This window comes from Cynocephalus volans, chromosome 14, assembly GCF_027409185.1.
Source record: "Cynocephalus volans isolate mCynVol1 chromosome 14, mCynVol1.pri, whole genome shotgun sequence".
NCBI classification, from domain to species: Eukaryota; Metazoa; Chordata; class Mammalia; order Dermoptera; family Cynocephalidae; genus Cynocephalus; species Cynocephalus volans.
In genome coordinates, this window is record NC_084473.1 from 65,363,948 (window position 1) to 65,415,455 (window position 51,508).

General features: G+C 41.9%; 1 protein-coding gene across 1 annotated transcript; it reads left to right on the forward strand.

Annotated features, from left to right (window-relative positions):
- Window positions 1-2,962: 2,962 nt before the first annotated feature.
- On the forward strand, window positions 2,963-11,586 carry PROKR1 (prokineticin receptor 1). Its single transcript, XM_063077578.1, has 2 exons — window positions 2,963-3,450; window positions 10,890-11,586. Exons 1-2 carry the CDS (start codon window positions 2,963-2,965, stop codon window positions 11,584-11,586), a joined length of 1,185 nt encoding a protein of 394 aa, XP_062933648.1.
- The last annotated feature ends 39,922 nt before the right edge of the window (window positions 11,587-51,508 follow it).

Below are 51,508 nucleotides of genomic sequence, written 5' to 3' on the forward strand. Positions count from 1 at the left end.
TAACTTTTTGAGGAATCCTCCTACATGCTTTTGAAGGAGGTCTGTGCTCTGTAAGTCAGCTCTGGCCATCCCAACCTTCCGGACCTGGGGGCGGGGGGGTGTCCTTTTCTCCAGTGTGCTTGCCACCCCCTCCAGCCCCTCTTCTTTGCTCTGCAGAGAGCTGTCCTCTGAGCCTCTTTCAGGCGGAGGTACAGGCAGCTGACGATGAAGATGGCCTTGGTGTGTGTCCAGGTGGGCTCGCCCGAGGGACGAGGGTTGGGCAGTCCCTGCGTGTGCCGCGAGGGCTGTGGGGTGGGCAGCGGGGAGGCGCCTCCCGGTCCTTTGAAAGCTGGCCGCGAAGCCGAGTCGTATCCGCCCACCCCGGCGGCGGCGCCGGGCTGACCAGGTGAAGCGGCCGCGGAGTCCTGTGTCCTGGGGCGGGCTCAGTCGTGCGCCTCGGCACCGCCAGCGCGGGATCGGCGCAGAGCCCTGCTCAGCGCGGCGCCTTCGTTCTGGGGAACGCGCCTCCCGCCTGGCCCCGCTCCCTCCCGCGTGTCCTTGCCGCGGGCTGCCGCCTCTGCGTCCCAGACACTCTGGCCCACGGGCGACAGCCGGCTCCCCAGGCGCGTGCGTGCCGGGGCGACCCCCGACGTGCCCCCGCTTCCAGCCAACACACCGGCGACCCCGAGACTCTCGCAGACCGGACCTGAGCACGCCTCGTCCGACGCCCGAGCGCCCCGCAGCCACGGGGGCGGGAACAGCGAGTGCGGGGCGGGCCCGGGCCGGGGGTGGCCTCGGCGCAGAGCCGCCGCTCTTGGAGCTGCCGCGGCGGCGCGAGCACAACTCCCGCCCGAGCTGGGAAAGAGCCCCAAGCAGAGGAGAGAAGGAGAGAGAACCTGTCCTCTGCGCGGACTCTGGGAGAAGCGTCCCTTGTCCCCGGACCTCGTCCGCTGGGGGCCGGGATGCTGCAGGTACTGAGCGCACCCTCCAGCGGAGATGCTCCAAGGGCCCCACGCGGACCGGCGGCCGGAGGGTGCAGGGGCTTTTGAGTGGGGAGGAGGCTTTTCAAGGGACTCGACTCGTGTGCATTTCCTCAGGGGTCCCAGGCCCTCCTTCCGTCCTTGGGCATAGCCGCCCAGGCTCCCAGGAGAAAGTTGGGGGCAGGAGAGCGCTTACCGTCAGGCGCTGCAAGGAGAGGCTTCCCGCGATCGCGAGGACGCCGGGTGGCAGTAGGATTCCTCCCGGGAGGTAAGAATCAAGGAGAACAGACCGCAGGACAGTTTCTCCGAAATCCTTAATTTCCTAAAGCTTCCCCTTCCCCCAGAAGTTTCTATTATTTTTCTGTTTTTAAAACCTTACTTTGAGCCTTCAGGGTAGCAGGCTTGTAGGGTCCACCTCCAGAAGTGGCATGCCTCTGGGACACAGGGGCCTGCAGGGAGTGAGGCCTGTCCCACTGGAATTGTAGCCTGTACCTGTCTGGGGTCCAAGCCTGGCGGCTCTGGCTTTTCAGCTCCGGGGTTGTGCTTCTCACCCATGACAAGGGCAGAGGGCAGGGGCCAAGACAGACAGAACTGAGAGCTCAGAGGAAGGAGTTGGGAGAGGGACGCGGCAACGTGGCTGAGACTCACTGGGGCTGCAGAGGAACTTTAACCCTGGCCCCCAAAGACAGCATCCAGATGTATTGTCTTTGCGGAGTGTGGGCGCACGCTTTCCTGGGCGTCTCCCTTTCTGGGATGCTCGGGTTTGCCATACTTCTCTTACTGTTTGTTCTCCTGACATTTAGAGTGCTCTCCAGACCTCAGCCATCCTCTTACATCCCAGCTCCTGGTCTGATGTTTTCAACCTCTGGGAGAGGGCGGATGATAGGGGACTCTGGCTTCCTCTCTGTCCCCAGCAGTACTGCTGACAGCTCCCTCCTCAGCCCCATTATGTGGCATGGTGGAGGTGGTGGTTTCAGGACTTCCTGCCCCTTCCCTGAAGCTGACTGAGGAGGCCTTAACCATCAATAGTTACTCCTTGCAGTTCTAGGATGTAACACCCTCCAGCTGTAGGGAGCTCTGTGCTTTACAGACATTATTGATCTGCCTGGAGGCTGTTGAAACCCTGAGTGTTTAAGCTCAGGGCACACAACCAGCCCCAGAAAGATTTGTTCTAGGGTCCCCTTTCTAACCCACTCGGTGATAGACTGTGACTTTGACCCTGAAGCCTCCGCCTGGGGATAGGCCTTGGTGAACATCTTGCCCGGCTTCTTGGGTCCCAGCAGATTTTGATGTGGGAACAGGAAGCCCAGCGAGGCCAGGGGACGGTGGTTGCTAGGTGGGCTCTGTCATTAGAGTCCTGTTTGGCCAGAAGAAGACCAGCTCTGGAGAGTAGAGAGGGTTGACTCAGAGTCCTCCCCCTCAATGGCATTCAGAGTAAATCCTCGTAAGCCACTGGAAAGGAGTTACTGCTACCACAGAAGGGGACTCTTTCACAAAGACAGAGAATAGGCAGTCAGGGCAGTGAATGGAGTTTGGAGCAGGTCACTTCTGTTCTCTTCAGCCTTCCCACACTCCCAACTCTGGTCCTAGAGGAAAAGTGAAACATTTCTGAGTCTTTAGTGGAAGAGAAATAAACTGAGTCAGTGCCGGGTGTTCTCTGTCGCAATCCAGCCTTTCCTGAGTGAGTATGTGGTTTTCTTTTGTAAATCTCGCTGGTTCCCTTATTTCCACTCCATCTACCTGTGTTCACTCTGAGCAGGTGGCTAACGGCTCTGCTTAGGTTTGATTTTAAATTGGGCCAGGTTCACTCCAACATGTAGCCAACTGTTTGTATATCTTTCAAAGGTTTAGAATGGAGCTTGGATACTGTTCTCCAAGGATGCTGGCAGGGACACACTGACTCACTAAGAGAGCTAAGTGTCAGCAGAGATGGGAGACAGCAGCCTTGCCAACATCGCCCCTGGGAATTCCCACCAGTGTTGCTGACAGCACCACCTGACCAGATGGAAGTCACCATGGAGGTCATGGAGGAGAATGCCACCAATACCTTCACCAAGTTCCCTTCTATGCTCAACCCCCACGGAGCCCAAGCTGATTCCTCCTTCCCATTCACCTTCAGCTATGGAGACTATGATATGTCTTTGGATGAAGATGAGGATGTGACCAATTCCCGGACTTTCTTTGCTGCCAAGATTGTCATCGGCCTGGCCCTGGTGGGCATCATGCTGGTCTGTGGCATTGGAAACTTTATCTTTATTGCTGCCCTGGCCCGCTATAAGAAGCTGCGCAACCTCACCAACCTGCTCATAGCCAACCTGGCCATCTCTGACTTCCTGGTGGCCATTGTCTGCTGCCCTTTTGAGATGGACTACTATGTGGTGCGCCAGCTCTCTTGGGAGCACGGCCATGTCCTGTGCACCTCTGTCAACTACCTGCGCACTGTCTCTCTCTACGTCTCCACCAATGCTCTGCTGGCCATCGCCATTGACAGGTGAGTGCAGGGGCAGTAGGGGCCACAGAGGTGGTCAGGAAAGAAGGGACACTGCAATTGGCTCTTCCTTTACTGAAGTTGCTGATTGATGGGTGGTGTCTGTATTCTCCGTAGATGTGGATGTATGTGACTCAGAAGCTTGGACATTGACCAAACCATGAGACGAGTTCTAGTTTTCCAGCTCTGGTCAGGCAGGAGGCAGCAGAGCCCCTTAGAGTTGGGCAGTAAGAAGGCTTTTGATCCCCTGTAATGGACAAGCTTCTAGATTTTGTACTGTTCAAGATCTAGAGTAGTTGGGTGAGAGGAGGTGTTGAGGGACAAGTTTAAGTTCCAGGCAGGTTGCCTCTTGAATCAACTTGGAAATCTTGAGGGAGTTTTCTATCTCATCAAGACTTTCTCTACTAGAACATGACCCCTAATGCCAGTTGATTTTTAGATAAGATTGAGGAATTTGTTTTGAAAAAAAGAAAACAGAGAATACACGCTTACTTATTTTTATTGTTGTTGCATTAATCAGCCATTTGCATGCAACAGTGCAGAGGACCTGTTTCTAGTGATAGTGAATAAATCAGTAAAAGCAGCCTCTGCAAACCTTTCTTATAGTTAGTCTTTTCATTTGGTATAAACTTGTGCTAATGGACTAAGATGGTCTTTGTTCCCTGGGGGACAGTCTTTGTAAGCACCTCTGCCCACAGTTGGACTCTCATTACAAAGTCCCTTGTTACAGTTTAGAGACAGTCGCCCTGAGGGTCCAATCAGTCTTCCATGTACTTGGATCTGAACAGCATGTCTCCCTCTCCTACCCCAGAGAGCCTGAACCATAGACACTCTCCCTGTTCCATGGCCTCAGGGCTCTGGGGGGGTTCAACCTGGCCTTCACATCAGAGCCCCCAGGACAATGCTGCAGGGAGAAGCACAGCTCATAGAGTGTGTTTTCTGAAGCCATAGGCAGGGCAACCAGGGGTAGGTAATCTGGAAGAAGAAAACTCCTGGGGAAAAAGGGTCACCAATGAGCCTATCTTTAAAAGCACTGAGGGGTGGGCTGGCCCCGTGGCTCACTCAGGAGAGTGTGGCGCTGGTAGTGCTGAGGCCGCGTGTTCGGATCCTGTATAGGGATGGCCGGTGCGCTCACTGGCTGAGCGTGGTGCAGGCGACACCAAGCCAAGGGTCGCGATCCCCTTATCAGTCAAAAAAAAAAAAAAAAAGAACTGATGGGTGAAGCCTCTGCCTCCTTTCTTCAAGGAAGTATGTCTAGTTAGCAGCTTAAACAGCCTTTAGTCTGTCACCCATAGAAGGTGCTCAGAGGTATTGTCCTTTCAGGCACTACTTTTCCTTGGCCAGGTTCCTCCACATGAGTCATGGAGACCCACAGCATTTTGTCCACCTAGGCAAGAACCCTGAATGAACCTACAAAAGGAGCAGGGGGAGCAGTCAAGCAGAGTATTTGCCTCCTATGTTCCCTTCAGAGCTGCCAAGGAAGAGCTTCGGGGACTTTGTCTCTGACTACTTTTCCTGAGAGTGGAAGCTGCCACCTTCTCTCTTTGCACATGAGCCAGACAAAGCCTATGGGGTCATTTCTTTCTTGAAGTTTCATGTGAGGGGTGCTCTCAGATACTGAAAGGGAAGCTGGAATGTGGCTGCTGTGGGATGGGATCCTGCTCCCTGTGTGAGATCCATTCTACCACGTAGGGGCCAACTTGTTGAAAGGGGTGACAGGTGTAGAAAGGATTAGCTTCAAGGGGAGAAGGAAGGAAGCCAGGATAAACTAAGGGGCATTGAGTTATTTTTTACATGTGAGAGGTAATATCTATGTCAATCAGTTGACCTCAATCTACTGAATTCCTTCAAGCTCCTACCCTACTTTCATAACAAACTCAGCCTTTCTGAAACATGGCAGGCATTCCTCTTCCAGTGTGAGTTACACAATGCAAATCAGATACAATAAGAAAGATGAATTAGGGAATATGCTTGCATCATGGGGACTGCTGTTGTTTAGAGCGAGGCTGTGATCGACAACTTGTGCTTGTGTCCAGCAGCCTTGGTTGACTAACTGGCTGCTCCACTGCATGAATTTCTTTTATTGATGTTTGTGATCTTTGCTTCAAGTTATTTTTATTTCTCTGTGTTGTTACCATCTCATTTCAATTTTGTGGCCTAGAGAATGGGTTTTTTGTCTGCTCTCATGTGTTGTTCAGGATTTGATCAGTGATTTTCAGCTTTGATTTTGGGCAACTAAGTTTTATCTTGGTATAACAAGTACACTCACCATTGTAAAAATGCCTTTATTTTTGTTTAATGAAATTTCTTTGGAAATAGTGGCAGTAATTCTGTTTGGGTTTAAATTCCTGCTGTAACAACTATTAGGTGTAAGGCCTTATGTTAGTTATTTGACCTCCTTCTGCCTCAGTTTTCTCATCTGAAAAATGGGGATAATAAGAAAATCTAATGTATTGAGTTGTTCTGAAGCTTAAGTGAAACAATATATGTAATTGCTTAAAACAAGGTTTAAAACAGAATAAGCACTAAATAACCATGGATATTGTAATTCTTAAGTTAACCCTTAAAGTAACAACAACTACAACCAAAAAGCAGATGATGTAATGAATATTTCTGATCTGCTAACCTTTGTTTTCATTGAAATGATTGTTTTTATGATACAATTTTTTTTAAAAACACACACGGTTTCTAAGAAATAGCAAAATGGAACTATTTATCTTTGACATGTTCAGATTTCTCTTTTTCTGTAATTTCCATTATTCTCCCAGGCAGCTGAACTAAAAGTCTTTAGCTCTGGCCACTATCTGCCCTTCTGCAGTATTCATTCGATTGCCAGGTACTGGCCATACTCACCCCTGCCTCCCACGTTGCTCACTCAGCACTGGAGTATCACAGCCTCCTCTTGGTCTTCCCGCCTTCAGTGTCTCTTGGCTCTTCCCACTTGCCATCCCTACTCCCGTTGTAGTCATCCTAAACTTTCATTCATTCATTCATGCACGCATGCATTCATTCAAACAATGCATTATTATAGAGTGACTATGACTTGGCAGATGCTATTCCAAGCACTGAGGATATGACAGTGAATAAAACAAAAAAGCTCCTTGCCCTCATGGAACTTATAACCAAAGGATGGAGAGAAATAACAGTCAGGCGAACAAAGAAGTTAATTTCAAAAGTGAGAAATATTCTGAACAAAAACAAATACACCCACACAGAAACATCTAGAGCAACTGAGGATGGGCCCTGCTCTACTTGAGTTCAGGAGAAGTGTCCTTACATTTGAACCAACCTTTGAATGACAGGGCAGTTGCGGGGGGGGGGGGGGGGGGGATGGCGGGGCCCTATCTTGTGAAGACTGCGGGAAAGCATTCCAGACAAGGGGAATTATAAATGCAAAGGCCCGAGGCAGGAACAAACCTAATGGGTTCTAGAAACAGAAAGAAGGCCCCTGTGGCCTGAGGGAAGTAAGCAAGGCTGCAGCCAAATTAATCTTCTGTCTTGTACGTATCTTCCCTCTCTGGCTACAAAGTATGGCTCAACCCCTTCTGCTCTTCCAACCTTTTATTATCTAGACGCAGACTGCCTCACCGTCTTATGCTGGGTAAACACATTTATGTCCTATTTTCCAAAAACGGTTGCAATCTTTCCTAGAACTGTCACCATGGCTTTTTACATTTCTTTTCACCCACTGCCAGGCACTCGATGAAGGTAAGGTGTCATTAAAATCCTATTAGGTGCTCAGAATTCACAGACAGCAAAGTTTATAAAAGAAGTAAGACACACTTGCTGTTCTTGGGGAGCTTACCATCTAAGTAGGGGACAAGGAAGAACTAACACTTATGGAAAAATTAAAGAGTAAGTACAGGACACATTTTAAATAAAATTTAAAGGGTAAGATTATCAAGTACTGGAGTAGTCAGAGGAGGCTTCATGGTGGAGGTGGACTTTTAACTGCTTTCAACAAATGATGATCAGCAAAGCAGAGAAAAGCTTTTCTGAGAGGATAGGACAGTGTTTGCAAAAGCCCAAGGGTGGGAATACCTGAGGTGAGTATGAGGTACTTGGGGAGGTGTGTTGGGCAGGGGCTAGAAACATAAGGAGTGTAGAAATCAGAAAAGATAGGGTCATATTCCAGAAGATCTCAAAATCCAGGCCAAGGGAATCAGACCTGATGGCAGAAGGGAGCTGAAAAGATCATGAGAGAACTCTATCTCCCCAGGTCTGGGCTTCCTCTTTGATGTGGAGACACCTACATTGTCCTTGAGGTGTATTGCTTGGATCCCTCAGCACATGGGGCATGAGCAACCATCCCTTTTTCACACAGAATCCCGATGAAACTGGCCAGTCCATGTACCCGCTGGGAGGCTCTCCTCTTATGTCTCGATGAGGCCAGCTCAGGCTTGAGTAGTCTTGCCCAGCCTCAGGAAGCACAAATGTTCCCCCACCCCCACCCGTGAGCTCATTGGTGAGGGCCGATTGGGCCAAAGAGTAGGTCATGCATTCTCTGCCCATCCCGTGATGGGCCTAGTAGTTGCTGGGACTGCAATTGCAATGGTTAGATCTGGGGTTGGGTCTTCGGGACAGGGAAGGAGCCAAAGTGCACTTTGTTTAATCACCCAGCCCACTATCATCACACAATTACTGCCTGGACATTTCTTTGTCCAGCAGCCTTTATTCCTTGTTCTCTGGGAACCGTTGGCTCTAGTTGGACCTGGAGCTAAGCCACTGTAGTAGTAGACGCACAGGGCAAGCCAAGGGTGTACTCAAAGCAGAGAAAAGTAGCTGCCAGTTGTCTGACTCCTTCTTGGAACATCAGTAGGTAGAAACCAACTGTGATGGAGAGAAAAGAAGAGAAGGGCTAGATTCCAGGAAGGCAGGAGGAAGGGGCATTGCTCACTCTTGTTGGAAAGGGAGGGTGGAAAATGGCATGTGGGAGTGACGAATAGATTTGCAGCAAGATATGGGGCTGAGCCATGGTTCTGTTAATCTCTATCTGTGTGGCTTTTGGCAGGTTATTTAAATTCTCCAAGCCTCAGTTTACTCATCTGTAAAATGGGCTCTTCACTCTCTTACCTATTTAATAGGGTTGGGATTATATAATGAAAAAATGGACTTGAAAATGCTCTGTAAATTGTAAAGGTGTTTTTAAACATAAGCAAGTATTACTAATGCTAGTGTTCTGGATCCTAGCATAGCCAAGGCTGATGAAAATCCTTGAAACAGTTTTCTGCAACTTGCCTTTTGTTATATGTACCAGGAAGGACTGTTGCACAGCTCATGGCATTAACCCTGGGAGTGAAGCTGGAGTGAGGTCAGAGAGAGGCAGGATGAAATAACTGCCTGACGGGTAATCACAGATTACCCTGAAGATTAGTTTTAATGTGGAGAGTTGGATCCAGTAAAATAGAATGTAGTAGAGGATTTCCAAATGCAGTATTTGCTAATAACAGGTAAAGGAAAATTACTGTGTATATAGAATAGATCTAAAAGAATACATTTGAGATACTAACAGTTTCTTGTATATTAATAACATTATTGTTTATATGTAGGGACTCATTGAAGCTTCATAGTATCCAGGTGACATTTTCATTTTACGGATGAGGAAATTCAAGCAAAATGACTCAAATTGACAAAGTAAATTTGTGTTAAAGCTGGGATTCAATTCTTGCTCTTCTGCATCCTGAATTGATGTTGTCTTCTACACACTTGTTGAAAACACACTCTGAGTTTGAAACATCATTAATACTTAGGAAGTTACTACCAGGATAAGGAGAACTAGAATTCAACAGTGAAAATTCATAGAATGAGCAAATATGGATGTAGAAATTTTCTTTGACAAAGTAATCAGCTGAACATTGGGCAGGGTGGGGGTAGAGAGAGAGCAAGCGAACCATTGAGAACCAAAGTTCTGAACTTTCAGATCTTGTTGCAAATCAGAGCCAGTTTGATGCACATGTGACATCAGGAGCACCATGGTCTTTACAGAAGTGTTGCTAGTACCCTCCAGATGCTTCTGCTCATGGGAGATTAGCTAGAGTGCCAGGGATGTCTGCTGGTGGCCATTATAGCAGCCAGCTGGGGGTTCAGAGGATGGACTCAGCCAGTCTGACCTCATCCGTCTTCTTTCTGGGAGCTAGAGAGCGGGAGTCTCACTCCAGTGAACTCTGCCAATGACACTTAGTCACTCAGTGGGTTTGGCTGCCTGTGTTGTGGGGAAGGGACAGAAGTAGCAGAAATACAATCAGGAAAAAAAAAAAAAGAATGAACTTCTCTTCAAACCAAAATCCCAAGAAAGATGGCCTCAAAGGGGTTGGTTGCAAAGGAAAGAGAATTGGTTTGGCTTTGCCTCAGGCCCTTGCCACATTTTCTCTCCGCTCTACCTGGGATAAGTGGAGGACTCCTGAGATTGTGTTTACTTCCAGTGCTGATTAGTCAATCCCTCCCACTGCATTTCCCATATTTCCCCTTCTCCAACTTCCACCCCTGCCAGACGCAGAAAGTCTTCCAGGAAAGCAGAGCTCTCTGCAGAAGCGTGTGCACTCTCCCTGGGAAGGACACAATCAGCTATCATACCATACAGATGACTCACATCCCCCAGAAAGTGCTCTCTCTTCATTCCTGGACCACTGTGGTAACAGCACTGTGGGGTTTTTTGGTTTTTGGTTTTTGGTTTTTTTTTTGGGGGGGGAGAATAAAAGCAGTATCTTTTAGTGTCTGATGCTTTGTGGTTAAAAAAATACATTCATGCATATTCTCAATTGATTTTTACATCAACTCTGTGAGGCAGGGATAAATGTTTTCTGTCAAGGGTCCTCTAGTATATGACTTTGAGGAAGTCCCTCATCTCATTGGCTTCCATTTTTCCTCTTCAAAAATGAGATCAATGGCCACATGCTTTTCCTCCACCTTTGCCTGCAAAACAATATGCTTTCAAATGTGGAATGAAGAGAAAACTTTGCCCACTGCTTTCATTGGAAAGGGCAAATTCCCCAAACAACTCTCTTTGGAATTAGCAGGCCTTTGGAGCTCTAAACTGGGAGGTAATTAACATGAATGGCCTAAGAACAGGAAAGACCTGGGAAGAGCCTCAGCCTAGAAACTGATGGGAGGTATTATTACTACATTTAATAATAATTGTTACAATTTTTTGAGTACTTGCTAGGTTTAAAACTGTGTCAGAAATAGTGCATACATTATCACATTTTATCTTTAACAACAAAAACTTTTGCAGATAAGGAAACAGGTTGGAGAGATTAAACAAAACTTGTCCGAGGTTGCACAGCTAGTCAGAGGCGGAGCTGGGTCGAGTCAGCCTTGGGTGGGAAGCCCACCTCCCACTGGGCTTTTCCTACACTCATACCGTTCCATTGCTCCTCCTAATGCTGCAAAAATGGAACGATTCCTCCTGACTGTGGCTGTCTCCGTGTGTGTTCCTGCCGCAGGTATCTGGCCATCGTCCACCCGCTGAGGCCGCGGATGAAGTGTCACACAGCCACCGGCCTGATCGCCTTGGTGTGGACGGTGTCCATCCTGATCGCCATCCCTTCCGCCTACTTCACAACCGAAACGGTCCTCGTCACCGTCAAGAGCCACGAGAAGATCTTCTGCGGCCAGATCTGGCCAGTGGACCAGCAGCTCTACTACAAGTCCTACTTCCTCTTCATCTTCGGCCTCGAGTTCGTGGGCCCCGTGGTCGCCATGGCCCTGTGCTATGCCCGGATCTCCCGGGAGCTCTGGTTCAAGGCGGTGCCCGGGGTGCAGACAGAGCAGGTGCGCAGGCGGCTGCGCGGGCGCCGCAGGACGGTGCTGCTGCTCGTGGGCATCCTCACGGCCTACGTGCTGTGCTGGGCGCCCTTCTACGGCTTCACCCTCGTGCGCGACTTCTTCCCCGCCGTGTTCGTCAAGGAGAAGCACTACCTGACCGCCTTCTACGTGGTCGAGTGCATCGCCATGAGCAACAGCATGATCAACACCCTGTGCTTCGTGACGGTCAAGAACAACGCGGTCAAGTACTTCAGGAAGATCACGCTGCTCCACTGGAAGGCGTCTTACAACGGGAGTAAGTCCAGCGCAGACCTGGATCTCAAAACGACGGGCATGCCCGCCACCGAAGAGGTGGACTGCATCAGATTAAAGTGACCCCAGGACCCTGCGAAGTTTCCACACAGGACAGGATCTCTGGGGGCACTGACCAGTGTGCTGAGAACTCTCGATTTGCTGCAGAGGGCAGAGTAAATGGGCAGCTACGTGAACAGTGTTCAAGGAGCTCAGAATTTCTAAAACTGATGTGACCAGACACGATTGCCAGTGGCCAACATTCATTGAATGTCTAATAGGTGCAAAGTGTAGGTGGTGGTGAAACCTATATATGTTGAAAACATTTAGTTGGGAAAGTGAAATAGAGATTAAACCAAGGAAAATGTTGTGGTGTAGACAGTCTGGAATAAGGAGGTTTCCAGAAGGGAACCAGAGTAGGTATCTAGGACTGCAGTATGTGTGTTCATGAGTGAGGGTGTCTCTGGACCATCTTAGCTACTCATCAGACACTGGTCTAGCCCATCTCTGGGAATGTTTTTAGGCTTGAGTTCTCTCCTAATTTTTGCAAGGCTGGGGCAAGAATGCAAAAAAGACTCCTGGCTCTTTCTGCAGCCCTCTCTTCTCATCCCTGGTTCTGGCCCTCACTGTGAGGAGCCTTGCATGCATGCATGTGGACACCCCAGTAATCATGGCCAAGTTCTGTGCAAACTCTCTTCCCCACACTGCCTTGCGGCTCTACCCCTCAGGTAGGGCTCTGCACACACATGTGAGGCTCATGATCAGGAGGGTGGACTTGGGGAAGAAGCCATGCAGACCGTGGATGCCATTTGGAATTATGGGGTTCTGCATACTGACAGCAAGTCTAGAGGGGGAAGCCTGAGCTCAGAATGGGCACGTCTCCTTGGCTGTATGGACTTTTCACCCCAGAGGGAAGGAGGTGCAGGTGGAAGAGAGTCAAAACAGGACCTCTGAAAGCATGTGGGACTCAGGGCAGGGGCTCAGGTTCTCCAGGTATAAGAGTGATGATGCTCCTGCCTCAGTTCTTCTGGCTTGGACCAGTTAGACTTCACCTAAGTCCTTCCATTCTTTCTCATGTCTCCATGCTTGTGAAGCATGGAATCTTTGAAAGTAGACCCAGCACCTCATGGATGTGGCCACTGGTCATTTTTTCATTCCCACCAGCTCTCAAAGGTGAGTGAACAAGAGCATTTTCTTAACCAGCCAGCCTGATAAGGTACCATCACTGGTATTGTTTGAGGGCAAGATGTTTTTGTCATGGGTGCCTGAATCCCATCGTAGTCATCATTCTTTTGGAGTAGGACTCATTTCTCTTTTAAAATGGAAGTACTCTTAGGAGGCATAAGCCATCACATTTCTGCTCCTCAGCATGAATGAAGTCATGCAATCCAGTAGCAGGGGATGCAGGTCAGTGGTAGAGCTCTGGGCACCCAGCAAAGAAGTGGACACACAAATGGGTGGTGGTGGACCCAAAAGTGAGCTTCAGTGACCCCACAGGCTCTTGAAGGCTCATCCCACTTTTTAATCCACCTCCTCTGTTTGTCATTTGGAATTTTGGAATTTGGAATTTTGGAACCAGAAGATCTGAGATCCAGCCTTGGCTCTGTCAACAGTGTGGCTCTGGGAAAAATCTTCTCTGAGGGGACACAGGATACCTGTGACACCTATTGTCAGAGTGGTTGTGAGAAACCAGTGAGATCATATGTGAGAAATGCTTTCAACCACATGCATATTCAAAGAATGGACTAGTAACTGTGTGCAGTATGCTTGGACAAGGAAAAACCTGCTACCTTGGCTCATGTATCTAGAAACCTCGTCAGCTCCCCCTTTCATTATTCTTTGTGTGCATCATTCCTTTACCCTTCTTAGCAGTGCTATATGCATTATGTTTCTAATAACATGTTGGTACAAACGAGGCCATGAGATTTGGTGGCAGAGGCATAAAGGACATGGTAGATAGCTGTCCAGTCAGGCAACGAGCTCAGGGGTTCGGAAACTCCAGAATCAGAGCATCTTTGTGATCATGGAAATATTGATCATCTTCCCTTGCCTGTTCCCAGTCACCACAAATCTAGGCCATGTGGTGGTTGCCTCTCAATCGGCTTCTATTCTCATGAGTGTGTAGAGCCACAGAGTGGACTAGTCCCTTTTTTCTTATTTAGTTCTAGAGCAGCACATTTAGAAGCCTATTTAAGTGACACACGTGTGTGGTGTTTCCCTCTCCAAATAAAGTCAGCTCTTTATTTTGGGCAACAAAGTTTATTTATTTCTTTTTATTACTTTTTTCTTATTGAGACATTGATTATACATATTTGTAAGGTACAGAGTTGACTATCAGTACTTGTGTACAATAGGTAATGATCATCTCAGGAGAAGTATATTTATATTCATCATTACAATATGTAATCATTTTTGTGTCCATTAACCTTTTTGTAGTTATTTTATTTTCCTGGAAGACATTTCAAAAATCCCTTTGTTTCTTTCCATTCATCACACAACATAGTTTAGCCACAATGCTCTCAGAGAGTAAAAACTTATTAAAATATTAGTATGCATTGAAATGCAATTCTTATTTTTTTCATAAAATCATATATTGCATTCTAAAATCAAGAAAGTAAGTTTTTGGATTAAAAAACAATAAAATGATACAATTTATTGTCAGAGTTGACTGTATTAAATAGGAACTTTTTATGTAAGACAACCAAACTCCTTTCTGCTTTTTAGCCTAAAATATACAAATTTTTCACTTTAACTATCTGTAATATTTCTAGATATTGATGTCTGCTTATGATTTTCTAGTGAATGAAAGTATTGTGTTGTTATCAAATAAAGTAAAAATATATGTGTGTGTGTGTGTGTGTGTGTGTGTGTATATATATATAAAATAATTGACCATAGTGTTCCTGGAATTTCCAGCCCCATCCCCATCTTTTTCCTAGCTATTGTGTGATGGTTCTTTGGGTGAACACTGAATAGATTCCATGCTCATAGGAATTGTGAGAACACTGTTAACTCATGCTCTCATTGCCTGCAAAATTCCCTCTCCATCCTAAAGAGATTTAACTGATTTATATATTCTCTTCTTATAAGCCTGCTCTGGTAAAACCATTAATACTTTTTAGCATCTGAGTGCCAAGACTTGAAATCTGAGGACCTGTTTATGCCTATTACATAAGCTAAGGCTAAAACTTTGAATAAGCTTAATATCCACACATGCAAAGTGAACAAGAGATGCCATGTTCGGATTCACTGATCTGGCTGCCCAGCTGATGGCTTCTCCAAAAACTGGTGGTGAGCCCAACAAGGTGACACTTGTACTTGTGTGTTTTTTTCCGTGCTCTAAATATTTTCAATATGCAAAGAATATGCACAGTGTCTTATACAGAAGGATAAAGACATGATTTTGTAAAATCCAACCATTTCCATAACTAAAGTAAAAGAGAAGGGCAGATTTACAGTAAATCTTTTGAGACTTTGCCTACTGAGTACGCATTTTAAAAATAACTTCTTAAATCAAAGACACTAAAACAAGGCAATATGGTGATGACCACGGTAAGCCCTGAAGCGTGAAACAAGTTCCATGCTCATTCTGGAAAAGAGTGCTAAAGAATTTGTGAGAAGACCAGAAAATAATAAATGAGTCCTGTTTCTTGAAGAATATGACAAATTTTGGAATGTGTCCACAAAGAATGAGTTCAATTCTCCTTCCTAGAGTGTGAGAATATCAAATTTAAACCATTCATTTTACGGTTGATGAAACTCAAGTCCAGAATGGGAAGAACTATGTTCAAGGTCACACAGCTGGTCACTGCGAGAGCCAGGGTTAGACCCCAACACTCCTGAAGCTGAGCCCAGGGTTCCTCTGCCACAGCAGGGTAGAATTCTTGGGTGCAGGGAGTACTAAAGTCTTGGAAAGGGGAGGATCCTTTCCAAGAATCCTTGAGGTGACTGTTCAACCCTCTTGTCTGGTCTTCTCAGGAGACCCTTGAAGAATTTAGCAGAGACATTCCTGGTTTCTTTGAAAGCCAAGTTTAGCTCATCCTACCCTTGGGAACTCATAGCAGAGACATGGAGGCCAGGAGGTTTTAGGGAAGAACTGCTAAAAAACGTTTCCAGATGCTCTTTCTTTACCTTACCTCTTTAGGCATTCCAAGAAATGTAAAAGGAGAGATACAAGGCCCCTGTCCGTGAGAACAGCTGCCCTGCCTTAGGAATGCAGACTGGAGATGAAGAAGCCATACGTGGTTGAACGTCCAGGCTCTGGGTGCTCAGAGTTCAGTGCCAGTGAGGACGAGAGGGGTAGGGGAGGCTATTTGGATGGGGCAGGACTTGAACTGTACAAGTGGGGTGTCGAGCAGCTAAAGGGCAAGCATTCCACATGGGAAGAGACACATTTCCTTTATCTGCTCCTGGAAACTGAAATTGCTTTTTTACTGGAGGGAAGGACTTCTCATACAACAATGGGATTGTCTCCCCTGGGAGAGGTAACTGAAAAACTGAAAGACATGCAGAGACATAAGTAAGGAATATCAGAACCGTATGGGAAAGTAGGTTTTGATAGGAGGAGAGGGGGTGGAGTGGAGAGAGAGAAACTGGCCTTAGGAAGCAGGTCTGTTTGACCAAGTGAGGAAGGCACTCAGGAAAAAAATAAGAGAAAGCACGGGGAGGAGGAAGCTGAAAACAAGTTTGGCTGACTCATACCAGCGGCGAGGGGCATCCACGTGGGGGCCGAGCCCAGCGTGCTGCAGGAATTGTCTTGTTCAGTCCTCACCCAGTCAAGGGTGAGGATCTCTCCGATTTCACAGATGAGGAAACTGAGTCTCAACTCAGAGAGGTTGTTCAAGGTCACAGAAGTAGCGAATGGTGCTCTGAGATCTGAAGCCAAACAGTTCGACTCCAGAGCGCATGCTTTTAATCACTCTTTACTGCAGTCTTCACATGAGTTCTCTCAGCCTTCCTTGGGCTTTCTAGCAAACCAAATAAATGCCTCTCTCCTTAAACCCAATCATTAAGTGATAAATCATCTCCTAAATTAACCAGATTTTCTCAAAAACTGAGACTAGTTCAACCGAGCCCCCATCTTTATTCTTCCTTCTATGAGAAGTTTTATTCACACTCAATAGCTGACCCTAATGCAGAGGTCCTTAACTTCTGAATGTCTTGATTTCTTGGCATCTAGTGAAGTTTATAGCCCCTTCTCAAAATAATGTTTTCAAATGTATTCAATAAAATACATAGGAATACAAAAGAAGTCAATTATATCGAAATGCAGTTATCAAAATATTTTTAAAATTTGTGGTATAATTATTTAAATCTTCATTTATGTTACATTTCTTTATATTAAATCTTTAATGCCTCAAATATCAAGATTGAGCTTCAGGGCTAATAACTACCATAATTTTGAAGTAGCGATGAATACAAATGATACTTTGAGATCTCTCCCTAATCTGCAATGTGATATATAATATCTGTGATTTCCTTTGGTGACATCTCAGGGATTGCTAATACTAGTGTGGTCTGTTGCCTACTTCATAATGGCAGGAAATGCTAAAGATCAGTTACAGGTTAGTGCAAATAACAATCAATTTTTTTTCTCATCCAAGTTTGTGGCTTCCTGAACAGTAAAGAGCACCTGCCCAGAGAGAGGCCAAAACAAGTACATTGCAGTGAGCATTGGTAGAAATAGAGAGGGCGGGAAGGAAGAGGCCTGCAAATCTAAATGGCATTAAATCGATAGATCTTCACTGGCTACTTTTCTTGTAAAGATAACCTCAGTGGACATTGTGATTTGCTGAATTTCAATCTCTGTGCCTTCTTGGTGGCCCCAACTCTGATTTGTATGGCAAAGATTTATCCAAGAAGCCAGGGAGAGTCTCAACTTGGAAACTGGAGTTCCAGGATTCTTTCAGACAGTTATTTAATCAGCATTTATTGTCCTAGACTCTGATGCTACAAAAGTGCATAACACAATTCCAGCTCTTAAGGAGAGTATTTGGTGGCTAGGAAGCAAAAGGAAACATCCCATAAAAGCAGAATTTCAGATCTATTTATCAAGTCAATTGCTTTGTTCTCTTATTTGTTACTTTCTTTCTTTCTGTTTTGCATTATGGGTGGTGATTATTCAAGAAAAATGACTCAGAAGCCCTACTCAAAAAAAAAAAAAAATCTTGGCTTTTTAGCAAGAGACTCAGATAAATATAGATGTATATACTTTAAGATTTTTTGAGTCTTTTTTGTTGAAATGTAATTGATTGTACATATTTGTGGGGTACAGAGTCAACTATCAGTATTTGTGCATAATATACAATATGTGATGATGATCGAATCAGGATAATTTGCATATTCATTGTTATGAAACGTAATCATTCTCTGTGTCTATTAACTAATTTCTCCCTAAGCTCCCTTCCCTTTCCTCCTTCCCACCTCTAGTAACCACAGCTCTGTTCTCACCTTCTGAAAGTTCAATGTATTTTCTTTCTTCCTTCCTTCCTTCTATTTTTTCTTTCTTTCTTCCTCCCATCTTTCCTTTCTTCCTCTTTCTTTTTTTCTTTCTTTCTGTTTATTTTTTAGCTCTCACTTATTAGTGAGGACATGTGGTATTTCTCTTTCTATGCCTGGTTTATTTCACTTAACATAATTTTCTCTAAGCTCATCCGTGTTGCTGCAAATGGCAGAATTTCATTCTTTTTTTGTGACTGAATAGTACTCCATTAGGTATACGTACTATATATTCCTTATCCAGTTGTCTGTTGATTTAGGCTGGTTTCAACTCTTGATTACTGTAAATAGAGCTACGATAAACATGGGAGTGCAGGTGTCCCTTTGACATGATCATTTCCATTCCTTTAGGTATATACCCAGTAGTAGGATTGCTGGATCACATGGTAGTTCTATGTGTAGTGTTTGAGAAACCTCCATACTGTTTTCCATATGGTTGCACTAATTCACAGTCCCACCTACAGTGTACAAGGCTCCCCTTTTTCCACATCCTTACTAGCATTTGTTATTCTCCATCTTTTTCATAATGGCCAGTCTAACTGGGGCAAGATGATGTCTCAGTGTGGTTTTGATTTGCATTTCCCTGGTAATTAGTGATGTTGAACATTTTTTCATGTACCTGTTGACCATTTATACATCTTCCTTTGAGAAATGTCTATTCAGCTCCTTTTTCCATTTTTTAATTGGATTATTTGGTTTTTTACTGTTGAGTTATTTTGAGTTCCTTGTATATTCTGGATATTAATCCCTTGTCAGATGTATACTTTGCAAATATTTTCTCCCATTCTGTAGGTTCTTTTCACTTTGTTGATTGTTTTCTTTGCTGTGCCAAAGGTTTTTGGTTTGATACAATCCCATTTGTTTATTTTGTCTTTTGTTGCCTGTGCTTTTGAGGTTTTATTCATAAAGTCTTTGCCTAGTCCTACTTCCTGAAGTGTTTCCCCTATGTTTTCATTTAGGAGTTATATAGTTTCAGGTCTTATATTTAGGTCTTTAAGCCATTTTGAGTTGGTTTTGGTGTATGGTGAGTTGTAGAGATCTAGTTTCAGTCTCCTACATAGGGATATCCAGTTTTCCCAGCATCGCTTATTGTAGAGGCAGTGTTTTCCCCAATGTATGTTCTTGGTGCCTTTGTCGAAGATCAGTTGGCTGTAGTGCATGAATTGATTTCTGTGTTCTCTATTCTGTTCCATTGTTCTATGTGTTTGTTTTTATGCCAGTACCATGTTGTTTTGGTTACTATAGCTTTGTAGTATAATTTGAAATCAGGTAGTATAATGACTCCAGCTTTATTTTTTTATTCAGGATTGCTTTGGCTATTAATGGCCTTTTGTTGTTACATATGAATGTTAGGATTGTTTTTCCTATTTCTGTGAAGATGTCATTGATATTTTGATGAGGATTGCATTGAATCTACAGATCACTTTGGGTGGTATGGACATTATCACAATGTTAATTCTTCTAATTCAAGAGCATGCAATGTCTTTCCATCTTTTTGTGTCCTCTTTAATTTCCTTCAGCAGTGAGTTATAGTTCTCATTGTAGAAATCTTTCACCTCTCTGGTTAAATTTATTCCTAGATATTTTATTGTTTTGGTAGCTATTGTAAATGGGCTCACTTTCTTAATTTCTTTTTCTGCTAGTTCGTTGTTGGTGTATAAAAATGCTACTGATTTTTGTAGATTGATTTTGTATCCTGCAACTTTACTGAGTTCATCGGCTCTAAGAGTTTTTTGGCAGAGTCTTTAGGTTTTTCTATATATAGACACATGTCATCTCAAACAGGGACAATTTGACTCCATCTTTTCTAATCCGGATGCCCTTTATTTCTTTCTCTTACCTGATTGCTCTGGCTAGTACTTCTAATACTATGTTAAATAGGAGTGGTGAGAGTGGGCATCCTTGTCTTGTTCCCGTTCTTAAGGGAAAAGCTTTCAGCTTCTCCCTATTTAGGATGATATTGACCGTGGGTTTGTGGTATATAGCTTTTGTGTTGAAATACTTTCCTTTATACCTAATTTGGTGAGAGTCTTTATCATGAAGGGATGTAGACTTTTGTCAAGTTCTTATTCTGCCTCTGTTGAGATAATCGTGTGGTTTTTGTCCTTAATTTTGTGGATGTGGTGTATCACATTTATGGACTTGCATATGTTGAACCATCCTTGCAACCCTGGATGAATCCCATTTGATCATGGTGTATAATTTTTTGATGTGTTGCTGTATTCTATTTTCCAATATTTTATTGAGTATTTTGTTTCTATGTTCATCAAAGATATTGGCTTATAGCTTATAATTCTCTCTCTCTCTCTCTCTCTGTATCTTTGTCTGGTTTTAGTATCAGGGTGATACTGGCCTCATAGAATGAATTTGGCCTCTGTTTCAATTTTAGGAAATAGTTTGAAGAAAATTAGTATTAATTCCTTTTTAAAGATTTGGTAGAATTCAGTAAGAAAACCATCCAGTCTTGGGCTTTTCTTTGTTGGGAGTCTGTTGATTACTGCTTCTTGTTGCTTGTTATTGGTCTGTTCAGGTTTTCTGTCTCCTTGGTTCAGTCTTGGTAGTTTGTATTTGTGCAGAAATTCATACATTTCCTTCAGGTTTTCAAGTTTGTCTTGGTTCAGTCTTGGTAGTTTGTATTTGTGCAGAAACTCATCCATTTCCTTCAGGTTTTCAAGTTTGTCGACATATAGTTCTTTTTAGTAGTTTCTAATGACTCTGTATTTCTGTGGTATCAGTTGTAATGTCTCCTTTTTCATTTCTAATTTTTATTATTTGAGTCTTACCTCTTCTTTTTTTTAGATAGCCTAGATAATGGTTTGTTTGTTTTTTTAATCTTCTCAAAAAACCAACTTTTTATTTCATTTATCTTTTGTTCATTTTTGGGGTTTCTATTTCATTTAGTTCTGCTCTGTTCTTAATTATTTCTTTCCATCTGCTAAGTTTGGGATTGGATCGTTCTTGTTTTTTTAGTTCTTTGAGGTGAAGCATTAGGTTATTTATTTGAAGTCTTTCTATTTTTTTGATATAAGCATTTACTGCAATAAACTTTTCTCTTAGTACTGCTTTTACAGTATCATATAGGTTTTGGTATGATGTGACTTTATTTTCATTAGTTTTGAGAAATTTTTTGATTTCTTGTTTAATTTCTTCTTGGACCCATAGGTCTTTCAGGAGCATGTTGTTTATTTTTTTATTTTTATTTATTTATTTTAAAAATTTTATTGACTATAATATACCCCAAGATAAAACATAAACTCCTTAGAAAGACTCAGAGTCCTTTGCAATCTAAAGTAATCTTCTCTCGGTTCTTTGATAAGAGCCATTTCTCCAGCCATCCACCCTTTAGAATACCCTGCTTCCCAAACAAACTGAATAGTTCTTTCCCACTTCTCTGCCTTTGCTCAGATTACAGCTTTTATTCATTTGTAATCAGTCTGATGAACTCCTATTTATCCTTCAGGACCTGGTTCATATATCACTTGATCTCTAAATTCAATGAGTTCAGCATGAGATGTCAGGCAAGGTTGAGATACAGGTTCCAGTCAGCAGCAATAATAGAAATGCTGATAATGGATGAGACTGGGAAAGGAAGATCATCAAAAAGGGAGCAAGGGTTCATGAGCAAACTCCCTTATAGTTCTAAAGACCATACTTCACATTTCTTCTACATTGTTTGAAATATACAATGAAATAAATTTAACTGTTAAAAGAATAAGTAACTTGGCATTATTTCTTTTCTTCAATCATATTTCTGGGAAAATAAATTTCACAAGGAATAGAATAAATATCTCTTTGTATAGAAAGAAATTTTAACATTATTGATTTTTATCCATGCTAAAAAAAAAGTGGATTTTCGAGCTTAATTCATGACTCATTGATTTTATTCACAATACTTTAAAAATAGTCTTAATCTGAAAAACAAAGATCATAGTATTTTCTTAAAGTTTATTTTGTATCTTATTTTTTAATTAATTAATTAATTATTTTAATGTTTTGTTTCAGCTTTCCTCATTTTAATTTGTTGACTTTTTCATATTTTCTTGAATTGAATATACACTTCTTTTATTTTTATTCTTTCTTGTATCTTTAGTGTTTAAGGGAATGAGTTTTTATTTGAGTGGTTTTACTTTTGGTTGAACATATACAATTTCTTTTATCTCTGAAATACCTCTTTTAAAAATTTCATTATATTTGATATACATATCATGAACTAAGGTTCATGCTTTCCATATGTAGTTAAGACTTCTAGCATTTGTCATACTTATTTCTTTTTGTATTCTGTGTTATGTTTTTCTTCCAAGGCAGACTATGCATTTTTCTTTTGCAGATGCCATTTCTTTGTTTTTCCTTTCTCTTTTCTCTCTCTCTTCATTTCTTTTCCTCCATCATAACTATGCATAGCTGTCCTGTTGCTTCTTCTTATTCTACTCATCTTGGATAGAACCAGCTCCATTACCAACTGCATTGCCCAGATACAGTATGAGTGAATTCTCCTTTTTCTGCTCCCTCTTTTTCTGTTTGCTTCCTTCATTTATAGCTTCAACTAGATAATTAGTTCTCTATGTTCTCTATTGCTGGGGATGGCAGAGAGAAAACTCTTTGTAGCCATGATTGGTGGGCTGGGACTTTTTTTCTGTTATTTTATTAAAAGTCCTATCGTGGCATTTACTTTTGTTAGACAGGCACACATCCTGCCCTTGGGATGGTGCCCTAGGTTTTGGATTATTCCATCAATTCAGAGAGCTGCTGACTATTCACTTCTGTCAGTGATAATTCACCCTAGAGTAGTCATTCTTTATTTCATCTGATTTTTTCCCATCTGTCTCTCTCTACTCTGGCAGTCATTTGGTGGGAAAATAGAGAAAACATGAAGGCTTTTGAGCAGGATATTTTCCATTTTCCTGAGCAATATTTCCCTCTAGTTTCTTGTTGGATTAGATCAATGACAGGCACCACCAGGATGCCAGAGGATAAGGCAGGGCAAGGTTAGGGATTTATTCAGTCAATTCCCAGCTATGCAGATCATGAGAGCTAATGGCTGCCCACCCTTCCCCAGTTGGGCAGCCTTCTCCTATAGCTGTTGATCCCTTTGGGTCCTGGTCACTGCTCCTCCCCTTTCTTTCAGGTCTAGGGGAGATGTTGGCTCCCTCTGTGTTTGGCCCCAGGGTGCTTCCTCATTCCTTGTTGGTTCCTTTTAGCTCTGGCTAATGTATCCTTTATTAAACTCTCCCCAATTCCCTCTGTTTCCCGATAGTCTTCTGGCTTGTATAGTGCCAGTCATAGCACTATAAATTCTGGTAGAAGAGGGGGATTTGAGCACCCCATGTCTTTCCTCTGCTCTCTGCACAATCAACTGACTTCTGTGACCAAATATGTGGAGACTTCTCTCCACTGGCAAACAAGCCAGCAGTTAGTTCTTCAGTGGAGATAGTACCAGAGAGATAGTATCAGATCCCACAAGTTGAGGGCTCAGTCCCCAAGACTGCCCCTGACTTGAAATCCCAGTTGCAAGTCCAGGCCTCTGGAACGTCTGAGCAACCAGCTATAGATCAGTGTTCCCACAACGCCTTCCTTGGGTTTGATTGTTTTAACAGCTCACAGAATTTAGAGAAACGTGTACTTTGGTTTCTGGTTTATTATAAAGGATATTACAAAGGATACAGATGAAGAGATGCATAGGGCGAGGTGTGAGGGAAGGGACAGGGAGCTTCCATGTCCTCCCTGGGCCTGCCACCCTCCAGGAACCTCCACATGTTCAGCTATGCAAAAGCTCTCCGAACCCAGGCCTCTTGAGTCTTTACAGAGGCTTCATTACATAGGTATGATTGGTTAAATCATTGGCCACTGTGATCAACTTAACGTTCAGTCCCTTTCCCCTCCCCAGAGGTTGGGGGATAGGGCTGAAATCTGGCTTTGTTCTGTCCAGTGACCAGCCCCTCATCCTGAAGCTATGTAGGGGCTGCCAGCCATCATTAGCACACAAAAAGACTCATCACTTTGGGGATTCTAAGGATTTTAGGAGTTGTATGTCAGGGGATGGGGAAGATCAAAGATATATTTTCACAATATCATAGTCACGAACCCCGTAAGAGGCAAAAGCAAGTTCTTGTCTTACTTTTAATTTTCTCTTGCCATTTCCTAAATCAATCTTGTTGTTGGAAACATTAACTCTGGGTGGTCGTTCTTCAATGTTCTCTTGTCTCCTTTCCAGTCAATGAAAAACAAAACAGCAAATTCTGGCAATTTTCTCCACTCCTGGTATGTCATTATTTATTGTGATGGGAAGAAGCTCTTAATCCGTAGGGGAATCCTTAGTTTGTTCCTCTAAAATGTCTACCTCCCACACCTAGTATGTGCTTTCTTTAAAATGGGGGATATTTTGCAATTTTTCAGAATTTTATTTACTCTTTCTTCATGGTACCACTTCCCAAGGGTGGAGTTAGAACTATTTTTCAAGTACATGTATGAGGTTGTGCTCCTTCTTTACTTTGAAAAGGCTTGTGTGTACGTCTATCTACCTCAGTCTCTGCATCTATCTATCCATCCATCCATCTATCTTCTATCTAATTTATTGTTGCTTATTTATTTCATTCAATTTAATTATATATCTCCTTCACCATATTTCCCTAGAAGTCCATTGTATGTGTTTGTGTAGAAGAGTGCTCTAGGAAGATCAATATGTTGGAAGGATTACTTGCCAGAAGGAATGGAACCAGAAAGACCAGTTAGGAGGGAGTAAAAATACAAAGGAAGAGATGGATGGAGTGAAGGTTTCAAAGTGTTACTGGAGATAAGGAAGGCACAGTAGGAAGGGATGATGATATTCTGAGGTCGGGTGATTGGCAATTCAGGAGCAAGAACTGATTTAGGGGATAGATAAGAAAATTATTGTTAGGTATGTTGATGCTGAGGTACGATAAAATATTTATGTATATTCAGCAAGTATTTAGAAATATTGATGAGGAATTTAGGAGAGAATCAAAAGAGAGATTTGGCTACAATTCACTTTGAACTATCACAAAGGATCAGACTGTCAAGTTAGACTCATGAAATTAGAGCTTTTACTAAGTATCAAACCTTACTATTAATCTCACATCTCAAGAACCAAGAAGTAGGTAAAGCAGGGATTGTCTGAGATAATTCAGCGGCTCCCCAGGTCCTCCCTTTCCACATCAGACATGGACTTTGCCCCCAAATAGAAGATGAGGTCTCTAAATGCAGTTTTCAGGTCACCTCACTGGGTGGGGAACATTTAGGTTATGAAACATCTTCCCCCCGCCAGATCATTACAGGAATTTTCTGACTTTTTTACAGGTCATGTCTTGTAAGTTCATAGATTCTAGTTTTATTTAACATAAGTAATCCTGAATAGGAAAATCTTGCTCATAGAATTCCACAGGTAAAGACTCTTCTCATATCAAGCCGTTCGTCTATTCCAGAAGATCCAGTGATCAACACGCTTCTGAGATTAGATGAGGCCACCTACCTTCTTTCTTAGAGAGAATCCCTCTGGTGATAAGGATAGAAATGGACCACAGACTAACTGCCTGAACACCTTGCTGCCCTCGCATAAACTCAGTGATTGAAATCTTTGAAGTGGATCAGAAATTAAAAGGGCAGAATCTATAGGGAAAATTAGAATAGCTGTTTGAGAAATAGAAGAAAAAAGAAGAACCAGGAATGAAAATGAAAAGAGAATATTCGGAGAAAAACAATGAATTTAGTGTGGCTGGGAAGGTGAGCTTCCTTCTGCTATCTAGTATCTTTCTTTTCCTTAGTAAAAGAACTAAATCTTTACTTCAGAGTAAAGATTATATTTCCCAGAATCCCTTGCTGCTAAGGATGATCACGTGAGCAAGTACCTTCCAATGCAACCTGGGAGGAAACAGGAAAGTATGGAAGCTCACTTCCTTAAAAAGAAGGGAAGTGCTTTCTCTCCCCCTTCCAAAATCCTGCTGTTTAAAATGCGGATGTATGGCTGGAGCTCCACAGCCACCTCGGACAATGAAAATAAAGCTTGCATCACAGGGATGGGGGACTAGAGCGGGGGAGAGTAATGGGCCGTGATAACTCTGTGGCGTCCATACCAGCACTGCACCGTCTTTAGACTTCTCCTAAGTAAGACAAAAACAAACTTCCATCTGGTTTAAGTCACTGTCTCAGGAGTTCTGTTCCTAGTTGCTACTATACGAAAAGTACACTGACTGGGCACCCAGAATGGCTCCGTATGATCTAGCTCTGACTACATTTTGTCTTCCACACAATCTCCATCTTTTCAATAACGGTTACATCATCAAAACACATGAATGGAATATCAGTATTCTCCAGCATATTAGTACCTTAATAAAGATCTAATCTGAGCAACTCTGGCTTAATCTTATGTTTAATCATAGGTAACACCTATGAGGACATGCTGGGTTTTTGTTTTTGTTTTTTTACCTGGCTTTGAGGTGCATCCTCTTTCACAGGCAAGTTTTTCTTTTAAAGGACAAGAATTTTCTAAATGTTCTTTGTAGCTACCGTGATATGGGATATAATAATGTACTACATTATAAATTCTAGTTAGTCATGTATCTCTATGTACTATAATAAGTAATTTACAAATATGATTTTATATAATCCTCACAACTCTATGAGATGGGTGGTAATAGTGTTCCTGAGGTTTACTTGTCTAGTTAGTGGTTAGTCTGCAGTTCAAAACCAGGCTGTTTTGGTTTTAGAGCATGAAGTCACTAGAGTCACTAGCCTACACCATTTTAAAGCTTCTAGAGTCTCTTCCACTTTTGTGTTTAAAGAGTCAAGGCCAAGGATTGGAAGGGATACCTCTGAATGACATCGAGATGGAACCACCTTATCTGGTCTTTCCTTTACCCCTCTGTGCCTACTAAGGAACAGAGGAGTGTTTGAGGACAAAGACTCCATCATAATGAGAATTCAATCCAAGTATGCAAAGTTACCAGGTTTTTGCCCTTGTCCCTAAAGCTAAAATGCAACAGGCAGGGCAAATGTATCCAATGGAACTGTCACATTCCACACACCAGTAATTAGAAGAGCCCCCAAAATGGCCACCAAGATGGGAGTTCTGAGGCTGTGTATAGTAAAGAATCAGGCACCTGTGACTCTATTTTAAAACTGAGCTCTCTAAAATTTTTATATCAAAAAGTGAAAATCAATAAATTGTTTGTTGGAAACCCAGGGTTAGGTCTGTTCTCAGCATGAGACATTAAAATATATTCCTATAGCTCTCTGACCCTTTTATGTAGGAAGTGGGCTGACCAAAGTCTCCCATGGATTTCAAGGAAGAATACCTTGAACATCAATAACTTGTGACAACCTATTGAGTACATTTTGTCTTTTTAACAGCCTTGTAAAAATATGAGACAAAGAAGGTTGTCTTCATCTGGGTATACACAGAAACTTATAGAATCCTTGAATGGGTATAGGCTTTTGAATTTTAGTGTCATTATTTTTGCAATCCACCAAGAAAAAATGTCTAAAGACTCTAGAAATGGCAGTTTGCAAAACAAACCGTATCTCATTCCAGGTATACCTTCAGACATTTAAAAGTGATTTTTGACCACAAGAAGAAGGTTAGATCTTCAGATAAAATGTTCTCAGGAGTCAACCAGTGTATCCTTGGCAACACAGCACCAAACCAAGTAAATCCACACATTGACCCCACCCCCAATAGTTAAGAGTGCAGTGATAGTACATTCCCTGAAGTCCCACCTGTCCATAACATAGCAGGAAGTCCTGATGCATGGTCTTTTCTTCATGTATTAGGTTAGTGAGACTCCCCGGGAAAGTCTACGTTTCACAAATTTCTTCTGGGTCTTTTTCCATCACCTCAGCCAGGCAGTTCGCTTCCCCAGGCTGCATCAACTTCACTGCAGTCTGTGGACTGTGCCCTTCCACAAGGGGCTCCAGCCGGCCAGCATGGTATGTGGACTTGTCTGCCTCTCCCAAAGTGTCCCAACATAGGAGAGAGAAGAAGATCCTCCCTCTTTTGTTCCAGGACCAGGCTACATGCACTTCCTTTGGTGGAATTCCCTCATCTCTTACTCACTTACAGTAGTTTACTACTGTTTCTTAAAATCTGACTATTTTCAGTCTTTAATGGGTGGACAGCAGCATCCCACCTCAGGTAGACCTGTGCCCAGGAAATCAAATTCCTTCTTTCATCTAGCGTGAGGTAAGGAGCAGTTGGCCCTGAAGTGTGGCCTTGGTCATGTGATTTTCAGTGAGTAAAAACTTGGGCAGAAATACACACACACGTCTACTAACAATAAGCACCTGTTTTCAAGGATTATTCAAAGTCTATATTTGGAGTGTGTCTGTGGTAGGAGGAGGGGATCTCTTCTGACTGCAGGAATCATTAAAGATATAGCCAATTACATTATGAAAACCAAAATAATCTTGGCCTGAAGAATTAGCAGTCAGGTAATGGTATCTTCTTCATGAACAATGAGTAATGAATGGGTATTATATATACATATACATATATACATCTAAACACACACATACTCACAGGCTACAGTTGCCAACCCTGCACTGTCATGCCAAAGACAACTGCCAGGTCTGTCTTTGGGGGAGTGAGGTTATTATTTGTGGTAAGGTGAGATATTTGGATTGTCACTGGATTTCTCCTCTTCAGTCTCTCTGCATCCCCTGTTACAATTCCATAGGCATTGACAGTCTAAATGCTCATCTTAGAAAACCCTCCTTCATCCTCCCCACAACCTCATGGCTGGGAGCTGAGAGAAACCTGCACAGCTGGGAAAAGGTAGACCAGCCATGCTGATCTTTTCTTCCTCCCAAGAATTCTCTCTGAGCCATCAGTCAAGAATCACTTTCCTGGAGAATTTGGCTCACTTGGAACTGCAAATGCTTCTCCCTTTGGTGTGCCCCAGGGGAAGCATTTCATTCACACAGAGAAAAAGCAAAGGCAGCCGCTGGCTTGTTTGGGTACTTAGCTACCAGAAGTGCTGTGTTTCTTCCCTTCTGTGTTTGAGGATCTGCCAGAAGGGAGACATCTCTGGGACTTAGAGAAGAAATGTCAGAGTATACTGTTCAGCCCAGATATTGTGTTTGCAGTTACTCCCTCCAGAGTTTATGGGCATAACAAAAATAAACCCAATTTCTTTTGCTTTGTATAAACTTTATTATTTTGCAGACTGAAAATTCAGGAATTCTATAAAAACAGTCATTGCAGTTGGTATCATTGTTTTTACCATCCAACATTATTGATTCATTATGTATTTAACAAATATCTACTTAATGCTTACTATGTACCAGCACCTTGTATGTGGTGGGAATTCAGCAACGAACAAGGCAATGTTCCATCCCTCATGGGGCTTATAGTTTAGATCAATCAATCAAACAAGAAAGCAAAGAGGAGCACCTGCCTAAACCTATAATTTCTGAGAGCGATAAGTGTTATAAAAAAAGGAGAGTAGGGAAAAAAGGCCAGGAAGTGACAATTCAAAGACAGAGGAAGAAAGGAATTGGAGGGGGTTTAGATTGAGAGGTCAGGGATAGCTTGGCTTCTTGGACACTGAGATGAAGAAGCCAGCTGTGCAAAGATCTGGGAGAGAAAGTTTCCAGGCAGTGGAACTTGCAAGTGCAAGGGCCCTGAGGCAGGAGAAGCTTGGTAAGACAAGGAATAGCAGGAGGCTAGTGTGCTGGAGTGAGTAGGGAGGAAATGATATTGGAAAGGAGGCCACACCCCAGATCACCCGAGCCCTCCAGGCAATGGCAAAGATGGGGAATTTTTTCCTAAATTTGAGGGGAGTTTGCTGAAGAGTTATAAGCAAGGAATTGACTTGGCTCTAAATTAGGGTTTAAAATTAAACACTAGGCCCATTGCAACAAGAATAGTCTAGGAGTATGGGGGAGTGGGCCAAGTTTGGCAGCTGGGAGACCAGTTACAAAGCTCTGACTTGCTCTGCTTTCTGGAAGACTTCCATCCCATTGAGCTTTTTGCTTTTTTTCCCCATATTTTTAGTTGCTAAGACTTTATTGGTTCTCCAAATATATTCCATTTTTATAGCATTAATTTTTTGTTTCTTAGGTGAAATTTCTTCTCCTATCTTTCAGAGGACATTATTGTTACTTTTTGGAGTTCTCTTTTCTCTGAATTTTCTCTATTGCTAACAAGTGTGTTTTATTTTATTTATGTATTCTCATTTTTCAGGCTTAGTGGTAAAATGTATACTCAAGCCAGATTGCCTGGTTTGAGGAACAGATTCCCTGCTCACTGTGTGACCCTGGGCAAGTTCCTTAATGTCTCAATGGCTCAATTTCTCCTTCTTTTCAATGGGATACTAATAGCATTAATTTAAATGGTGGTTGTGAGGATTAAATGAATACATACATATAATGTACTTAGAACAGTGTGTGCTCAGTAAGGATTAACCCTTACTGTTTCTATTTGCTTTGGTCTGTTATAGTAGATGCTTTCCTCAAATGCCTGGGGAATGTTGACTCTTCATTCACATTTCAGAATGGGGCATCAGGAGAAGGCTTGCTCACTATGGCCATGACTTGAGGGTCCCTGGATGGACCATAGTCTTTGGGAACAAGTTCCTTTCTCTTGAGCTGGTCAGATTTACAGAGAAGAATCTCCCAGTTTCTGTTCCTGGTTCTCATCATTTGGGCAAGGCAAATTGATTTAGCATATGCCATTTTCACTGTTTGAAAAGTGGTTTTGTTTGAAACCCCACCAGCACCCCTAGTAGAAATTACAAGTTAGAAATTATCCTATACGTAGAAATATAGATGAAAAATTTTAAATTTTGCCTGGCTTTGCTGTCTTCTGCCTATGCTGTTCCTGGCTGATAAAACCAAGAGCTGTATCCAGACGTAACCAGACAACCCAAGAGCTGTATCCAGACGTAACCAGACAACCTAGGGAGGGAACTACCCTGGGAAAGTTCTTGCTGTCCCTGAGTGATTAACTGCCTTATCTTGGTTTCTGTAACCAGCTTGCGTTAGGCCTTGCCAAATCCCCTCCCTCTTCATGCTAGGAGGGAATGTGTGACTATATGATAACTTCAAGAGTGTGGCTATATGATAACTTTGACTATATGACTATGTGATTTTTTGCCTGTGTGACTATGTGATTCCTTTGCCTTTAAAAAGACCCCTCAAACTTAGACTAGGGGCTGCTCTCTTACCAGAATATCTGGGGAAGCAGTCACTGGCTGGCTAATAAAGACCCCTTTTTAAATTCTCAATTGGATGTTCTGGTTCCTTTTCTGAGTGACAGCCTCACAACATTTGGAGGCCCTAGCAAGATTTCCTGTCGCTTGCTTAAAGGAATCAGAAAAACTAATGCTCCAGACGAGGGGCAACACAGCAAGTCTCCCTAGGGGAAGCCACCAGGGGCCCCAGGGTTAATCTCACTGCAGACCAAATTCTTCAATTGGCATCGGGGTCTTTATTCATCCTGTTACTGTGCGTCTTGGCCAATTACTCTGCACCTTGGACCTCCAGAGGTAAGCTTTGGTTTCAGATCTCAAAAACTTCGTCTTACATTTGGGTATCAGAGCTCTGATTTGGGGACTTTGTGGAAGGCTGGATGCAGCACTACTTCCCAAGTCCAGGGCACCCACGAGACGTCACTGAGTCCTTTTGGTTTGAATTTTGGATGTGGCCACTTGTCTCTGTCTTTCGTGTGTTGTCAGTTGAGTGTATGTCACTAACTGTGGATAAGATTCCTCCCAGCAGGTCTAAGAGATAATCCCAATCCATCATTTTCTTATCCTTCATCATTACCCTTTTGCTTTTACAGGCCCACCTTACCCTACTCATGTGAAAGACACTCTAAGGTTGACCCAAACTTGATATCGTGAATTTGCCAATGCAGGACATGATAAGTGTCTGCCACCCTGTGTCTCTATCCTTTATTGTGCTACTTGTCTTAATACTAACTATAGGGTTTGTATCTGCCACCCCAAATGATTGCACCAATATAGAAAAGGTTTTCTTGGCACTCCTATACCTCCTGTCTGTAGGGCATTTCTTGGCACTTTTGTTGTGCCAGTATACCTTTTAGATTGATTTACCCTGCCCCAAACCCTAGGAGTGAAGATAATTTGTCAGTTAGTACAGCCTTCATCACTAAAATGGAAAAGAACACCTCCAGGCCCATTTGCAGGGCCACCCCTTTACAAGCAATGATGGCTCACTTTGACTATTTTCTAGTTTCGGGGTGTCAACAAACCCCTTTGATCTCAGAAAATTTTGTGAATTGGAATGCCCCACATTTGGTGTGGGATGGCTTTCAGATGGGACCATTGACCTTCTAGTGGCCTTCCACATCCAGGGCTTTTGTCTTGGGACATCTCCCCTGGGTCATCCTGATCAGGTTCCCTATATACAGTCTTGGATTGAAATCGTAACTGAAATGCCTTCTTGGTTGGAAAAATATCTCCAACTGAGATAGGAAAACCAAACAAACGAAAGGAAAAAATTCTGGTTACTAAACCCATTTCTCCAACAGGTTCCTTGAAGGTGGCCACCCCCCCCCCCCCATGCCACCTGAAGTCCTGCAGGCAACTCCTGAAGATCTTATTGACCTCTCTCACCCTCTTCCCATCTCTCCCACCGTGCCTCCACCTTGTCCCCTCTCCCCCAACTCCACTGAACTTCTTAGCCCTCCACATACTTGGAGCAGCACCACTTACTAGTCTGACTCTGCCCCGACCTCCTCTATTCTTTCACCTGCACCTCTGCTCCACTTGCACCAAGCCCCTCTCCCACCAGGAACTCCTCAGGACCAGGTACCATTCATGGTGTATGTCCTGTTCTCTACTAGTGACCTATATAACTGGAAAAATCAAAATCTCTCCTTCTCTGAGAAACCCCAAGGTCTCATCTCCCTCTTGGAGACTGTGTTCTTTACTCATTAGCCCACCTGGGATGATTCCCAACAACTCCTTCAGACCCTCTTCACATCAGAGGAACACGAGCACACCCAGGTGGAGGCCCAAAAGACCATCACTGATGTAGACAGCTGGCACTCTGATGAGCCAGCTCACCTTGACCATGTGTTTCCCCTTAATCGACCGGATTGGGATCCAAACACAGACTGAGGTAAGGAGGCTTTCGATCAGTATCACCAGACTCTCCTTAAAGGAATCCATGCAGCTGCCCAGAGACCCACAAATCTTTCAAAGGTGAACGAAATGACCCAAGGGCCAAATGGGTCCCCTGCCACTTTTCTGGAACACCTCATGGAAGCTTATAGGGTCTACACTCCTTTGGACCCTGAGGATCCAGAAAACAGGCAGGTGATTAACATTGCCTTTGTCACCCAGTCAGCTCCAGACATTAGAAAGAAACTTCAGAGACAGGAAGGATTCAAAGGGAAATTGCTATCTGAGCTAGTTGAAATAGCTCAAAGGGTCTATAATGCCAGAGATAGCCCAGAAAAGAGACAAACAAAAAGGATGGCTAAAATTAGTGATGGCCCATACCTAATCTCATAAACCAGTCACCAGAGGGCCCAAGAATCTAAAGCCTCCTACAGAGAGAAGGGGAAATCCATCAGGAAAGCCTAAGACCTCTCTAGAAAGGATCAATGTGCATTCTGTAAGGAAAAAAGCCACTGGAAGGACAAATGTCCCCTACTAAAGAAAAAGGAAGCCCACGTCCTCCAATTGGACACCTCAGAGGACTGACTGGACCAGAGCTCCATGCTCATGAGGCCCCAGGATCCCAGGGTAACATTACAAGTAGGGGGCAAACCAGTAAATTTCCTTGTGGATATGGGGGCCACCTATTCATTCCTAACTGAGACTGATGAACGATTGTCTACCAGAAAAACCTTGTTCCAGGGAGCCACAGGAAAATTCCAGTCCTACCCCTGGACAGAAACTAGAATTACTAACCTGGGGGAAGGCACCACCACCCACTCTTCTCATCATGCCTGATTGCCCATGCCCACTGCTGGGAAGGATCTATTACACAAGCTACAGGCTACCATATCCTTCCAGGGAGAAACAGAAAAACTCACTTTTGACCCTGCACCACCTACGCAGATAATGATAACATGTTCAATAACTGAAGAATATATGGTAGCCACAGAGGCTCCATCCATCGACTCTGGTTCCATCCTAAGTGAGCTACAACAAGAGATTCCAGGAGTGCGGGCAGAAACAAACCCCCAAGGCTTAGCTGCACACTGGCCCCTCATCATAGTTCAGCTTACAAGCCAGGCCACACCTATATGAGTGAAACAATATCCAATCCCTTTAGAAGCCAAATGAGGGATAGCTGTTCACATCCAGAAATTTAAAAAGACAAACATTCTGGTTCCTTATAAGCCGGCCTGGAATACTCCTCTCCTCCCAGTACAAAAACCAGGTATATTGGATTTTCAGCCTGTTCAAGACCTATGAGAGGTAAACAAGTGTGTGGAGACCCTTCATCCAACTGTTCCAAATCCCTACACCCTCCTCAGCTTGCTGCCACCATCTCACCAGATTTACACTGTATTGGAACTTAAGGATGCCTTCTTCAGCCTCCAATTAGCCAAGGTAAGCCAACCTCTATTTGCTTTTGAATGGACTGATCCAGAGGGGGGATACTTGGGACAATTGACATGGACACGTCTGCCTCAAGGGTTTAAGAATTCTTCAACTCTGTTCAATGAGGCATTGAGACAAGATCTCATGCCATACTGGTAACAACATCCTGAAGTCACCCTACTACAATATGTGGATGATCTCCTGTTGGCCACTAAAGACTATGACACTTGCAAAGAGGCCACAAGGGACCTATTATGGGAATTACAAACCCTGAAGGACCGAGTATCAGCCAAAAAGGCCCAACTATGCACCCCAAAAGCCACATACCTGGGGTATGAATTACAGGAAGGAAAAAGGGCCCTATCCTCAAGGAGAATAGAAACAATCCTAAGGATCCCAACCCCAAAGACCAAGAAAGAGGTCCATGAATTTTTGGGTGCTGTGGACTACTGCTGCCTCTAGATACCTGGGTTTGCTGAGAGAGCCAAGCCCCTATATTCCAGTACTGGGGGAAAACATACCTCCCTACTGTGGACTGAGGTTGAGCAAAAGGCTTTTGATAATTTGAAACAAGCACTCACCATAGCACCTGCCCTAGCCTTGCCAGATGTAAATAAGCCCTTCACCTTGTTTGTTGCTGAAAGACAGGGCATTGCCACAGGGGTGCTCACCCAGGCCTGGGGCCATGGAGAAGGCCTGTGGCCTACCTTTCCAAGAGGCTAGACAATGTGACCACCAGATGGCCCACTTGTCTCCGTGCCATAGCAGCAACCGCCCTACTGGTGAAGGAAACCGACAAACTGACCCTAGGGCAGTATATAAGCATGGTGGTGCCTCACTCTGTGCAAACTCTTTTGAAAAGTGCTCCCGAGCATTGGCTCACCAATGCCCACATCACTCAATACCAAGCCTTACTTCTAGATCAGCCTTGAATAAAGTTTCTTAAGACTACAGCTCTGAAACTAGCAACTTTCTTCCTGGACAATGATCCAGAGGAAACCCTCTATGATTGCCTCAAAACTATAGAGGCACTCCAGGGACTCTGACCTGACCTGACTGGCATGCCTTGGATGGAACCTGATGAGGTGATGTTCATGGGCGGAAACAGCTTCATTTCTGATGGGATCAGGTATGCTTGGGCAGCTGTAGTAACCCTAGAGTGGGTCATTTGGGCACGAGCTCTAGACCAAGGCACTTCTGCTCAAAAGGCTGAACTTACAGCCTTAACACAGGCTGTAATACATGGAAAAGACAAGACTGTCAACATATACACTGACAGTAGATATGCCTTTGCTACAGCCCATGTACATGGGGCCCTTTATAAACAAAGAGGATTAATAACATCAAGAGGAAAGGACATAAAAAATAAAGAGGAAATTTTAGCTCTCCTAGAAGCTATCTGGTATCCTAAAAAGGTGGCCATCATACATTGCTGAGGACACCAGAAAGGTGACTCAATTGAAGCCCAGGGAAATGCCCTTGCTGACCAAGCAGCAAAAGAGGCTGCACTAAAACCAGCGGGGCCAACAAAGTCCTTGGTGGTCATACCGGCACCTCAATTGCCATCAGTCCCACACTACACAGAGGAAGAGATCATACATGCAAAAGCATTAGACGCTTCAGACAATAAAAAGGGATGGAAAGTTTTACCAGATCAAAGGATTTACCGACCCAAAGCTCTAGGTAGACTATTGAAAGAATAACTTCACCAAGGGACACATCTCAGAACTACTAAATTGACTGAATTATTGTGGAAAAGTTATTACATTCATAATTTGAACAAATTAACAAAAGACTTTATGAGTCGCTATGAAATCTGCTCCCAAATAAACCCAGGACAAAAGTCTGAGATACCTGTAGGAACTAGAGTATGAGGATCCAGTCCTGGAGAACATTGGGAAATCGACTTCACCAAGGTAAAGCCTGGACAATATGGGTATTGCTATCTCCTGGTATATATAGACACCTTTTCTGGTTGGGTAGAGGCTTTTCCTACTAAAACTGAAACTGCTCAGATAACACTCAAAAAGCTGTTATAAGAAATAGTCCCTCGATTCGCCCTGCCTATATCTTTGGGGTCTGACAATGGTCCGGCTTTTACAGCCTATATTTCTCAATTATTAACAAAAGCATTAAAGATAAATTGGAAATTACACTGTATCTATAGGCCACAGAGTTCGGGATAGGTAGGATGAATGAACAGAACTTTAAAAAAAACTCTTACCAAGCTAAAACTAAAGACTGGTGAAAACTTGGTGAGTCTCCTTCCTTTTGCCCTTCTATGGGCTAGATGTACTCCCTACATCAAAGGAATCACTCCTTATGAAATAATGTTTGGAAGGCCACCCCCCTGGCTACCCCATCTCAGGGATGATAAGCTTGCTGAAATCACTAATCACAATTTACTTCAGTCTCTCCAAGCCTTCCAACAGGTAATGAGCCAAATTCACCCCTTGGTTCGAGAAGCCCATCCACTGACAAAAGACTTGACACTGCATCTGCACCAGCCAGGGGACCTCATCTGGGTAAAACGCCACCACCCATCTACCCTTGAGCCCAAGTGGCAAGGACCCTTCCTGATGATCCTGACCACCCCAACAGCTGTAAAGGGTGCAGAAAAGAGCCGTTGGATACATCACACCCAACTCAAACAAGCCTCCAAACCTGACTCATTGGACCTGGAACAATTCCAGGGAAAATGGATGGTCCAGCACTCACCAGAAGACCCACTGAAGATAAGATTAACTCACTCGTCCCCTTAATTTTTTTTAATTGTTTTACATTGTGTAATATTTGTGTCAGGGAGCCCCCATCAACCCAAAAACTATACATGGGAACTGAGATATGCAATTACAGGAGAGATCCACAAAACCCTTTTTGTTATGGGAACACCCACCTTTCAGATAGATCTTTGTAGATTAATGGGAGCTTACTGGCAGTCACCAAGAGCATTTCCCCCCACTGGTTGGTTTCACTTAGGCGATTGGTGTGGGGTCCTAAACACCAAGTGCTATACCCTCCAAAGCCAATAGTTTTATGCATGCCTGGCTGCAGGCAGTCCTAGCTGCCAGGGGGATGAACCATACCATTGTGCTAGCTGGGGCTGCAAATCCGAGGCTTCCTGGTTTCAACGATTTCTTACATATCTCTCGCTAGGATGACCCCACCTACTACTTGTAATCAGATAGGGACATGTTATCCTATGAACCTAACTGTAAAACTTTGGAATCCATATATGAGTGAAACATGGAAAGCTGATAGGACCTGGGGCATAAGGCTATATGTTTCTGGGGTAGACCCTGGGGGTGAATTCACCATTTGATTGCTAGGGGAAAAACAACTAACCATCCCTATAGGCTGTAACCAGGATCTCCTACCCCTTCCTCCACGTTCCACATACCCTAACTGAGATGCTCTCCCTCGACCTCCACCCTCACCCCCTTCTCCAGCTTCCCAGGTTTGAACCCCCAAGTCCCTTAGCTGAACCTTTGATTATGTTTTTACAAATCCTCTCCTCAATACTTTAGATTCTGTCTTTATGCTCATTAATCAGTCTGACCCAAGTTTAACATCCAATTGTTGGTTATGCCTAAATCCTAAACCACCTTATTATGTTGGGTTAGGTATAAGCAGTTCTTTAGCAGAAAGTAACAAGACTGTAAGGGCTCTAAGTTTATCTGCAATCACCACCCAAAAGCTTTGCCCATGGGGAAGAAAGCCCAAACTCATGCTCAGTGGCATTAGAGACTGAGGGCTTTGCATTAAAACAAGCAATTACAATCTCCAGAGTCCCCCCTATGGAACAGCATGTACGTATGTAATAAATATTGATAGTACAACCCATGGTCAACTAATCTGAATACCTTGTTGCCCCCTCCCACACTTGGTTTGCTTGCTTAACAGGATTGGCCCCATGCATTGCTATCCAGTATTTCCTTGATCCTAACAAAGTTGAATTCAGTGTATTAGTCTGTATAATTCCCCAAATTTTTTATTATGAGGGAGAAGCAGGAACACAACACCTTCTTGCTAACAGAGCTAAAAGAGCTGTCCTGGTTTTAGTTATACTGCTTGTGAGCCTTGGCATAGCAGGATCTGCTGCCATTTGTACCACAGCTCTCATAACAAGTGACTAAAACTTCAAAACCTTTTTCTTTTTTTAAAAGATGACTGGCAAGGGGATTTTAGCCCTTGGCTTGGTGTTGTCAGCACCATGCTCAGCCACTGAGCAAACCGACCGTCCCTATATAGGATCCGAACCCATGGCCTTGGTGTTATCAACACCGCCGGCCCTAAAACTTCAAAACTTTAAGCCAACAAATAGACCTAGACTTAGGGGAATTATAAGCCTCTGTGGGCAGATTGGAAAGCTCCTTGGATTCCCTAGCTGAAGTAGTGTTACAAAATAGGAGAGGCCTAGTCTTTTGTTCTTTAGACAAGGGAGATTATGTATGGCTCTAGGAGAAACTTGCTGTTTTTATACTAACCACTCTGGGGTAATAAAAAATAGTCTCTCCCTGGTTAAAAAAAGGTTAAAAGAAAGAGAGGAACAAAGAAACAACAGCCTCAATTGGTACAAAAATTTATTTTTATGGTCTCCTTGACTAACAACCCTCCTTACAGGATTAGCTGGGCCACTAATTTTAATCCTGCTTCTCATTACTATAGGCCCATGTGTCCTTACTTGCCTCACAAACTATATTATTAGAAAGAGAATTCAATCAATAAAACTAATGGTATTAAGAGCCCACTATGATAAATTAAGTACTAATGAGTCTATGATTTGACTCAGATCCATAAAACCAGTGAGGAATGTGACAAGGCATATTGATTTAGCTTATGCCATTTTTACTGTTTGAAAAGTGGTTTTGAATGAAACCTCCCCAGCACCCTTAGTAGAAATTAGAAGTTAGACATTATACTGTACTTAGAAATATAGATGAAAAATTCTAAATTTTGCCTGCCTTTGCTGTCTTCTGCGTATGCTGTTCCTGGCTGGTAAAACCAAGAGCTGTATCCAGACGTAACCAGACAACCTAGGGAGGGAACTACCCTGGGAAAGTTCTTGCTGTCCCTGAGTGATTAACTGCCTTATCTTGGCTTCCGTAACCAGCTTGCGTTAGGCCTTGTCAAATCCCCTCCCTCTTCATGCTAGGAGGGAATGTGTGACTATATGATAACTTCAAGAGTGTGGCTATATGATAACTTTGACTATATGACTATGTGATTTTTTTTGCCTGTGTGACTATGTGATTCTTTTGCCTTTAAAAAGACCCCTCAGACTTAGACTCGGGCTGCTCTCTTACCAGGATATCTGGGGAAGCAGTCACTGGCTGGCTAATAAAGACCCCTTTTTAAATTCTCAATTGGATGTTCTGTTTCCTTTTCCAAGTGACAGCCTCACAACAGGGTTACAAACTTTCATGTAATCCCTCTATTTCCCAATGGTAACCTTTCCATCATTTGCATTTTATGCCCCAAATCTAGAGTCCCTCTGTCTAATCCTCTTTAAAGAATGGCCTTCTAGTTTTCTTCTCAGAACAGATGTGCAGCTCAGGAAGGTTGGGAAGGTTTGATCTGGAGTCAAATTTTTCTTCAACCTTTTCTTTATCCCCCTGTATTCAGCCTCATCTTTACCCTTACTTCCAAAGGCACCAAATCCTACTAATTCCTGAGATTTTGGGTGGTTCAGTGGTACAAACATGGCTATTTCTTAGCTTTCCTCACTGATTTGTGGGATTTAGCTTTCTTGAACAGCTAAGTCCCTCTGCTTCCCAGCTTCCAAATTTTATTGACATTTTCCCTTCCTGCTTTCATTTTCTTTGTTAAAAAATCTCCTTGCAGTTGTTTTTATGGGATTTGGGAAGGATCAGAGACACATGTGAGTATCTAATCTGTCATTTATAACTGGAGGTTCAGCTCCTTATTTTATTTTATTTTATTTTACTTATTTTTTGGTGGCTGGCTGGTATGGGCATTGAGCAGACACCTTAATAAGGTGAAGGAACAAGCTATTGGAATATCTGGGCAAACAATTCCAAGTTGAAGAAAAGCAAGTGCAAAATCCGCGAGATGAGAAAAAGACTGGTATGTTTAAGGAATGGTGAGAAGGCTAGGGTAGGTGGTGCAGAGTGAACATGAAGGAGGAAAACTGGTGATAGGAACTGGGCAGCCAGAGGCCAAATATACACAGGACTTTGTAGGCCATAGAAGGACTGTGGGTTTTATTCTAAGTGTTAAGAAGCAATTGGGGAGCTAAGAGCAGAGTAATCAATATGAACTGCCTTTTAAAATGTTCACTCCCCTTATTGTATGTAGAATAGACTGTGGTAGGCATGAGTGGAAGAAAGCAGACCAGTTAGGAAGCAATGGTCCATGTGAAATATGAATGTGTCATAGGCAAGAACAATAATCATAAAGGTGGGGAGAAGTAGTTGGATTCAGGTTATACTTGAATAAAAAGCTGATTGGACTTTATCAGTATTGGATGTGGGTGTAGGAGGAAAGATGAGTCAAGGATGCCTCCAAGGTTTTCCCTGAAAAACAGGGCACACAGTGGTGATATTTCATGTGATGGGAATGCTGAAGACAATAAGGCTTTGGGAGAGTGGTAAATCGAGTGTTTGGAAATATTGTTTAAGTGTTAAGTTAGAATGAAAGAAATTGAAATCAGATACACCAACTCTGGATATCATGAGAAAGGTTGGGGTTGGAGATAGAAACTTTTGAGTCATCGATGTCCAGACAATATTTAATGCCATTGGATTACATGAGACAGCCTACAAGGTGAACAGAGGAAAAACGGAGGTTCAATGATTAAGTCCTGTAGCACTCTAGCAAAGAGAAGCTGCATGAAAGAAGAAAATCTATTAAATGTTGCTGAGAAAGAAAGAGGGATAACTAAATGGATAGGTCTTGTGTACTAACTTACACCATGTTGTTCAGTTATACTGGAGGCTGCACAGAAACTTCCATTCATGTGTGCATTTATTTATTCGAATGTTTAGAGAGAAAAGGTCCTTTCCCACATAGAAGTAGGTTCTTATAATAGAAGAGAGATCATAATCTAGTAAAACAAAATTAAGATAATCAGAAATTAATAACACAAGAAACAATAACGATAAAAATTTAGATAATCAATAAAACCAATAAAGTTTGTACTTTAGAAATCCATATTAGTAAAAGAGAAAAATCTCTGGAGAATTGATAAAGGAAAGAAGAGAAGGCAGAAATAAGTAATATTAAGAAAATAGGATATAACTAGAAATAGATTAGATATTTTAAAAGTCATAGACATTCTTATGAACAACTTTATGCCAATATATTTTAAAAGCTTAAATGTCCACATACTGCAAAATACACATTCAAGCAATCTACAAAGGTAGACTGTAGTGTTGGTCACGAAATAAGTTTTAATAAATTCCAAAGAATTAACATTATACAGAGTATGTTCTCCTACAAACATGATCCCTAATTATAAATCAATATCAATAACATAGCTAAAAGAATTCCCCCAAATTTGGAAGTTAAACAGCACATTTTTAAATGACCCAATAATTTAAAGAAGAAATTATTTAAATTTCTTTAAATTAGGGAAATTCAAGAATATTTGGAACTGGCCGGTAATGAAACATACCAGTATTTGTGGAATGCATCTAAAGCAGTTCATAGAGGGACACTTATGGTTTTAAATGCCTATTTTTGAAAAGAAAAATGTTTAAAATTAATAATTTAAGCTTCTATAAAGATTCTAGAAATCAAGGAGAAAATTAAATCCAAAGGAAGTAGAAGAAAAGAAATAATAAAAATAAGAAGAGAAATAAAAGGAATAGAAAGCAAAGTATTGAGAAAATCTGACAAATTAAAAATTTGCTCCTTGAAAAGATTAATAAATTGATTATACCCTTAGTGCAACCAATCAAGAAAAAAAGAGGAAAATCACAAATAACCAATACCAGAATTAAAATAAAAGACATCAGTAAAGATACTACATCTGTTAAAAAGATAATAAGAGAAGATAACATGAACAATTTTATGCTAATACAATTGAAATTCAGATAAAATGGACAAACTTATGAAAAGAAACAACTTAGAAAAATTGACACAAAGAAGTGAAAATATTAATAACCATAATATTTAAGAAATTGAATTTGCAATCAAAACTTTCATCTCCCTCCCCCTGCCAAAAACTAGCAACAGCAACAATAAGCAAAAACAAAACTTCTGGTCCCAAATAGTTTTATAAGGCTAGCATAGCTTTGACACCAAAACCTGGCAACAATATTACACTAAAAGAAAATTATAGGCTAATATCCCTTATTAATTTAGATGAAAAATTTCTTAATAAAATATAAGAAAATTCAGAAAGATTTGTATTATCTTTTAATTTCATTTTCCACGAATTCTGACGTACCTTCATATATATATATATATATACACACACACATATATATATTGTATTATGTGTGTGTGTGTGTATATATACATACAGCCATACATATGTACACACACATATATAATTTATATATCTATATATGAACAATTAAATTTATCCCAGGATTGCAAGATTGGCAAAACACCTGACAATCAAACAAGGTAATTCACTACATTAACAGAATAAAGGATAAAAACTTTATGATCATCTCAATAGATACACATAAAACACTTAACAAAATCCAACATCAATTCTTGATGAAAACGATCGACAAACTAGCAACGGAAGGGAGCATCCTCAACCTGAAAAAGGGTATCTACAAAGAAACCTACATAAAACATTAAATATTTTTCCTTTAAAATCTGAACTATGACGAGTCTGCCTGCTCTTATCACTTCTAGTGTAATAAGATAACATTGTGTTGGAAGTTCTGCGAGTTTAATGAAGCAGAAACGATTTTTTAAAAGAGGCATAAATATTGGAATAAAAGTAAAACTGTTATCTTTTTATGATCACATGATTTTATTTCTAGAAAGCTCCAAGTAATCTATAAACAATCTATTAGAATTAACAATTCTATTTAGCAAGATCGCAAGATATTAGTCAGTATGTAAAAACCAATGACATGACTATATAATAGCAACAGCAATTGGAAAATAAAATTTTAAGGCAATACTGTTTACAGGAGCATCAAAACCCATCAAATACTTAGGAGGGATAGGTGCGCAAGACCTCTATAGTTGAAACTACAAGAAATGAACCTCAAACCTTATCTCTTTCTATACACCAAAATTAATTTCAGATAGATTAAAAACTTAAAAATATAAGCAAGAACTACAGGGCTTCTAGAAGAAGACGTAGAATAATATCTTCACAATCTTGGGAAAGAAACAGATTTATTAGACAGGTCATAAAAAGCAAAATAAAAATTTGATAAATTAGAGCTCATCAAATAAAAACATGTTTGCTCATTCGAAGGCACCATTAAAAAAATAGGCAAGCCACAAACTGGGAGAAAAACTTTGAAATACATATATCTGACAAGGACTTGGATTCAGAATATTTAAAGAATTCCTAAAAATTAACAATAAAATGACGAACAACCCAATTAAAAATGGCAAAAGACTTGAACAGACACAAAGGAAAATATACAAATAGCTAATAAGCATATGAAAAGGTTCTCAACATTGTTAGTTATTAGAGAAATGAAAAATAAAATCACAATGAGATGCCAGGTTCACCCACCCCCAACTGGAATGGCTAAAACTAAAATAATTAAATTTCGCAGTTCTATACATTAGAGAGAATGTGGAGCAGACTGCACCTCTCATACCCTGCTAGTGGGAATGCCAAGTGGGATAAGACGCTGACTTCTGTAGTCCTTCTTTATAGCTTTCCATAGAAATGACCCCCCCCCCCAATACATCCAGTGTTCAATCTGGGCCAGCAAACGTGTACAGGCACACACCTGTGCCTGTGTGTTCTGTCCCTGCCCCACCACACACACAGCAAAGAACATCTTAGTTACTGTGCATTCTGATAGAAAAATTTGAAAAATCCATTAAAGCCTAACCAAATTTATAGCAACAATTTTAAAGTAAAGCTGAAAATGACTACATTACTTTTCAGCATTTACTCTATTTTCTCTTTTCAAACTACATTATAATCTCTTCATTTCTGTATCTCTGGAACCTAGTATTATAGTTCCTGGACTATAATGAGGCCCAGTAACTATGGGTATGGTTACTTTCATGTGGAACTCATGTAAATGAAAGGAAATAAATTGCTTAGAAAATATTACATGTTTATATTATTCATCTATTCAAAAGTATTTTTGAGCTCTTATATTCTACTTATTAATTTAATAAAACCTTAGACTGTTGGAGGAAAAATCACACATCCATTTATCTCTCAAGCTACTGGGCAGAGAAATCAGTAATTAGAAGAAATTGTGCTTCACATGAAATCTTAAATCGACATCGTAACTGTACCTGAAATTGGCATCCCATTCTAAAAAAGGGACTTGGTAATTCTTATAGGAAATACAGGTCTGGTATGAAAATTAAGTGCTTACCAATAACACTTCCAGGAAGCAATTTCCATCGTAGGGACCATTTGCTTTGCATGCCACGTCACTGCTGAGTTCAAAGCTTGGGAAATTTAGATCATGAAAATTCCTTCATTCCACATGACTTGCACTGCCAAGTTTCAGAGTTGGAAGGGAACTTAGAGATAACCTGCTCCAGTCTCCTTCATTTTTCAATTGAGGGAACACTCTAGGGAAGTAAAGTACTCAGGCAAAGGTCACACAGCTAGTTGAGATTTGGGATGAGAATCTGGTCTTACAACTCTTGGTTCATTGTTCCTTCCTCTACTACAAGTTGCTAAGAAGATAAATCATGAGTACTGCTTATTGTCAGGGTCCTGGGGGGATAGAGTGTCAGTTTTGGGGAGAGTAGGTTAATTACAAAGAATTCCAGAAGCCCTGTTCCTCAGAAGCCAAACTATGCATTTTCTTTCTACCCGCCACCAACCACAGCCTCCTGTGCAGGTCTAGATCAGGCAGGTGGGAAGAGGGGCTGGGTACCAAGGGATCTAGAGAAAATGAAGTTCAGCAACTCATTTCCCAGAAAAGGAACTGAGACCAGAGAGGTTAAGCAATCTTCTTTATCCTCCTCTTAGTGGAAGAGGCGAATACTCTTAGAAACCCATGCAAGAGCTTAGTTCTGTTGCAGCTGATTTTGAATATTGCGTTTAATCATGATCTCTTTGACTTTATAAGAGGGCTGTGGGCCTTATTGTCATGAGGCTCTCATTTTACTGATTGATAAGGCAGAAAAACAGAGAAGTGGTGTGGTGCGATGAGAACTTGCTAGCAGCAAACAAGATGGCCATTACCACCCGTGGCTCTCTCATTTCTCTCTGCAAGGCTCCTTTGCAAATCTTCTTGAATTCCCTTCCCATTCTGAGTGATTTAGCAGGGCTTTATTTAAATTGTGCTCATTTGCATTAACTCTCATAATGAAGACGCATATTTTCAACCGGACTAAAACAAAGCCTGTGGTTACTTTGTGCCTTCTGCGCTGTCTGTGTTCTCTGGGGCCTGATCCCATCTTCAATACTGAGAGAAAGAATCGGACCATGGTTTAGATGAAATAACAGAACGTGTACCTGACACGCAGGAAGTGTTCAGTGTTTGTTAGCTCCTTGTACTGTTGCGATATTCTTATGAAGCAGAATACGGCACATCTTTGGATTCCAAGGCATCATAGTGCCTTATAACTAACTATTAGCCAATCTAATGAGTTAGTGTTTTAGTTTGTACTTTTGTTCTGAAGTTTGAATATTGCACATTAATTCCAAACAGATATTTGATCATCCATAGGAGAGTTATAGGAATAGAACCTGTTTGGAACTGACATCAGTGTGTCTAAAACGAAAAGCCCTTTGAGTCATGCGTCTCGACCCATGGTGATTACCAGCCAAAGGTCAGGCAAACATGCTTCTTGTCCGCAATGGAGGTAAAATAAGGTGTTCAGAAGTGGCTTGTGTTGTTCCCAACACACCTGGCCTGGGCTCTGCTGTGCAGGAAAATGTTTGTTCACTGCACTGAGACCCCCAATGGTAGGGCATTTGGGGAGAGAAGCCAGTTCTCCAATGCTGCTGAGTTTGGGGAAGGCCTCTAATTGATTCATGTGCCCAGCTGAGAAAAAGCTTTTCAGAAAGTGTGCTGGTGAGGGGCCTGTTCTCTCTGCTCCTGGCCTGTGAGCCCTTAGTGAGGCTCTAAGCAGCAGGAGCATATTAATGATCCTGGCTCCTTGCCAATAGCTGGGGAAGGAGGGTCCCACCCTCATGTTTCATAGGAACCTGGCCTAGAAAATTCCTATCCAGGTGTAGATAGGAGTTCTGGAGAGTTACGTTAATATGCTACCAAAATTTGAGGGTAAAATACAAATGACAGAGGAGGCCAGACCCTCCCTGGAGTCATCAGTATGGATGACACAGGCCACTCAAGGACCCTGGACACCTTGCTCAGTGATTTCATATTAGTCATCACAATGCCAAGAATTCTTAAGCTCTCCGATATGTCTGTCATCACAGTGGTCTCTTCTGGCAGAAAGGGCCTGCTCAGATAGCTCTAGTGGACAGAGACCACAGACATCTGTTAGTGCCAGCCTCAGAAAATCCTACTCTCAGCTTCTGTTTGTTGTTTTTTGTTTATTCAATGAAGCCCTCTACTCAGATATAAAAGTATTGAAGTGTTTTCTCCCTATCAAAAAATACTTTGATCTTTCCCAAGAAATCGTATTTTCCTTGAACAATGCCAAGTCAAATAATACTTAAGCACTCATAATCCTTAATCCTCCCCCGACCTTTTCTTTGCCCATAAAGAACATTCTGGAAATTCTTCTTTGTAGAATTTGACTTTCTACTTTCCCATTGACCAACCAAGTTACATTCCCTACTTTCTTTTCCCCCCCTTTATTCCCCTCCCCAGATGGTCATTTTTATTATTGTGAAGCCTACTTTATTAGACAACAGAAATGTTAGCTAGAAAATTTATACTGGAAGTGAAAGAAAAAATCTGGAAATGAGACGGAGTGCCAGTAGTGCCCCGTAGAGTAGGTTTCAGGGAGTTTTAAGTTGGGAGTTGAGGAAGAGAGAGAATGTTATCAGGGAGTAACTTACATCTATAGGAAAGACACTGAGAATGGAAGAGCTGGAGGAGAGAAGACTTAAGATGTTTGTGGGTTAAGAAGGTGGATCCCTAAGAGATGGAACATATTTGAATTACCTTGAATTTTTTAAATGACCATTTAGGTGTCTGTTATTCTTTGAAGACATCATTTAGAGGTTGGGCCATGGGGTGGAGGCAATTACAATCATGTTCTTCAAAAAATAAAAGCATAGTGAAAACATCTTTGCATCATACACAGAAACCCTGCCTTAAGAAAGAAGCAGCACTTCCTCCAGCAAACAATCAGAAGTGTGCCAGGGCTGGTGTGTCCTGACTTTACCTCATCCCCCCAAAACCTCTCTTCTTTGGGAGCAGGATAAACTGCCTACTTTACTTGCTCCTCCCTGTGGCACTAACACTATCCCTAATTGCTGCTGACAATACTTTGCTGAGTGTGCAGAGGTGCAGTCCCTTTCTAAGAACCATCTCCATGCCATTGCCACTGTTGGTCCTCCTTGCCCAACCCTCTCCTTTGGTGCTCCAAATATGACAGGAACTGCAGTCTTTACCCAGCTACTAAAGTTGGTCGTCTTCCAGCAGCCTCCTCCACTCCTATTCAGAGAAAAAATAAATAAAATGGAGCATGTGAGATGGTAGGTCGGGTACTGTTCGATGTAACTCCAAATCTTCAGCAAATCCTACTAAACTCAAAATATGGTGCTGACTTCTGAGTCCAGGTTGATACACAACAGAGACAGTACACACAGACTCAGGAGCCATTGGAAGAGAACGCCAATAGAATAAGTCTTAGGAACTCAAAAAAGTCATAAGGAGGGCTTTGAATTTCGAGACTGTGGAACTGGGAGTTTTGAATCAGCTTGCCTCTATCTCCCAGACAGCTGGTATTGGATTTTCATTAAAAAGAAGATTTTCAGCACACAGTTGGAGACAAAGCTTTAGAATCCAAGTGTCTCTGAAGGAGGTGACTTATTAGCATAAATGCACACTAAGGTATAAAGAACTGAAGTCATTCAAAAGACTTATCCAAAAGTACATGTGAGAGGGTAGCAGGAATCTGAAGTAGAAAAAAAGAAAAAGAGAAGAGATGCTAACATGGGAAGAGAGTTGGTGAGGAGGACATATCAGCTAATTAAAATGTGCCACATGTTTAAGGGGGTACAATCAAACAACTAATAAGTATTAATTTTTCTGTATTGTTGTATAAATTGTGAATTTACTAAAAATGTTTAAAAGGTTTCAAATTCTGTTTCTAAATCTCAGTGACATGAAATAGTACATGAATTCCTACATCTTTTTTTTAATGCCCTAAAAAACAAAGGTGTGAGAACTTGAGGTTTTGTGATCTATTACAGTATGCAGGTTCTGAAGTTAATATTCATTTTTATTTTTAAGTGACTTCATTATTTCATTATTTTTCATTTTTAACACTGTACCCATAAAAATAAACATATTTTTGTTGTAAAAATGCTTTTTGTTTTTCTTTATTTTCACTAAATTATATCCAAAAGTGATTTCTTGGTTAATATTTGACCTTTTCTGTTCTTGACATTGGACACATGCCCCTCCACCATGTCGTCACTCCCAAAGATAAAAATCTGTAAATGTCAATTAGTGATTAAAATACAGCAATTCCGATTACACTGTGAACACTTGGAGCTGCTTTACATTTTTCTAAGTTCTTCTGGGGAAAAGTACCTTTGCTAATGAAAAACATATTTTCATTAAAGAAATTGCAATGGGAGGTGAAGCCTACTGAGAAGAGTTTAGGCGTATTTGGCTAATTGGTGAGCAAATTTGACAGATGGCTATTTGCACAGGGGGCAAAGGAATGTGCTGATTGGTGTCATGTGTCTCTGTGGGGAACTCAAGCTGCACATACTGCTGATCCTCATACACAACTCGGTATTTTGGGTGAATTAGTGGGATTAACTGAAAGAAGCCTGCTGTGAGAGATTGTAGCCAGAGGGAAGAAGGAACCAAGCATAAACAGTCTGAACCAGTAAAAAGATGTGTTTCCTAGGGGGAGTAGGGATTCAGAAGACATAATTGCTATTACTTAAATACGCTCTTAGCTGAGATGCCCACAAGTCCAAGAGGTAAATAAGATTGACGGAAAACCTGGAAATTCGGTAATACACCAGACTCAAGCAATCCTGGTTGGGATCCCTCACATAGCATGCAACACTAAATGGAAGGAGCCATTCTCTTTCATTTCCCTCCAGAACATTGTAGAGCTCTGGTGCACTGTGGTTCACTGTTTACAACAGGGTAGCTAGCCCAGGGCAGTGGCAATGATGGTCATCCCTGGAAGAGCTGCCTTAGAGCAGGAGAAGGATCTGCTTGGTGAAGTGATAGTAACCACAAGTCAGGAAACTGCTGTGTGCAGTGGAGATTTGAAGAGAGACCCTGGTGCTCAGCCAACAGCAGTGCCAATAGAGCCGTTCCAATACCACACAGTGAGATTTCCCTATGTATAAAGCCCATGGAGTCTACCAGAAATACTTGGGCTAGAGTAATAGTGTAGGCAGGTTAGAGTCAGGCGATTGGTTTCTATATATTATTTAACTGAAATTAATATTATAATACCTTGAAGATAAAATGTGGAGTATACATGATATTATAAGTATGAACAGAATTGCAATATTTTAGAATATTGGTTACTGACCACTAGGTAGCAGGTCATTTTGATTGAGGTCTTCAGGGAATTCAGAACCTATTAATACTCAAACATCAAGGTAGAAGTTTTGCTTCTGCTTAGGATACAGAAAGCTAGAAGAGAATGTCACTCCCAAACTAAAAATGAGAAAAAGTCAGGTAATCCACAGAATTCTTGAGCCTATCAGAGAGCTAAGGTTGCAAGATAATTAGATAATGTGATTTCAAAGGATAACAGGCCCCTGGAAGGAGAGGTAAGACACACAAATTGTTTCAGCCTCAGAAGATCAAGAGATGGGAGCCATAACTGCACACCTACCTACCTACCTACCTACCTACCTACCTACCTACCTACCTACACACACACACACACCCTAAAAAAAGAAATGTGCTAACTTTCCAGTATAAATATTATTTACTTTACTTCTACTATTCTTTTGCACACATTGTTTTGTATTCAATAAAATATAAAATGGGGGGGGGGAGACAAAGTAAAAAATACCAAGCTTCATTGTCAGGAGATAAAGACAGCAGAATAAGACTCTGAAATGGCCAAGATGTTAAAACTATCAGCCAAAGGTTCTAAAATAGCTATTATTACTATGCTAAATAATAAAGTGGAAAAGGTGGACAGCTTGCATAATCAAGTGAGAAATTTCAGTAGAAAGAAAAAAACTATAGAAAACTATAAAAGCACATTAAATGCTACAAATAAATTTTTAAACCCATTATCTCAAAGAAAAACAATCCTTTTGATGAAATTATCACAGAGAAGCAGCAGAGAAAAAAATCAGTAAATTTGAAGATATGTCAATAGAAATTATTCAAACTAAGACAAAAAAGAAAAAAAACAACAATAACAAAAAACAAATTTAAAAATCTGAGATCTCTGACAATATCAAACTATCAACAATGGCAATTAGAGTCTGCTAAGGAGAAGAGAAAGATAATAGAGCACAAAATGATTGCAAGAGATAGTGGCCAAGATTTTCTAAAATTAATAAAATATAACAAACTACAGCTCCAAAAAGCTCAGAGGACAATACAATGAAAAAGTCAAACTGTTGAAAATTAGATATAAAGAGAAAATCTTGAAGAGAAGACAGTCAGAGAAAGGGGGAAAAAACCCATCATATACAGAAAAACAAAGATGAGAATGACAGCAGACTTCTCATTGGAAACTATGCA

What these genes read in the sequence shown, in the direction of transcription:
- PROKR1 (XM_063077578.1), top strand. Translation starts at nt 2,963, where the DNA reads ATGGAAGTCACCATGGAGGTCATGGAGGAGAATGCCACCAATACCTTC. An exon ending in CTGGCCATCGCCATTGACAG is followed by an intron (nt 3,451 to 10,889) that starts GTGAGTGCAGGG and finishes TTCCTGCCGCAG; the next exon opens with GTATCTGGCCATCGTCCACC.